This window comes from Coptis chinensis, chromosome 3 (genome assembly GCF_015680905.1).
Source record: "Coptis chinensis isolate HL-2020 chromosome 3, ASM1568090v1, whole genome shotgun sequence".
Taxonomy (NCBI): domain Eukaryota; kingdom Viridiplantae; phylum Streptophyta; class Magnoliopsida; order Ranunculales; family Ranunculaceae; genus Coptis; species Coptis chinensis.
Genome location: NC_141458.1, coordinates 24786324 through 24844829, shown reverse-complemented (window position 1 = coordinate 24844829; position 58506 = coordinate 24786324). Strand labels below are relative to the sequence as shown.

The 58506-nt window shown below is 36.9% G+C and overlaps 2 protein-coding genes, 1 long non-coding RNA gene and 2 pseudogenes across 3 annotated transcripts; 1 reads left to right on the top strand and 4 right to left on the bottom strand.

The window, feature by feature from the left end:
• Positions 1–10070: 10070 nt before the first annotated feature.
• LOC147508796 (O-fucosyltransferase 13-like) lies at positions 10071–12598 on the bottom strand (annotated as a pseudogene).
• Positions 12599–17811: 5213 nt separating this feature from the next.
• On the bottom strand, positions 17812–19681 carry LOC147508795 (uncharacterized). Its single transcript, XR_015216443.1, has 2 exons — positions 19573–19681; positions 17812–18480 (listed from the first exon to the last, which is right to left on the bottom strand). It is a non-coding gene; the product is annotated as an uncharacterized LOC147508795 (long non-coding RNA).
• Positions 19682–45309: 25628 nt separating this feature from the next.
• On the top strand, positions 45310–52411 carry LOC147508793 (uncharacterized; annotated as a pseudogene).
• On the bottom strand, positions 50601–51662 carry LOC147508794 (beta-1,3-galactosyltransferase pvg3-like). The gene has a single exon (XM_086599168.1). It carries the CDS (start codon positions 51634–51636, stop codon positions 50680–50682), a length of 957 nt encoding a protein of 318 aa, XP_086455294.1. The 5' UTR covers positions 51637–51662; the 3' UTR covers positions 50601–50679.
• Positions 52412–54904: 2493 nt separating the features above from the next.
• On the bottom strand, positions 54905–56552 carry LOC147508792 (uncharacterized). The gene has a single exon (XM_086601169.1). It carries the CDS (start codon positions 56180–56182, stop codon positions 55373–55375), a length of 810 nt encoding a protein of 269 aa, XP_086457295.1. The 5' UTR covers positions 56183–56552; the 3' UTR covers positions 54905–55372.
• Positions 56553–58506: the final 1954 nt, after the last annotated feature.

Here is a 58506-nt window from a genome sequence, read left to right as displayed (position 1 = left end):
AACTTAACTATATCATCATATTTTATTTATAACATTGCGGACAAATATCCTTAGCCACGACCACGATAGTCACTTCTACACACCACTTGTGGATCGATACATATATCCAGAACGACAATTTGGTGGACGGAACATCGCCAAAGATTCCCAAGTACTTCCTCCTCCGGTGTACCAAAGGGCCTACGTTTCTCGATTCCACTTCAATAGAAGGTAGGTCGTTTCTAGGTCCTCATATTTGTCGGTAGCGTTGTATGCATCCTGGCTTCCTTGGCAACGGCCTTGCATTTCTTGGCATACTCGATTCTGACCCGGCTCCTCCTTCGTTTTGGCGTTGTGACCGCCAATGTCATCCTCTCCAGCGCCTCATCATTACTCTTCTTCCGACGTTCCTCCGCCTCCCTCTTCTCCATCTCCTGGATAGCCCGGAGATTCGCCAACTCGTCCTTCACCTTCTCCATTTCGCCACTCTCCAACTCGGCGATCGTGCTATCTGCAACTTTTGATATCCCGTTAACAAATTTGATAATAACACATAACATCTAAGTTCGGATCGCTTCATCAAAAATAAATCAACACCTCACTTAACATCAAAGCTTACCAAGCATTGAGCGGATCCATCGCTCTTAGATTCTCGCCTTAAGCTCTTTGTGTCCATCTCCCCCCGTCCCCATCCAAGAAGCAAACGACCCAGACTTCGCGATCGGGGCCACCTTGAAGCTGCATCCATTTTCTTCACAGAGCACTTTCGTCCCCGGACCGCTCATCAACATAGACCGGCGGCGATCCGGTTCGTCACCAAAGACTATGGTGTTCTCGCTTCTTTCCGCCTCCCTTGGTAAAAGCGGCGAGCCTTCCCCTTTCCAAAGAAGTGTCCATTCCAAAACCCGTGCACGCATCCACTCCCTCCAAGACGGGCATCCTCAAGTTCATCCCCAGCTTGATGTTTCTCCCCGCTTTTTCCCCGGTTCGCTCGGTGAAGTTTTGCGGCCGCGGTATCTTTAGCGACGACCTTGGCCACCTTGGCGCCCTCTCCTCGAGAGGCACCCCCTCGCCCACTGAACTTCGGGGAACAAACTCCACCTCCTCCGGCTCAAGCGGAGACCACTCCCTCCTATCCCCGAGAAGCGGCCGGGGAGTACCAGCCCTCCTCTCGCGGCAGGTTAGCCAGTAGAAATCATAATCCTCGACAACTCCGCGTCCCCTCCAGGCTGCTTCGACGACCTCACAAATTCCACTTCACTTGCAGGACGCTTTCCTGAACTAGATGCCCCCGCATCACTACGTTCTTTCACCATCCTTTTCCTCTCCTCCCTGGTCACCAGTTCGCCACCATCCTTTACAAAATCCGATATACTATACTTTCTGTTAACGTGATAGGGAAAAGAAAAGAAAAAACATGCAGAATATTATCGTCGCAAGTCACAGAGATTACTACCATGTCTTGCAAAACCAGAAACTAGATTGCTATGGTGGCTAGTGGCATAGGAGAAGGTTTGGTATTAAGCACTTAGGGATAAAATCTGAGGAATATTCAAGGAATCGGCGAAATGGTAGAAGATATATAAAACATGTTGAAAGTTGAAATAGATGTAAAATAGATAATGCTGAAGCGCATACATACTCCATATCTAGTAACATCACCAATATGCATATATTGTTAGAGTGAATGTATGCATTTTTGTTAACTGTTTTACAAGCGCATGTTCTTAAGAGTTCAAAAACTATTTTTCTCAAGGATTTATCACATTAAATGGTGTCTACCAAAAAAGACATACATAACATTCTCACTTCAATGAAATGCTATATGGTTGAACAACAATAACACGGTTTAAAACAATACGAAAACATAAATCCAATCATATTGAAGTAGACTCACTTCTAGGAACCTGTATTTTTGCTTGAATCTGGCCAACAAGAGCTTCTTCAGCGAGGCAGTTCTTTCTCCAGCTTCATATACAAATGAGAAAGACAAAAAATCAAAAAAGATCATGCATCTCTATTTATAGGGACCCCTACACAAATATACAACAACAATTAACGTAGATACAAACATGCCGCCTAATACCATTTGACAAACTAGCATACTACTTGGGCATTAAAGGAGTGCTACAACAACCGAACCAGCATGCAACATTTTGGTCATTGGCACTACGAAATATCACCATTTACTAACTCATCCATTCAGTACAAGTGAATCAGTTTTGTACCTAAAAGACCTTCATATATAGTTCTAAGTCATTGAAAACCATTATAGGGTACAAATATGAGAAATAGTATAGGCTACAAACGAAATGATGATTTCATCTAACGCCCAAAGCGTATCCCAGAACATGCTATGTCTAGCTGCTTCTTGCTCTTTCATCACTTTAACAACGCTAGGAACCATGCATAAGCTTTCAAGCAAGCAATTAACATATATATGTCCTAATATATGCCACAATCACGAGTTTCCGAATTGTTATCTGGCCCTAGCTATTAATACATCGACTTTCAAGAAATCAATTAGTACTACATTTGTGAGTAATGGTGGTTTTATGGTTGTTGAATGATTTGGTTCAGGGGATGGCGAAGTTCCAAGACATAAAAAGGCATTTATTGCAATGAGAGCTCTAGGGGTTGATGACAAGACTATCAAAACAGTATTGAAGAATTTATTGAAAGTGTATAAAAACTGGGAACCTATTGAAGAGGAAAACTATAGAGTTCTTGCCGATGTGATATTTGAAGATGGGAAAAATCAGGTGGTTATTGTTTTTATATCATTTTTGTGGTGAATTGTTGGGCTTGTTTTACTGACTTTAGTGAAATGTAAGTAATCTTATTTGGTCATGATGTTATCGGTGGAGGAAGCAAGGAAGAGGAAGGAATCGAGTTCTAGTGATTATGAAGCGTCAACCGAAGAAATTAAATTCGACACAACAAGAAAGTCGAGCTTCACATTCGGTGGTTACCCTCTCCAATCGTCGGTGTAACTCCACGGCGTAGTCCCGAGTCGGAGGAAAGGGAAATAGCAGCTTCCGGACTTTTCCTAGGGGAAGATTACCGAGACACGGCCTTCTTCACCTGGATTGGTTACTAGGGACACACAAAATGGACATAATATATCTCAAACTCATAAAGCAATGCAAGTCCGGTTTCACAATGAGCCACTTCAGAGAACGAGGAAACAACAATGAACCAAAGCCTACTTCATCTAGATTGTGGTCTAGAGACAGAACAAATGAACCTAAATCACCTCGGACTCATACCAAATGCGATGTAAATGACCTCAAGCCTGTTTTCGCAATGAGAGCCACTTCAGAGAGCAAGGAAAAGACAATGTCTCGTCATCTCAAAAATAGTATGAGGCGGGGGATGTCGCGGGGGCATCTAGTTCTTGTCCTAGGGCCAATAGACCAAACTCCGCTCGGTTTTCACCACAAGCACGCCAAAACTCAAAGGAAAGGAACCTATCATTCATCAAAATGGTAAGAAGGTGAACAGAGAAATTTTCAAAGAAGTATCTATGGGGTTGTCCTTCAAAGAACCAAAGGTTGAAAATGGCTACGCAATGGTTCCTAGCAATGATGGTTACAATGCCCTCTCTGAGATAACTTTTGAGCCATATATCAATCACAACCCTGAGTTCGAGGTTCCAGTTGTTGTAGTTCGATCACTGAACCAGTATCCTGCTGTAAATGGTATCCCCATTTCTCTATTTACGTGTTAGTAGTACTTTTATTTTTATTATTTCTTTGTACTCGTGGTTTCAAGTATGAAGTCAAGTGAAAGTTTGTTTGGACCGAATCACTAACTAAACATTTCACTGGAGCGAACATTTCTAGCTGAGACCAATTACCAAAATAAGATAACCTTGAAAACTTGAAAACTATTACTAGTGAAAAGAGTTCTGTAGCCTCACTTGACCCTAGTTTGCAATATCATGCTAGACACGTTAAAGTTCACAGAGAAGAATTAGAAGTTAAGTTACTAATCTATCAATAAAACAAACTTTTAAATGAGTGCTAAAACAAATAACAGTATTTAGAGTTGGAAAGTTATACATGAAGCAAATAATCATGGATGGGAGGGGACAAGAAAGCTTACCTTATTGAGCTCTGCAATCGAATTTTCACAAACACTGCAAGAGACCGAGAGTGGAGAAGAATGAGGTTATAGCCATCAAAATTTTTCGCGTGGGAGATAGAGTAGCTCGCGTGGGAGAGGGTAGGAGTAGCCTTTTTTTTTCTCTTTGTCGGTTTGCAATCACCAGCCATTTTCTTCTTCTTCTTCGTCAGTTTGCAATCACCCAATTCTCTCCGAAAATATCGTATAAATCACACATATCGTGGAAATATCGCGAAATATCAACAAAAATCGTCGATATTTGCACTGGTTTTTATCCAAATTGGTATCGCGATATTTATTTACCCTTCTCTGAAATCTCGATATATATCGCGATATATCGCGATATTTTGTACTATGATGTATACTACCAATCGTAGTACAGTATACTATAATGTGATCCAAGGTAAGGCGCGCGCTTTTTCTGCATGCATTTGGCTTCTTTTTCTACTTCATCCTTCTTTTTTCTCTACTCCAATAACGATTCATACTTGGTCCTCTTCGGCATAGGTCATACTACCAAAGCAACGCTGACCGCTGAGGTTGGTAATGGAGTTTCATAGGATTTTCTTCTTCTTGGGTTTTGAAGATTTGATTTGATAAAAAGGGTATGGTAAAAGATCTACATTGCACAAGAAATTGCTTCTTCGTTTTCGGAAAACACAATTCTGTTTGTATATATCCAACTGATCGTGCAATGCAATTATATTGCCTATGCAGTTTTCTAGCTAGCAATCCTAACTTAATTTCTTTCATATCATACTACATGAATAGGCTCTTACATTCTTAACTTAATTGATGTTATTTTCCGGCAAACCACTGACGTCAATTTCCAGTAGGCAGTGTTATGCTGGCGATCTGGCCTAGAACACAATAATTATTTAGTTTTATTTACTGTTGAAAATTGTCTGCCCTAAATGCATTTTCCCTGTCTGAATCCCAATGGACCTTCCAGTTGCCGCTTCCATGGGTATGCCCTTCAATCACCTTTTCCTAGCCCTTAGGATCAGGGGCGGATCCGGATATTGTTACTCAAGGTGGGCTGCTCATAATAATTTGCACTAATATATATATATATATATATATATATATATATATACTAGTAAACGGGCACGTGCACATGTTGGGAAAGAAAAATTGGAAAAAAGAATAAACGCATGTAAATTAGAATAGTAAATTAAAAAGCTCAATAAAGAAAAAACACTTCAATACGCTAGTTGTATTCTTTGTTCGATTCGATTTTTGATGATGTACCATCATTTTTTTTTTTTTTGGTTTAAATAAGTAAGTAGCTTGGACAGAGAAAGATTTTGTAGCTTGCTTAAAAAATTAATTTTTATTTATTTATTTATCTAGAAACGATTACATTTGGAAACAATTAGAAAAAATCGTTAGACACTGTTAATATTTGGAGTGAATTGAATGTGTAAATAATAGCTTTCCGGAAGATGGTTATGTGGCAAGATTACAATTTAAAAGCTTTCAATATAATGTGGATCTTATTTCATGAGTATGGAAATTGAATGATTCAAATGACACAGTGTTGTTTTTTTCATTCCATCTGTATGGAGGCGACATTAGTTGTATCGCTAGCTAGTTGCATTGTTGAATTCTTACATTGGTTATTGGTCCCCATTATGAAAATGTTATTAACACCCAACTCCACATGCAGAACTTTGACAGGTTTTGGGCTTCAACTTGATTAACATAATGCAATTGAATGTTGGTTATTTGAGAGTCAAATTAAGTGTAATGATTGAGTATGTAGTTAGCAGCAGGTGCAGAGTGCACGATGAAAGAGTGCTTAGGCATTATAAGCGTGATCCATTGTGCATAATCACTATGCTATGCCTAGATGATTATAGAAGCATTTTGTCAAGCGGCAACAATTTGATTATAGAAACACCCATAATACAGACTGGTGTATTGGAAAAAATAGTAGTGTTCTTCGTAAAAAAAAAATTGTTGGACTAGTATTAAAAACTCTAATATTGCTTCCAATAGATAGAATTTCTGTATGTTAGAGGTGCCGTGCTGAATAAAAACCTCATCTACAAATGTCTTAAAACGAGGTTATCTTCTATACATTGGTTTCTTATCATTTAGTACTCTGGAGTCAAAATAAAGAGTCTCTATGTTCAACAAAATTTTCACCATAGATATAACTTGACTATCTTTTGATTCCATGACAAAGAAAATTTAAGGCAACATAAAACAATAGTATAAAAAGTAAGTTTATTTATAGTAGTGCAAAAAATAAACAAACTACATCACACTTACACATGCAAGAAGAAAATAATGAAACTGGAACCTAAGTGTATTGGCAAATCTTTTTTTTTATGCACTTTCTATTCCCTAGCCGCACAACAAAAAAGTAAACAATGGATATTTTCAACTGTTTATGTTTCATATGATGATTTTCGATATAACTATGCCAAAAGTGGGAGGCTCCAAGTTTTTGATGGGAGTTACAGACACTGGAACGAAAGTGAGAGAGGTTACGGTTCCCTTTACGGCTTGAAAGGTTTCATGGTGTTGAAAGAACTCTTCACGTACATGTAAATGATCAATGTATTCTTCATTATAACAATAAAACAATAAAGTTGAAGTATTCAAGATGACAGATGTTGAAGGAGATGGATTTTTTTTTTAACTGCTGTTAGATTTCAGAAGGTCTTTGAGTTATCAAATGAGATGAAGAGTTCGTGTTGTTCAGATGAGTATTTATAGGATTTGAGAACTACGGTTGGTTTTACTTTTGTGAGTTAAAACGTGTAACTTAGCAGCCAGTCTTTGCTTGCAGTGCTGCCAAAATTTTGAACAATTCTTTATCTCTATTGGTGTCTTCAAATGAAATGGGTAAGAAACGAGAGGATAGCTAGATAGGGTGATGTATAAATTTGACTTCTACCTATGTATGTTAACTGCCAATGAAGATGTCGTCTCAAAGGGAATGAATTCTAGTTAAACCAACTTAAGTCCAAAAACATACAATCTAATGAAAACATAGGCATCGCTACTACAAACTAACGATTACATTTTTTTTTTTTTTTTGTGTTAAAATTAGAAGGGAAAAATGTTAGTGGTAAAAAACCAGCAGAGCAGCTTTTAAACTGTTGTTGAAAATTATACAATGAAGCTGATATTTTAAACTGCTTGACCTTTCAAGTCGTTTCAATTGATAGCCGGCCTTTTACAATGAAGAATTCTTAATGAGAGTATGCATATCACATTACTACAAAAGTGACCTATTGATGAACCAAAGTAAAAGAGCTTTCAATTCACCTCAAGTGGTATGTAAGTTGGTTTCTTCGGTTTCCCAACATTAATGCACGGCAGATCGGCATAAAAACGCAACTCAATATTTCGATGTTTAACAAAATAATCATACACCTGCGGATCAAGTTACTTCAATTGAGGTTCATCCCCATTTTCGTCCCTCCTCTGCTTCAATGAGAATCTACAAAGACACATCAAAATATATAAAATGAAGCTTAATCAAGATAGATTATCAAGTACACAACAATATCAAACGGTCTGTACAATTTTCACATTGTTTGATCAAGAAGTTCATAAAATAAAGCTCATTAAGAGCTTGCGTTTGCTGATTGCAAGGAAGCTTACTTAATCCAGCGATTTTGTTCTCCATATTAGAGGGACTTGCCTTTATCCTTAGATTTTTTAGTGTTCTCTTAGCCTGTTAACAAAGACAAAAACCAAAGGCATTAAAGTGGCAAGATACTGTTAACCACTCACCAGATAATGAAAAACAGCCAAGGTTACCTTTGCCCAGTCAATCTGATACGGATCCCTCACATTTTGGTTGGCAATTAGGAAGTCTACTACAAGTCCAGGTTGTACAATCATAGTAGTTTATACATCTACAATTTTAAACTTAATCAATGAAAAATATGAAGTGATAGGAATGAGATACAATAAAGTCCTTTTGACCATTACTCTCAAAAGGATTTTCAACTTAGTTATCCCTGTTTTTTTAAATTGTTGTCAAAAGGCGGGAACCCAAGATTTAACATTGAAATCCAATCAAAAACAGTAATTAGATGCATAACTAATAAACATTCGAACTTAATTACCAACTAATTGGAACAGTCTAGTAAACATATTGAGATTTTTCTATAAAAACTATCACACACAAATTAATATAATAATACTTTAGAGTTCAAAGCAACACAATAAAAAGCAAACCAGGTAACCAACTAACTTAATTGAATGGGATAATAATGGAACAAACAGCGTTAGTGTGGTTATAATCTACTTGGGTTTGCGCCTGAATACTCGCTTTAAACTTTTTCCACAATTACCCAATTACTTTGCCTAAAACTGCTCTACAGACTATTAGCTTTCATAATTCATCTCATGTGTACCCCAAATTCTGATCCAACACATCCAAGTATCAAACACTCTCATATAGCTAAAGCTATATAATTTTAAAGTAAAAATCTTTGTTTATCAATATGTGACCCCAATGAAAGTACCCATTAACATTGAAACTTAGATTACCAAAATGTTCTCTCAATTCCAAACTGAATCCAACATAGAGAGGAAGGATCATCTTACAGTTTTTTTGGGTATAACACCATTATATAGTAGCTAAAATTGTATCTTGGCTGTGTCTCAATTCCAACCGGCGATTACCTGTATCAAGTCATTTAAGGTGGGTCATATCTAAAGCACTTGTCCTCTGGAAGTCACTGGAAATTATATCTAAAGAGTAAAATGAAAGGAACCAATTATTTTGTACATAGAAAGAGAAAGGAATTGAACCTAACCTCTTAGTTATGAGTTTGTCTATGGAGACTGCGGTCATCAGCCAATGTTCTCATATTTGGCAGCATGCACATATTTTCCTCCATGTTTGAAGCTAATATTGTTCACTAACACAGAGAGAGTGAACAATATAATAGCTTCTATTCACAAATAGAGATACATTAAGTAAGCACTTCATACCATAACCGAACAAAATAATTGACACCATTGCACAAAATAAAAATGCAATATTAATTAACTTAAGCATGCAAACTATACACAAAAAACCCATGTATTTGTCGTTTATAAGCTATAGTTTGTGTACAGGCAGATTAAACCTCACTTTTTTAATTAAACATTAGAGAGTAGTACATCTGGAATGTCAATTGATTGATCAAACAATTGACTTTTAAGAAAAAGTTTTTACTCAGCAACAACAGTAAAGATACGACAACTTATGTAGAAACAAACTTGCAACAACCAAATACACTAGTACACCACCAGCATATTCAATCGGATTTAAACTGCACAATGTACAAAAGAAGCCTCTGACCTCTGAAGTTGCAATTGAACTCAAAAGCGAACTATGAATAGAAGTCATATTGATCTTGTTCGGCTCTCTGAATTTAGAAACGACCGGTCTTGGAACTGACGCATGAGATTATCGTACGATTTCCAATCAGCCAACTATCTATTCTCCACTTGCTAAGTGCATGTTTTCCAATGAATCATTATCCTCTTTGAATTTGAAATGCATCCTTTTTATTATGATTTCGAGGTTTGGTCAACAACACTTCGAAGATGGACCCATATTCCTGTCTGGTTAACTTACAATATTTTTCTATAAGTCTTTTCTGTTTAACTAATTCAATTTTAACCCTAAAAAATATTTTCCTTATGGTTACATGAAATCCAACATCAGAAGCATAATGAATCCTTAAAAATAAAATGCATGTTAGAAAAAAAGTAAAACTAAATAATCTTTTAATAAGAAAGGCCATAACAAAGTAGTAGAGTTGCACCTTCAGTTTGGTTTATACACCGGTGATAAGAAAATATAGGCACAAAAAGCTTTATTGAATTAAAGAAGAAATAATAGCACTTGCACAAATAGGTTTGACTTTTGGGAGCTAACTTGTTGTTGATCACGTAATGCTTTGGAGAAAAATATATCTGCTGTAAATAAAAGCCAATCAAGTTCAAAGTTGCCCAAGGGTACCTGCAACAGAAAAGTACCTTAATGTTATTTGGAGTTCATAGTCAACCCAACTATTGACAGACACGTAATAATCCAGTGCAGCTTTTGTGTTCCCATGCATGCGCGTGAAATCCTGACCACTGAGGAGAGAAGATTTAGTATAAACATTAGTGTATACAGATGTTAACCCGTCAATTTCCATGAGACCATCACCAGCAACCAAATAAATAGTTGTGCTCGTCGGAATGGCAAGTGCTTTAAGGATGAAAGCTGTCTCATTTGGGGTCAGGGGGCACTTCCCACGGCTCCTCCAAATATGAGCCATCTCTCGATCCGGGTTTTCGACCCCTTGTGCAGAGCTAATGGCATTTCGAAGGAAAGAGAGAGGCTCGGTACTCACATTGATGTAAGCTACCATGTCGTTCAAAGCATAGGTGAAGGGACAGAAAGGGTTTGGGTATGGCATCCAAAAGCTCGAGCCTTTTTTCTCTAGAGATTCAGTAAGACGAAGAGTTTTGTAACAACCTTGACAAAGAGCAGCCTTGGCATACAATGGATACCTGCAAGATCATTGCAATATTTCTGCGAACACACTCAATACATATGTTTTTGTTTCTTTCAATCGGCCCAAAATAACTACAACAACTAACAAAGGATTCAACAACCAAGACACGAGTCCTTGTGAAAAGATGTGATTTAAGAAACGCCTAACCCTGAAGGACTACCTCAGACGAATCAGCAGATGAAAGAAGTTTCCATGGCCATCTAGCACAATATTTTCTTTTGTCACATGTTTAAGCTTTAGGAGAACTAAAAAACTGAAAGTGGGACTTTAAAACCATTAACCTCTTTTCATATCTTGGTAAGAAGAGGTACAGGTCATAACCGTCGTACAGTATTAGAGACTAACCTTACGTAAAAATTCAAGTTTTTATGGTATAATGACAATCCAAGTGTCAATTAAAACTTTCCAATATGCAAGCACTATAACCAAAAGTGCACTATAGTAATTACATATCTATCAATTCTATCCACAAAGACAGCCAAAAGAAGTGTAAATTTGAATTGAAGCAACTGGTAGTTGAATTGCCAAATGATACCTGTCCCTTCTCTGGCTTGTTGCTGGTGTAATTGAGATGTAACGATGCTCCAAAAGCAAAGGAAGAACGCTTTCAATGTAATCAAAATGGCCTTTTACGTTTCTGCAAAATCCACTTGATTTGGTTCTCTCAATGCTATCTCTTCTGGCACAGTCTTCAAAACCGTAATGTAGTTTTTCATTTCTTGAATGAAGTAGTCAACATCAAAGACATCTGCAAAACCACTATATTGACACTAACAGAAGTCAAGACTTAGGGTACCATAATGTAAATGCAAATACAGAAATAATACACTACTACAATGGCAAAGAATATAAGTGATAGAGTAGTAGACGCACGACTACTAAACAAATATCTAGTCACCCATCAAAAACTATTGTTGACAGTGTTATCAATGCATGAAGAACAACAATAAGCATGTCCAAATGCTAGTTTAAAACCTTAATAACCGTAATTCACATGAGGGGAAAATGTGCTCCAAAAAATGTAAGTCTACCCTTGTGTTTGCCTTACATCTGACAAAAAACGTAAGATGGACCCATATTCCTGTCTGGTTAACTTACAATATTTTTCTATAATTCTTTTATGTTTAACTAATTCAATTTTAACCCTAAAAAATATTTCCCTTTTGGTTACATGAAATCCAACATCAGAAGCATAATGAATCCTTAAAAATAAAATGCATGTTAGAAGAAGAAAAAAAAAAAAAAAAAAAAAAAAAAAAAAAAAAAAAAAAAACTAAATAATCTTTTAATAAAAAAGGCCATGACAGAGTAGTAGAGTTGTACCTTCAATTTGGTTTATACGCCAGTGATAAGAAAATGTAGGCACAAAAAGCTTTATTGAATTAAAGAAGAAATAATAGCACTTGCACAAATAGGTTTGACTTTTGGGAGCTAACCTGTTGCTGATCACGCAATGCTCTGGAGAAAAATATATCTGCTGTAAATAAAAGCCAATCAAGTTCAAAGTTGCCCAAGGGTACCTGCAACAGAAAAGTGCTTTGATGTTATTTGGAGTTCATATTCAACCCAACACTCTCCACATTGATATAAATGTCAAGGAATAGCGATAGATTACATGTGCATATCTTGATAGAGAAATCCTCTCTTTTAACCACTGTGAAGATGCAGCACATCTTTGCAGCCACAATTTGCCAGCCAAGCGCCTGTAGAACACGAAAAATTGAACAGCCAGCAAATGTTTGTTACCAGATGTCGAGCATATATACAGCTAGGATAAAAAGCAATTGGATGATATGGGTACATTTTCAAAAGTTTTTTTAAAAAGTAACATTACCTGGTATTGGCTATCACTGGCATTGCAAGGAATGCTGACACATGGAAAGTCATTCAAAACACTTATCTCGGACTTCAAAGAATGAAGCTTTGGGCATTCAATAACACCAACAGTAGGCCCATGATGTCTGTCATAAGAAATTATGCGTGTTACAAACAGATTGAGCATGTAAGATAAAACATAAAAGCATATCAACAGGCTATGTGAGTCATGATCATATATGTTATCTGCCAAAACAATATTGAAACAATTCAGTGTCTGCACAGTAAGCAAGATTTATTCAAGAATGTGACTTCAAAGATCAACAAAGATAATACCACTGATATCCATTCCTTCCGCACCATGGGAAAAACCACCTAAGTATGCTCACTAGGTGGCATTCCCATATCAGCATCATAAACAAATTGGAGGACAGGGTCAGAAGTATTATGTAGCAAATAAATTTATTGTTTAAAACCGAAATCTACTACAACCCATTGGCTCGAATCCCAAGAAAATGGGAGCAAAAGACTTACATGGGCAGCACCATTGTTGCAAATGGGCAATCATATCATAGACAACTACCAATCAAAATATTGTACACACAACATATATAACATGCACATAAATCTAACAAGCATGATATAAAAGATTTTGAACAATAGAAACCGCAATAAAACTCGACCTTTCTCTTAAAATATGAGTGGGAATATATTAATGACTTGGCTTGGTGTACCAGCCCTTTTAGAGCATGGTCAGAGTGCTCTAACCAAAGTTAATGCTTCCATACTCCATAGACACAGCTGCTCTGTGGGGGGGAAATGATAGAAAATAAAACAATCAAAGCCTAAAATCAAAATCAGCAAGATAAACCAATAAATAAAGTCGAGGGAAAAAAAATTAGAACAGGATGACAGACATGAAAGTGGATAGAAACGATATCGCTGTACTGGACACAATAAAAGAAGACGCGAGGAAATTCAACGCGCAACACATTATTGCTTCAAGTTTTGATGAATTTGAATTAGAGGTTAGTATTCGTATTTATTTATCTTTGGATGCCGAGAGTAATAGTTATTACTTTAGGTACTTGCTAGTTTCGTCACTGTAGTAGTGTAACTCACAGCCAAAGAAAACCAAAAGAAGGCCACAAAGTAACTTGAAAAAGGAAGGATTCAGTGAACAGTCTCTTAGATTCTAAGTTATATAGATTGTCTTTGATCCTATCCCCAAATCTTCTTGGTGTCCTCTTTTCATTTGACAGTGCAGATAGATATTATCTCCAAGCCAGCAAGTGCGTAGTAATTCATCAACTACAATTTATTCACTTGGACCAAACAATAGTTCTAAGGAAGTATCATTCCTAAAACTATAGATTGATGACCATGAATAAAGCAATAATAATAGTTGTGTGCATGGAAGTATCATTGAATGTAATCCCTGGTTGCACCGTTGTACTCTATCTATGACAATATATCAAATCAAAACCCAGTCACCCCCCACGCGCTCATTTTTATCTTTGATCATTATTAGGACACATATAACATAAATCTATGTAGAAATAAAGTTAAGAACATGAAAGCCCAGTAAACCCCGCACGCGCATAGCTTTAGAACATGAAAGATACAACACTTATACGTCGACAACAATCAGCAATATAGATATAATGTATTTTCTTTCCATCGATTATAGAGATTCTAAAAAGAAAATACAATTAAAAGTTGCTTACCCACAATTAGCTATTGGACAGAGGATAGGAAACTGGCGAAAGCAATTATGGAGGTTGATTGACGTGGGAGTTACAGTTTCGTTTTAAACGGGCATCCCTTCTTTTGCTTCAACTGCCTGGTGCAGTCCATTACTCCATCGTCTTCCCTAACATTAGGTAGAACATCAAGCATAGAATCCCTGTTCGACACCATCACGAGAGTGACTTTTGATGTTATATGTGTCAGTAACATAAACACCATTGTTCTAACCTTAGGTAGAACATACAGTAACATAAAAACATTAATTCTAACCTTCCAACCCCTCTTTTGATAGACCCCATTGTTCTGCCACCACACCATTGTTCAGTTTTGAAAGTGCCATATCCATTCCCTAAAAAAATTCGGAAACTAATAATAAGCTACAACAAATATCATATAGCACCAATATAACAGCCAAGAAGGCTGCTTCACATCCGTTCATTATTTGGTCAAATAATTTTTACATTGGATCAACAGAGCATCACCTTTTTTATTTTGTTTTATTTTGATTGCCAACAGAATGACTTGAATGAGAGGAAACCTGAAAACGAAGAAGAACTAAGCAAATATAACCTAAGACCGTGATATTTCCCTTGAGATCTTAGTAAATACTATTTTCGTTTCTAGATACAGAGATGAGAAAGGGAATATGAAAACAAAGATGTCGTCTTCAACAGAAACACCCTACCACAACCAAACACTATAATCAGTTAGATAAGTTTCTGAATGATTAAAAACCTTGACCCACGAACAAACAAACGAGCAACGAGGGATTGAAAAGGAAATTCTATCAAAAGACGAACATTGCTTGGTTACTGTATACCCAGAGTAAATTCTTCATATGTATTTTCTCAATGGAAGATGAAAAGGAAATTAAAATGGGTTAAATGTACAATAGAAAGGAGCGAACCTGTTTTTGAAGAATATGAAGAAGGATTGCCTGCAAATTGGAAACAAAGAATAACAAATTAGGAATTCAGTGAATTAGAATTTGATTAAGAAACTTTAAGAAAAAATAAATCATCAAACTAACCTCATCCATTGCAGTTGCAGAGTATTAAACGTTGGTCAAAAAAATGAGGGAGAGAGGATACGATTATGAAGATGGAGAAATCAGCGAGGGATTGAAGGACACCTTTTTTTTCTTCTGTGAAAGTCGGAGATAGACAAATCTGAAAGAGGGATGATTGGTCATTGCTGAAGGAGATTCGAACTTTTTTGGGAGAGAATAGAGAAGACGAATAGTGCCTTCTGTGAAAGCATAATTTTTTGTTGAAGGACAAATTTACCCTTATATATAAGTTTTGTGAAAATTTTATGGGTGAAACATTCGGGTACCCTTTTGATTTAAAAGTTTGGGGTTAAAACCAATTATACGGGAAGTAATAAACGGCCGCTAGTATATAAGATATGCTAGCTATTTGGCCCGGCCTATGGCCGGACTTGCTACATAGATAGCTAATGACTCGAAAGCCTAAAGTCGACTTGAATAAATAATATATGTATATTGATAGCTAATGATTCATTGCATACTTTGTTTGAAGGGTTTATGTTTTTCTATTTTTTTTTTAAAGGATTGCAAGTTCTCAAACTGTGATCTAGTAAGTATAATGCGGACATTTTTTCTGGCAGATGCATCAGCAGTAGCGAAAGACAAATCGATGTCAATTTCAAATCTAGATGAGAGTCCTACCTTAGCTTTCTCAACTGCTTGACGAAGTATTTGGCCAGCTAACTTGCCGATTGTAGCATCAATCAGCACTCCACAAATAAAAATCAATATAATTACACTTCACAGTCAGAGTAGCAATTAAGACGCGTTCGAAAAGGTCAAGCCAACATTGCACTTGGTGAGGTCTCGACTGGCAGTATCAAAGGAGACAACAATATACCAAAAAAAAAAAAAAAGTGTAAAACCGTTGCCTTCATTCCAAGGCCTAGACTAAGTTACGACAAATTATGGTAGAAACATGTTTTTTGACGTACCACAACTAATTTAAGCCGATTAATCATAATCTCTCAGATAGTTCAATCGATGAGAACTTAACTAAGTACTTGACAATACTATACTAAAAACAAACAATGTATATTTTATCATTAGAGCAAACAATTTAGAACCTAACAATGCAAAGATCTAAGTTTTATAACAATATTACTACTTGATTGAGTAGTAGTATTGTTATCAACTGTCGCGGGGATGAGATGGGAAGATGAAGTGTTGTTTGGGTTTTGGAAAGAAGTGCGGTGGGTTTTAGATAGTGTTTTGTTTGCTGTGAATTCTCAAAAAAAAATAATAATAATAATAAAAATAATAATAATAATAATAATAATAATAATAATAATAATAATAATAATCTCTGTTAGATGTTGTTTCCTGTTTTTTTTTTTTGCCGATTCATTGTTTCATTTTTTTTATCCTGATTCTCGTGGGTAGTTAAAATTTTATTTCTCCTATTTTCTCGTGACTAATTTTGGGTACTTAAAATTTGCTAATGTGGACAGCCTCAGAAGTAATGAAAAGGAACTGCTAAAGACTAACTATTTGGCCCAACCTATGGCCAGATTTGCAATTTTTTAAAATTGACTTTAGGCTAACTATATTTTTCAGTTTATTATTATTATTATTATTTTATGATTAAGTAGAAATGGATATTATAGTAAACATTAAAAAGCATGGATAATATTCCAAATATTTATATATATATATATATATATATATAAATATATAATATTCGTGGTTGTTATGCATGATTATTTGTGGCTGTTTTGGGTTTTAATTGATATTTCATGACATCAACAACAACAAAAAATGATATAAAGGGACAGACTCCTGTAAATTGAGAGTTTACACTTCAATGATATTAAAGTAAACAAATTAGCAAAGGCATAAAGCACTTATTGTTATTGAACCTTTCCTTGAGTTGGTGTCGGGGGGAGGGTATACAATGACAATTTGGCCGCTTATGAGCTTGCTATTGTGAAGAGTCAACTGAAGCTCCACGTCATCGGACCACCACTGCACCAACCCATGAGCGTCAAGAAACTTCTGTTTTCCCTTGGACATCACAAAAAGCTTTGCAGCAGCTTGACCATGAGAGGGATTGGTGTTTTCCTTATTAGAGTCATCGGCTGCTTTGGCATGGACATTAGGATTCCCTGCTGGTTCATTATAGTAGCAACATATGTTATTGACATATAGATGTGGAACCCATTTTCCACACAAGCTAGAATTGCAGGCTTCTCCTCATAGTTGCTCCGACTCCCAGCACTGGAGGGAAGAATAGATTTGAATCTTTTCCAAGCAAAGCCGGCTTTCTCTCCAATAGATCTTAGGTTCATAGCTATGTAACAGAAGGTGGGTTGGACAAGTGTGTCTCCACGAATACTCCTTGTTTGCAGGGGCGGATCTATGAGTTGGCTGACCCGGGCTGTAGCCCCCCCTAACTTTGCTCAAAACCCAAAAGTACAGTGGTAACTATTCACAAAAAAAAAAAAAAAAAAAAAAAAAAAAAAAAAAAGTGAGAATTAGTGTTAGTAGCCCCCCCTATTGTTGAATCCTGCATCCGCCCCTGCTTGTTTGGCTAGCGTCTTACCCACTTGGAGAGCAAAGCCAGCCCCTAATGAATGTCCTGCAATGCATACATTAGTACTTCCATACTTTTCTACTATCAATTTGAGAGCTTCAAGTGTTGTGCTAAATCTTACAGAACTTTTCAAGCTTTCCCAAGCTAGGAAACGAAGGTCATCCTCGATATCTCTTCTAATGGTTGGGTCCTTCAGTAACGTTCCTCTGAGAGCTAGAACAGCCCTTGGTGTACCACTGGGTCTCATTAGGATGAAATCAGACAGAGCAGCAGAGCGGTCCCATTCTAACCTTGAGTGCCGGATATCTGTAGAGTATTTGTGATTGTCTCCTGAGTGAAGCACTACCAACAACACTCCCAGGTGGAAGCTCTGCTAAAGAAGCTGCACTCAAGGAAATGAATGCATCTCGAACATCCTCCCGGGGAAGGTTGCAAGGCAAAATAGTACCATTTGGTAAATATGTAGGTACATCTTTCATGGAGTGAACAACAATATCAATATCACTATTTAAAAGTGCCTCATCTATTTCTTTTGTAAAAAGTCATTTACCACCTATATATGCAGGGGGCTGATCCAAGATTTTGTCACCAGTTGTTTTTATTATTACAATATCAATGGCCCCTTCTTCAGCCAATTCTGAATGCAAAGCAATGAGCTTTGCTCGTGTTTCGTAAGCCTGCGCAAGTGCAAGTGGGATGTCCTACATAAGGAACAAAATGAATTCATCCAAAATGCATATGCAGTGTAAATCGACCAAATGCCCAAAAACAATAAGTAGCTAAAATATTTACAACAATAAGTGTAAATGGGCTGACACCAAAAACAATAATTGCTAGGAAAAAATGAGCACATTCAGTAAAAAAGAAAGGAGTTACACCACTACCTGATAAGTAAAATTACTCAGAAAAAACATGAAGACGAAATTACTCAAAAAAAAACATGAATAAAATTCCAGAGTGCTAAAACACATCATAACAAAAATGTGTCGTGTATTTGAATTTGCTGGAAACAACTTAATGTACAACCTTTCTGATTCTTGAGCTTATCATTCCACACCAAAATAACTAAACAAAGAAGTCGTTCGAGTAGAACAAATCCATTACTACAATCACCGTCAACCGCAATTGATATATCAATATCAAAAGGAAAGGGTTTTGGATCATCTACAACAAATGAGATTTTAGAGTAAAGCTCAGATTTGAGAGTGGAGACTGGTGCACAGAGAGGAAAGAGTGTGGTTCAATTGATTAAAAGAAACTATAACACTCATGGATGCCAACTAAAACTTTGGCATATGCCTGATGTTGCTGCCAATATAAGTTGCATACTGCATAAGTAGAACTACTTATCGTTTCCCTAGCCATGCCCCATGAAACCCCATCAACAGCATGGGTTCTAGGAAAAACTTCGGTGATCGAGTGATTAACTCTTACTGTGTTACAACACCAAAATTTTAAACAACAGCATACAGACTACTTGTTTTCCACATTCTAGCAATGGTTTGTAAGTTCATATGGAACAATGGAAGGATTCCAGAAAAATTAGGCACACACAACTAAAATGTGATTAAAGGAAAAGGAAACACTTTCTATTTAGGCACACCCTCTATTAGTCTCTATTCCTTGATTACGGCTCAACAAAAAGTTCTACCAGAATGCGCAGATTAACAGACTCAATTTTGACCTCTTCTCAACTCTTTGCACAACGCACAGAGTACAATAATAGTACATAAATTGGATTTTAAAATCTGATGTGTCAGTCTTAGAGAAAATATCTGACCGTGAATGTATACCTATCCGCTGAAACGATTATACCAGGAAACCAAGATTCAAACTACTGTTCTCTTTTCAACACTTCCACCTCATTTCCTTTTTTGAACTTCATGGTTTCACTTATGCTTAATCATGTTTAGAGCAAATAAATCGCAATTAAAACGACAACTATACGACCTACTTTGATCCAAACGTAGAATAAACTTAGAGATGAGTCAGTTTAATTTGAGAGCCTAGAAAATCTAAAAATACATACAGACATAATGTAGAATCCTACTAAACTTTTAGCCCATTCTAACAAATACCCACCATCCAATTCATTGCAATAGTAAAAAAAATCAACGAAAAAAATAAGACCAATACATAAAGCATTTTTATTTGGACTATAGATACCATTTAACAGTATTGGATTAACATAAAAAGGCTAAAAAAAAATTGTTAATATAAAGTTCACCCGTTTCATCATACCAAATCCCTCGCACAATCGAATAAAAGATCTAATCGATGGCAAACATAACATAATAAGTGAACAGTAAAACAAAATACCATCTTCCCACTCAACGTATACTGACTTTTTATTGTAAAGCATCCTAGTTGCTAAAAGAAATAACTGTAGCAAACCTGCTTTTGCATGAGAGACTATGAATAAAAGAATCCACCATTAAGATGATGAGAGAAAAAAAATAATGATGAAAGTTAATGAAACTGACCTGAGTTTAATCAGAAGAGTAAAGTGGGGGTTCAAAACAGATTGAAGGGTTGCTTTGCTTTGGTAAAGACCACAATCTTGCCTATGAATGGCGTGCTGCTGTTTTCCTGGAATAGCCTTTGAAAGACCCTCAATATGAACTACAGCACCTCCAACCTCATCAATTAGATTTGCAATGGCACCCTCTCTTACATCCCTCTTTTGGTGGTCTGCACTCTCTAGGAAGAATGTCACCAAGAAGCATGGAACCCATCTAACCAATGAGCGTTAGGGCTGTGTTTTCAAAACTGTTCGGGCTGACACCCTGAAAATCCCTTGTCTTAGGAAGCCATATCATCTTTTTTGACATCGTTTAATTTTAGAAGAAGAGAAGAATAAGAGAGGGTTTGGAGAGATGAATTTTTTTTTTGGAGAGTTGGGAGTGTTTTGTAGAATTGAAAAAAAAAAGTATAGAAAGATGTTTTTATCTATTTTGGGTTACGAACAATTGAAATCACCAAAAAATGGCGTAGAATTCATTTTTTTATGTAAAATCTGATGTGTCAATCTTAGAGAAAAAAGGGGGGCTAACGTGGGTCACTAGGAGCATTTTCCACTACTAAGTATTAATGATCTTTGATATATACGCAATCCTACATATCTACATAATGAACTAAAAACTAATTTTCTGGAGATGTGATCTCTACAACATGGAGATCATCTCCACAAAAAATCAGCTCCTTTGAACATTTCAAACCCTACCAAAAATTGAGTTCAAATTAGAAATTTATCTGATGGTCCAGAATTTTAACACTCTTTTGACACTCTTTTGACAAGACTAGACATATCCGATTGAGGTGATTTTTTGTGGAGATACTATCCATAGTAGGTAAGTCATCTCTACCAAAAATCAACCCTTAGTTCAATATGCAAATCTGCTTTTAGAATACATATGTCAATTTAGTATGCCAATTTTATATGTCGATGTCGATATATATATATATATATATATATATATATATATATATATATATATATATATATATATATATATATATATCGAAGGGCCGACTAGGTAGACAACAAAATTTCGGCCGTTGGGTCAAAACAAATCAGATCAAGTTTAAAACACAAAATTTCAAAATTGAACAAAAAAATTACGATATTTCAGTTCTCACAAAATACGAAATTACAAAATTTCCTCCCAGTAAACAACAAACTCACGATCACGAGGGTTTTGAATTCTCCAAATTCATACAAACTCAACAAACAACAAATCATCAACAAAATCAAAACCACTGAAAAATCCAAAATCAAACCCAAAAATCCAAATTTCATGGGAGAAGCAGTTTGTGGATATCAATTTCAATTGTATATGGTATGTTGAATTTCAGTTGTTAGCTTTGCCTTTTCACTTGTTAGCTAGTATTTGAACTCAAACCCAAAATTTTTAAATGGAGTTAATGGGAGATAATGTAATAATCAGTATCGACAATGACGTAGTTGTTTTTTTTGCACGCAAATAAGGAATTTTATTAGAAAGAAGAGAAAATGAGGTACATCCCTTTACACCGAAGTTACTCAAACCTATAATAAGTCCTAAAAGGACTTTCTATATTGGTTACAAAGTCAGGCCTACTCAAACCCCATGAAATGGTTCCTAAAGGCATTAAAGAGCCCTTCTTGGCTGCTGAGTCAGCTCCAAAATTGCCCTCTCTCCAGATATGTGAGACTTTAAGCTCTTGTAAGTTCCTGGTTGCATGCTTCCAATGGGCTCTAAGTGACCATGGTATGTCATTCCCTGAGAATGCCGTGACCGCCGCCTGTGAGTCCGCCTCTATCCATATTCTATTCTAGTTCATATCTTTAGCTTTCTCCACTGCGTAGACAATAGCTGTGCACTCAGCTTGAAAAGAGGTAACTTCACCGAGCCCAACTGCTAGAACCCCCATGATTGCTAAGTCTTTGTTTCTGAAAATTACGCCAGCACCCCCTCTAGTTGGGATGCCCTGAACTGACCCGTCAGTGTTACATTTGATGACCGAGCCCATAGGTGGATACCAATGTACTTCTTTGATACCTTGGAGTGGGGTGCCTTTGCTCTTCACTTGGAGTCTGCTGAGAATTCGGAGGTCCTGGACACTATTATACATTCTGCCCTTGGAAAGCAGATGTGTCACTCTAATTCCCTGCACTATAGACTTCTTCATATGACAAAAGTTAATTGGAAGATCATCGAAGTGAATTTTGTTGCGAGTTTTCCAGATTTGCACCATAAGGTGAACAACAGCCGCATTCCAGAGGTCTTGGACAATGACGTAGTTGTTGGGTCTTCGTCAAATAAATCCCCGGACAGAGAAACACATAAACTAGTTGCTCCATTTGTATGTATGGTTTTTAGTATTGTTTACGACACACAGACTTACTACAAACAGTATGGTCAACAAGAGGGATTTGAGACTCGTGTTCGGTCGACAGATCGGAAAACCGGTATGGATTTGGCAAGTTTGTTTAATAGTTTGTTCACGTGAAGGGATCCATAACAAGATAGAAGTGGGAGAAGTGGGTGTTTCTAGAAATACTAGTACTATCAAGTGTAGTTGCCCTGCTAGAATGCGTGTTACAAAAAGAAAACATGAAGATATATACTGTGTAAGCTGCGTTGAAAATGACCATAGTCATGGTTTGGTTAGTCAAGCAAAAATAAATTGCATGAGATCGAATAAAAATATTCCTAAAGCAGCAAAGAAGTTTATTGAGATTTTTGGTGAAAATAGTTTACCTGTCGGTAAAGTTGCAACTGTTTTTAGTGGGGAAGAAGTTGGGTTTACAAAGAAGGATTGTTGGAACCATCATTATGGTTTGACTAGAAAAATGCCTAAAAAAGATGATGCAACTATCGTGCTTAAATATTTTATGCAGAAGAGTGCATGTGATCCCCTATTTTACTACGTTATTGATCTAGATCAAAATGGGACTGCAATAAACTTTTTCTGGGTTGATGGGAGGTCTCGAGTGCAGTATGAGTATTTCGGAGATGTTATCTCTTTTTATACCACATATCGTATGAATGCATACTATATGCCTTTTGCCCCTTTTACTGGAGTCAATCATCATATGCAGTCGATTCAGTTTGGTTGCGCGTTGTTACTTGATGAGACAGAAGATACATTCATATAGTTGTTTAAGGCCTGGCTTGCATCCATGGGTGGTCGTGCGCCAACTGCAATCATCACTGACCAGGATAGAGCGATGACTACAACCACCACAAAAGTGTTCCCTGATACTCGTCATTGTTACTGTCTTTGGCATATTATACAAAAATTTCAAGAGAAGCTGTCTTTTACTAAAATTGAGACACTGGTAACTGACCTGAAAAATATTATTTCTTACTCGTATAAGATTGCTGATTTTGAAAGAAGATGGTGTACAATAATAGAGAAGAATGAGTTGTTTGAAAATCCTTGGTTGACATAAATGTATAATATGCAGGAGAAATAGGTTCCTTGTTATCTCAGTGACACATTTTTTGCTGGCATGCATACGACTGGGAGGAGTGAATCGATGAATTCTCATTACGACCAATTCATAAATTCGAGCACTATGTTGATGGAGTTTGTACATGGTAATGAGAGATCTTTGACTTTGATTGCTAGGAATGAAAGAGATGCTGATTACCACACTGAGCATAGTTCACGAATTGTGGCTAAAGATGCTTTCCTCCTTATGCATGTTGCGAAAGTCTATACGATTAATGCATTTAATAAATAAGGCAAAGATGGAGTACAAATTTGATGGGGACGAGATTGTCAACAATAGAACCGAAAGCTACATGGTGAAATTCATAGACCCGCAGAAGAAGTCCATTTGGAAAGTAAGTTTCAATAGAGGAACCTTAGAGGGAGACTGTGAATGTAAGCATTTTTTAGTTTATGGGGTTACTTTGTGGTCACATGTTAAAGCTTTTTTAGCGTTACGAGATCGAAGACATTCCAAGGCATTTTTTTTTTAAGCGGTGGATGCAAAAGGCAAACACGTATAGAGCGGAGTTTCATACTGGATTAGTGGCCAGCCATGAAAACCATGAACTTTTGAGAGTGGCTCATCAAGGTTTCTTCTCAAGTGGCTTACGATGCGGGGAATAGTGTTGAGGCTTATTCATATTTTATAGAAAAGATGGATGAAATGGCTAAGCATGTTTCAACATTGAATAATACTTCCAACAAAGGAGACGAAGATAATGAAGATGATATAGCTGAAGAGCCTTTGGTTGATACCTCACAGCTTATGATTGTGATATTAATGTTTAATTTGATATCGGTTTAGTGTTTAATGTTATTTGATTTATTTTAATGTTTAATTTGATATAAAAAATTATTTGATTTTGACTTCCAAATCTTTATTTCATATATTGATTTTGAATCCCAACATTTCTCAAACAAAAGGGAGAAAGAAGAAAACGGAGAGATGGAAATCCCCAAAGGGATAGCCCTAAACAATCTAGGAAGAATATGTAGAAACTGTGGAAAGATTGCTAACCATGACTCAAGAAATTGTCCGAAGAAAAATAAGACATAATTTGTGAAAGGTAAGTATTTTTGGTTGCTAGGTTGCTTGGTTTGTTGGTTAATACGTACTCTATGATATGTTAGAGGGGTGCACATGCTTTGTGCATTTTGGTATTTTTCTAACCCTCTACTTGATATATGAAAGTGATTATGTTGTGGTTGTGATCCTTCGATGCTTCTGAAGAATTTATTCTTTGCCATTTTGTGTAAACTGATCCTTCGACCCTTCGATGCTTACAGTAGCTTTGGATTGAATCTTGCAGTGCTTTTACTTGTTGGGAAGACTTCAGCACTTACAATGAATGTAGCTGGTGTTGTGAAGGATTGGTTATTGATACAAGCTAAGTTCTATCAGAGTTAAGGGTGTGTTCTGTCAGAGTTTTCAGTTCTGTCAGAGTTTTTAGTTTCAAATCTGTTAGAGTTAAGGGTGTGTAATAGCAAATCCAATTTCGAATTTTGTATTGATGACCATACTATTGCATTTGGTATTTTGTATTTTGTATTTTGTATTGGCTGTCAGAGTTTTGGTGCAAGTTTTGGTTGTCCGAGTTTTGTATGATGTGTTTGTATCTCTGCAAGTTTTGTATCTCTACATACATAATTATTTTTAGTGCAGAGATCGGTCCAAGCCCAACTCAATAAGCTAAAATTGATAAGAACAAGTTTTGTCAGAGAATCAATAAGATGTAGCAAGTTCTGTCAGAGAATATAGAAGTTCTGTCAGAGTTTATTTTGGTTATTTCTGTCAGAGTTTATTTCTCTTGATGGTACACACCCGACTTACAGGCATGAGAAGCTAGCCTTTAAAGAGCAAGCCAGTTCCTTTTAGTGCCTAGCCAAGATGAACTCCCCTAAATGGGCATACGCATTGGTTGGATCACCTGGAAGTTTGCAGCTAAAGGAATTTGATCACAATCGTCTGAGACAAATTTTAACCAACACCCAATATCTATCTATCACAAATTCACAAGAAGCTCGATCAACCATATAATTAAGAAAAAAATATACTGGGGGCATACCAACAAACTAATTCACAAGAAACGCAAGTGTTTTTATACATGAAAAGATGATGGTAACAAAAGGTTGAGTAATTCTCTCAATTCTTAGTTTTGCTCAGTATCAAGGATCTCAAGAGCATAGATACAGAATTGCAGTACAGTTTAAATGGTGAATAGAGTTTCCAAAAGTACAAACTATTTAAGTAGCAATGGTTCTTTTCTCCATTTAGTACAGACCAAAGAGAAAGATTCCATTTATTTCTTTGCTAACAGCTTCTTAGGCAGCATCTCTGAAGGAGTAGTCTTGAGCAGGAAGTAGGGCTGGAAATGGTACGGGATTCAACCCGAATCCGACCATATCCGAATCCATTTTAACGGATATGGTTTCTATGTTTGTGACTAGAATCCAACCCGAATCCGAACCATTTTAACAAGATTCATAATTTGATGCCTAAAAATTAATTTATATGGTACATTTATATATGAAAATCATTAAAATAGTGTATTTTTTGTGTTTTTTAATGGATATGGATATCCGAAACCCGACCCAAAACCCGATGGATCCTAATATGGTAAAGAGGTTTGACTCGAAACCCAACCTGAACCTGCTCCATTTCTAGCCCTAGCAGGAAGAGCCTGGCAGCACACTCTGGCAAAATACCCCCACATTTCAATCCGCGTGCTTGCAACTCTACTTTTAGCCTTTCCATGCCAAGCACCTTTATCCAACTACTAAAGACAAAAAAAAACTAAACATTATCCCTAAGACCTAAACCACCAATCAAGATTTCAGCACCTTTATCCATCTTCTTCGGCAACAAAACATTATGAATATTAGGCAACACCCTACCAGCAGCAATAGTTACCCTAGCAAGCAATTTCCCTAATTCATCATCATTCCTAACTACCAACAACACAGAAAATAGCAATAAGGATAATAACAATACCAATAATAACAAAAATAATAATAACGATAACGATAACAATAACAATAACAAAAATAATAATAACGATAACAATAACAATAACAATAACAATAACAATAATAAACGATAGCAAGTCAATAACTTGTTGTTAATATAACTGAAACAATATTTTTAAGTATAAATATGGCTAACAAAGCAAGCCATTCATTAGTTGAATCATCTGTAAATAAACACTAAACCGCCATAGATACACACCATAAGGTAAAATTCCTAATATGATTTCAAGTAATATTGGCATGTGCAGTTTTAAGTTTAGAGCTTGTTACTGTATACATAGGCACACAAATATGAACACACAAAAACACAACAAGAAGAAAAATTAAATTAAGTGACATTGAACACACAACTTACCTATCAATAACAACTAGTTTCCAAAATACTCGAAAAGCCAGGGAACATAACAAAGTTGGAGCTTTGCTCTACATCTCTCATATTTCATTCGTTCTCCAATTTCAGTTTGTCTAAACCACTTCAATAACATAAGGGGCTACAAACTCAGTTCTTGCAAACAAGACTAACTTACAAACGATTACATTTTGCAAACTCCATTCTTACAAACAAACGAAAAAGGGTTTCAGGATATAACATAAATGCAAACCTTAGCAAATTCTACGATCAACTCACGAAATCTTTGGTGTTTTCCTACATGTAACCAAGAGGCGAATGTAACAAATGAAATATAAATTCTAGAAATCAAAAATATAATGAGAACCATTGCAAACTTTACCTTCTTAGATAAGGCATTAGAAAATGCTCTTTGCCCAATCTACACGTAACCACCTTAACTAGGAGAATAACACCTTAACTAGATACTTAATCAAACACATAACCACTAAGATAAGACAAACTAACAACAATTTAAATATTATATGAATGCCGATAAAATTAATCTCTGAATTAGTCGTTATTCTCCTTGCGTAAATAGAAACCGGACTCTCAGTCGAAGCTGGAGTAGCAGAACAATAATTTGATTCGATAATCGACGACGAACAGCTTCCATAATTGTCCTCGTTATCATTCCACTTGAAGAAAGTATATCTCATTTCCCTCGGAAGACAATCCGAATGTTTCTCACAGACGATGAAACGCTGTCCAGGATTCGCCGATGTTCTTGAAATTCTCTTAAATAATGCACTTCCATATATTGGGGACCCCATTTCTTGATGGAATTTCACTATTTATTAAAGAGATAAAAAAAAAATAATCAAATGAAAAAACAATTAAAAAAAAAAAAGCACTAAGGCAAAGCGTCTATTAATGTGTATATCATCTTCTTTACACTAAAATTCCTTTTCCTCGCTTCATCATCACCAAGTGTTACACTCTGCCAGATATGATTGAAAGGAGTGAAAGATCAAATTAAGCTACATATGTGATTGTCATAAAAATAACATCTCTTTTCTTGACAATGAAAGCACAATATCCATTTCAATAAATAAGTAATCTAATGAAAGGATCAGCAAAGTGTCCAAACAAATTTTCTATTTTCTATTTTGAAATCACAATCAAAAACAAAATGAAACCCATCACAAATTTCGAACTAATCGAACTAAAAACAAGAAATTCTTACCAGATAAATTAAATTAAGAATCAAGCACAAAGTGTGAGCGAGATGATTTTGGAGAGAGGAATAGGTGAGAGAAAGAGCGAGTCAGAGGAAACCCAAATCCTTCGTAATTTCGTATTTTGTGAGAATTGAAATATTGTATTTTTTGGGTTCAATTTTGAAATTTCATGTTTTAATCTTAATCTGATTTGTTTTGATCCAAAGGCTGAAATTTTGTTGTTTGGATGATGTCCGAAATTTTGTTGTCTACCTAGCCGGCCTGTATATATATATTGGGTAAATTCTATACTATTGGTAAGGATGCCCTGTCTAGCACTTAAGGATGTGTTAAGTTTGTTTACCCACTTAAGGATGGAAAGGAAATGAAAATTCTTGTATGGTCAACATTTTTCATAAGCTTGGTATGTTTGTTTGCTATGGAAAGAAAAATAATGGAAACAAAACTATGGAAAGGAAAAACTTTTTGAATCCGTGGCTCAACCCTCAGATTTAAGAGGAAAGAAAAAAGAAAAAAGTAGTAAATCCCGGTACTAGTTGAGGAATCCACAATGTTGTACATATGTTTGCTTGGCATTTCTCTTCATCTCCATAATCTCTTAGTATAATTAGTCTCTTAATTATATCACTACACAAGCTCTCTCGATGGTAGGTTGGTAACCTCTCCATAGGACTGCCTTGTAAATCAATTTAAGATGGTGAATTGTATGACTGGATTTAGTTTATCAATCATTACGTTACTCTATGTTTAGACTTCAGACAATAAATCCACTTCAATGTTGGATATGAGTGTTATTTTAAAACTTAAAATATACTAACATAGCAAAATGGAGAAAATTCACTATTATATGACTCTATGTAGTTTAATTTTTATCGGTAGTTAATCGGTCTAGGAGCGCATAGCGATTATGCCTAGTAATCAAAATTATTCAGGGATGATTATGCCTAGTAATGGAAATTATTCGGGGATTAATCAGGAACTTAACGAGTGATTATATATCCCATTATCCCGAATACAATATTTTCCCTCCCCACCACACATGCCACATATAACACTCACACTATAAATTGCTTTTGTAAGGTTTTATATATATACGTTTTCTTGCCTTTGTTTATACTCCTTAGTGTTGGCATAGATGTAGACCTACAATACTCATTGTCGGTCCTCACTTTGGCTCCTCTCATGCCCACTGCAGTGCAGTATTCTAGTCAGTTTCAAGACTAACATGACCAACGAGGTGTTACCATATATTCAAGAGAGCAGAAAACTTGAACCTTGGCGACTGCATGGGTCATATATGTTAAGTGTAATACCCCATGGGGGTATACTGAAAAAGCGCCTATCCCGTGGGGAGAGGTTATGTCAGGTATCTGGAAAGACACCTAGTCCTTGGGGTGACGATTGAGCCAAATATGCATTTTACCATCTAGGAAGTTGTTCAATATCTGGGGATTTAGTAATTGATCTACTAAATCCTAATGTCGAGGCTTTTTCCGGAATGTTTGGCTACGGATTCCGTGGAAACTCCGTAGTTAAGTGTGCTTCGGTGTGAGTAATCCAAGGATGGGTGACCTCCTGGGAAGTAGATGTCCGAAGTTAAAACCTCATATTGTTGGATGTCCTCAGTGACTAAGTGAGGGTAATATCGACGTCGTAGGATGCAACGAATCGTTACATTAAGTTCAACGATGATAATTGTCAATAGGCCTAAATATGTAGTGTAGATGTTGGTTAATTTGGTACTCCGACCTGATGATTTGTTGGATAGGGAATGGCTACACTCTTCTTGGGATAATAGTTGCCTACGTATCAAGTTTTTCAAGGTAAACTTGAATCAAACCTTACGTAGTTCATCTCTCTCTATTTATAGATGTGTGCTTGAACTGTTGTGGATTGCAGATCCACCTTGTATGCTATCTTGATGACTCGTCATTAATGTGTTGTTACAAAGTTAATGTTTCCTTGATTGTGGCGTTGATTGAGCTCCAAGATTGTACTAGTTGATATTTTTCATGAATGGTTGTAACTGCTGCTGGTGACGACCTGGGTGTTTGGTCGTTGGTACGATCTGATGTTGTGGGACAAGCTGAAGTAAGGCGTCCTGCCATGTGGACACGTGCTCTGTAGTGTAAAACAGAGGGTACTTACACAGCCCCCTTTATTTTTTATTCGTTCTTTGGACAGTTATGTGGAAGGAGAATGATAAGAGCCCAAAACTGTAGTTTTTAACCCTGTAACAGTCATACTTTTAGACTAATTATGTGAGTAATAATTAAGAGTTAATACTGATTACGTGTTTTTATGCATTTCAGGTTTCAAAGTCCATTATGTGCAGAAATGTGCCACTTTAGCGAGATAAAGGAGCAAAGGTCGGTTGCTGAGGAGTTCTGTGATTAAAGGCCAAGATTCAAGAAGACAAAGCCTTTCTAAAGCCCGGTCAAAGCTGAAAAGTCAAAGTCAACGCGCGTAAAACGAAAACACAAGTCAGCAGAACTTCCGAAGGCCGTATCTTTGGACTCAGACCTTGGAATTGGGTCTACCTTATGTCAGAACGACCGGCTCGGAAAGAGATTTCCAATGGTCTAAGCCTTGGCCCAATCAGAAGAGCAGAAGTGGACGAAAAGTCTGCCGAAGCCAACCACAGCTGAAGAGGCCTTTTTGGACTGAAAGTATTGGGTTTTGGGCCTGATTCTCTGGCCCAAAATATGGCTCCAAGCCCATGCACGATTTTTGGATCTGAACATATAAAAACAAAAGCTTAGCTCTTTGTTAATGGTAGCTAGTTAAACCTAAAACTATAGATAATTCTAGATCTAGTTTTCATTAATTAAATTAAGTTTAGTTTAAATTCAATTCTTGTTTTAGATTAAACTCTTAGAATCATTGTTCTTCATTAGTTTGATAAATAAAATAGTTAGTTTGTCAATTTCAATTTTTGTCATTTACAATTGTTTAGATCTAAATTCATTTATTACTTGTTATTCATTTCCTAGTTATTACTTAAGATTTCAATTATTGTTTAGATAAATTGCATAAAGATAGAATTTTTATATGATGTCTAGTTTTAAATCAATGGAAAATGATAGTAGTATGAATCAAGGCTAAACCTCCATAGAGGGGTTGAAGAAGCCTTGATGACGCTTGATCTTTGTTAAACTTAGAAATCGTCGTGATAATTATTCCACTCTAGAAACGATTAATTCACCACGAGAATATATTTAATCGCTCACATGCTAGTTATGAATTGGTAGAAATGCCATGTATAATTAGGGATTATAATTACTATTTTGATATGCAAAGCATTCAATTTGGATCACGACGAGTCTTTGTTAGTAGGATTAAGTCGAGTTAAGGTGGATTCAATTCCCTTTAATTCTTTATCTAGATTCAAACCCTTAGCATTCTCTCATTTCGTTATTCGTAACTTGTTAATTGTTTTCCCCTCGTAGTATAAAATTCCCTTCGTAAATCTCTCACTAGACTTAAGACCAATTAATTAGACTAGAAATCATTCCATGCTAAAGAACTAGGAGTGGAACGAATTTGTTACTCCATTCTATTTCGATAGAATTGAGAGTAGAAAACTTGATAAATTTAAGCACGTATTAAGTTTTAGTTTACTTACGTTTTGAGTTTCATCGTTCATTTCGTAGGTAAACTATCATTTTTATACTTATCAAAAACGTTAAAAAGTAAAGTTTGAAAGCACATATCTGACAGCTGTTTTGTTTTGAATTTAGGTTTCGGGGAATATGCGGGAACTATTGGGCTGGATTCATGGGCCCGTAGTTATGGCGATTTGTGGGCATGTAATGATTTAGTTTTTGGGAACACGAAACGTTTTGATTGTCTCGAGGTGTTTGGGCATTTGAGGGGTTTTTGACTTGTAACAGCATTTTGTTTGTTCACTTTTCAACCAAAGGAAAAAAAGGAAAAAAATCCAGAGCGAAAGAAAATGAAAGAAAGCAAAGAAAAAAAAAACTTCTCATCCCTTGCCATCAGGTTTGTGTTTTTAACTTTAGAAATTTGAACTTTCCTTCTTTCTTTGATTGTGCAATGTCTATGACAGTAGTATGACTAGTGATAGTTTTAGTGGTGAGGTTGAAGTTGGTAAATGGAGAGAGAGAACGGTAAGTGACGAAGAAGTTGAGGAGAGGGTTCGTAGTGGTGATGAGGCTTCGTCATCTTCCTCGTTGGAGACGGTGGATGAGAGGAAGCCTAAGTCGGTGGATTGTTATGCCGCTTTGAGGAAGGAGTTTGGGTGGGTGAAATCTAATCTGTCTGTGTACGATCTGGCTGGGGAAAAGAATTTGTATACTAATGACTACGTTCCTTGGGGTGGAGGAGTAGTTGTTTGTTATGGGCAGTTAAAGGCTAGGATGAGGCTGCCCTTTTCCCGTCTTACTGTGGAGGTTTTAAACTTTTTGGGGAAAGCCCCTTGTCAACTCATGGGGAACAGTTGGAGGATTCTCCATGTATTAGATTTGTTGAATGACAGTGGCTACAACATCTATTTAAATGATGTGACGGAGCACTTTGTTGTGAGGAGGTTGGGTGCTATGAACTTTAGTTGTCATATTTATAAGGGGAAGTCTCCTGTTATTGTGGGGGTGAGTAAGGAGGAATGGGGGCGTAGGCCGTTGTTGGCGGTGGGTAGATATTGTCCTCCTAGTTTGGAGATTGATAAACGTGTGGTACAATTTCCTGGTAGGTCGTTAGTTGTAGGTCGTAATGTGTATGGTAAATTCTAATTTGGACGTTCTTATTTATTTGGTTTGTTTTTGCAGAGATTACAATCCGTTTTCATACGAAGAACGATGTTATTGAAAGGTTTGCTTGTTTGAGTTTGGAGGATAAGCAGACTTTGTTGGGGGAGGTTGCGCATTACTTTAAGAGGTGTGGAGGGAAGAAAATCAACCGTAAGAGGCTGGAGCAAAAAGCTAGGGATCGCAAGGTAGTGGTTGAAATTTCTGATTCTAGCTCGAAATCTGCCATGGAGAGGGAGAGTCAAAAGAAAGCACCTATTTCTGGAATAAAAAGGAGTGGAGGTGCTGGTGACAGCCGTTCTTGTGGAGCTAAGACGTCTGGTCGCTGAACACCGGTGAGGACGGCTAGAGGTGTGATGCCTTCCAGACGTCCTGAGTTAGGTGACGCAAATCATTTGTCATCCCAACGTTCTGAGTTGGGTGACGCAAATCGCTTGGCGTCCCAACGTTCTAAGCTGGGGGATGTGGCACGCTCTGCATCCAACCACTTCTCCTCTGGTGATGTAGATCGTTCTGCGTCCACTTGCTTCTCTTCTGGAGATGCGGGTGCTAGAAGTGTTGGTGGGGAGGGTGATGCTCCCACTTTGTTCCAGGAGCCTAATCTGAATAGGCGTTCCGAAGTGGTCGAGTCGGAGGGGGCTAAAAGGGCCCGAACTGAGTCTGAAGACCGACCTGGTGCTGTTGAAGGTCGTTCGTCTTCAGGTCGAGTTCATCTGAAGAGGATGAACCTAATTGATTTGGTTGTTGATGCTGGGGTGGCTGAGGGCCGTGGAAAGAAGAAAGTTGGTGAGGCTGAGACTATTGCTGAACAGTGTAAGGGGTCAAGAAGTACGGACCCAAGCAAGAAGAGTGACAGTGTTGTCCTTGATAGGATGGTTATGTATGAGGATCCCTACAGTTTGTTGCCGAAGTTTGTTGTGAATGGTGACTGTAGCTTCAAGTCCCCTTTGGTTGGTGGGGCGTTGTTGGAGAGTATTGTGCTTGCTGGGGATAGGCGCAAGCTGGATAATAAGGGCCTGGAAGTGAACTTGGTGGAAATGGAATGGTCGTTATGCTATGTGAGTATTATTCCGTTCTGAGCTTGCTCCTTTTGGGTCTTGTTGATTTTGATCCACTCTAATGTCTATATTTGTTATCTTGTTTGCTAGGTTCTGGCAATGTATAGGAAGCTGAAGGATATGGCGTCTATCTCTTACCGTTATAAGAAGGAGCTGGATGTCAGCAAGCAAACTTGTAGCAGACTGGTGGCTGAACAGCAAGTGGAGAGAACTAAGATTGCAGGGATGAGGGATCAAGTGCAACAGTTGGGTGGTAAAGTGGCTCTGTTGCAACCCACTTTGGACTCTGCAAAGCTGGAGATTCAGCAATAGGTCGCTGAGTGCAAGAGGTTGCGTTCCGTTGCTGAATGAACTGAGACTGCATATAACGACTTAGTGGACACGGTGGAGAGTGGCGACATTTACGTGCTGATGGATGATTATATTGAGGCATTGCATAAGTATGATCGCCTTAAGATGTCTGTTGAAAGTGGGGCTGCAATAGTGTCTGATGCAGATGCTAGTGTAGATGCTAGTAGACCATCTGATCTGCCATCTGACCAAGTCGTTGTGCCACCGGTTGCTCCAGCTGTTCCTCCTGTTGTTTCTGGGTCAGATGTTTCTGAAGTTGTTGTTGATCAAAGCCACTCTTTTGGTTCTAGTCTTTGTAGAGGGTGGTGATCTGGACCCTTTGAATGTGGAGAATTTTCCTTGTGTGAATTGACTCTGAACGTCTTGTGTTTGCTCTTGGGTTGGGAGGTCGTTGAACAATATTTAAACAGCTCTTTGCTCTTGATACTGATACAATATATATTTTTTTGATGGGGATATTGAGGTCGTTTTTCCGGGATAATCTGTGGGCCTCGGTATCTAACCGATTTTGTATTGAAGTAGAAATATTTAAATTACTTACTTGTTGAAGCTGGTTTGAAGTATGCATGTGATTGCTTTTGTTGCTACTGATTTGTTGCTTGACTTTGCTAGGTCGTCTTTAAGTTACAGGTCGTAGAGCGTTTGAGTATGACCTAATGTATTTGCGTAGTTGGTACCTAGGCTTCGTCTTGTCCTCAGGTGTACGCCCTGATTCGTTCCTTTTGGGGGAACTTCTGATTGATATAATTATCCTTTGAGTGGCCATTATATTTGAGTCTATCTTAAACCCTTTTGTGAGGTCGTAAGTTAACTTGGGGTCCTTTTGGGGGGTCCCCTAGATTGAATTTTGTCTGATAAATGGCCTTTGAGTGGCAATTACAGTTGAACCATACTTAACCCTGGTGTTGGTGTTAAGTTGGTTTAGGGACCTTTTGGGGGACCTTGGTTTGAATTGATTGAAAATTAACCACTACATGGCTGTTGTTGGTGAGTCGTTCTGGATTCCGTCTTCGATATCCGACCTAACATTGTGATGTCTTAGGTCGAGCTGCGTAGTGTGAAATGCAAGGTGTTCATGTAATGCAAAAATGATAGCTACACTCACAATGTTGATGAGATTTCATTCATATTGACTTATGTACTTGGAGAAAAACTTATTGATAAAAACGCTTAAGGAGAGATGTATTCCAAGATCGGGGAAGCCTATCACCGAGCTGGGTTTTGATCCAATATGCGCCATTTACAACGACTCTGTCAACAATGTAGGGGCCCTCCCATGTTGGGTCGAACTTGGCTGGTGCTAAAGTCTTTTTGAGGACTAGGTCGCCAGCTTGGAAAGATCTTAGGACGACCTTCTTGTTGTAAGAACGCTGGATTGTTTGGTGGTACCGAGCTAGGGATATTGCGGCAGTTTCTTTACGTTCTTCTAGGAGATCAACTTCTTTTGCCAAGATATTGTCATTGACTCCTGATTCAACAATGTCAGAACGTGTAGTTATGATTGTGAGTTCTGATGGTATCACTGCTTCCGTTCCGAAGCAAAGTGTGAAAGGAGACTCATTTGTTATGGATCTAGCTGTTGTTCTGTATGCCTATAGAATGTTTTTGAGTTGCTCTGGCCATTGGTTTTTTTTGCTCTCCAGCTTTTTTTGGAGGTTTTCTTTGATGGCCTTGTTGGTGGCCTCTGCTTGGCCATTGCTTTGTGCATATCTAGGTGTAGAAAATGCTTAAGTGATGCGCCATTTTTGTAGAAAATCCTTGATTTGTGTGCCAACAAATTGTGTTCCGTTGTCCATGACTAGGGTGTGGGGTAGACCAAATCTAGTGATGATATTAGTCCAGATGAAGTTGATTATGTTGACTTCCTTGACTTAGACTAGTGGGATTGCTTCAACCCACTTGGTGAAGCAATAATCTGTGGCTGCTAGGACATATTTGAGCCTTGATTTCTTTTGCGGGAAGAACGATACCATGATGTCTAGCCCCCACATGTGGAACGGCCATGGGCTGGCTATGTTGATCAATTCCTTTGCTAGACTTAGGTGATTGTGGCCAAAAGTTTGACATTGGAGGCATTTAAGAACGTACCTTTTTGCCTCGATATGCATGCCTGGCCAATAATACCCTTAGGCGATTGCTTTGTGTGCTAGTGATCTTGCTCCTGCGTGGTTGCCACATTCACCTTTGTGGATTTCGTCGAAAATGACTTGTCCCTCCCTTGGAGTTATGCACCTTAGGAGGGGTCCTCCTGCTGATTTGCGGAACAGTCTTCCTTTGATCATTGTGTATCTTGGGGCTCGGAATTGTATTGCACCAGCATGCTTTGTTTCTGATGGGATCTCATCATGTAAGATGAACTTGAGGAATGGGCCCATCCAAGATTGATTGATCTCTTCTTCTGATGAGGGTTGGAAATCTGTGAGGTTGTTGATATTCTCTTTCTGGTAAGTAGGTCGTTCCAAAATGTCAATGTAGACTGTGGTCGGACATGCCTCTTGTGTTTTGAAGGCTAGGAAAGTCAAGCTTTCTGCATGTCTGTTGTCCTCTCGAGGAATATGGTCTAAGAAGAATGTTTTGAACGAGCTGATTATGTCATAAACGACTTGAGCATACTTTGCCAAGTTTGCTCCGTTCGTGACATATTCTTTGGTGATCTGCTTGACGATTAGCTGGGAATCGCTATAAGCTTTAAGCTTTGAGACTTGTAGTTGTTGTGCCATTCGAAGGCCTGTGATCAATGCTTCGTATTCTGCTTCGTTGTTGGACGTTACGAAATCGATTTTGATTGATTTCTGTAGCTGGGCTGCCTCTGGTGAAGTTAATACAGCCCCTAGTCCACTACCATTGTTATTGCATGCACCATCTACGTGGAGGTGCCATGTGTCTGGGGTGTCTTGTTGATGAAGTGAAGTGATTGGCTCGGGTTCCCAATTGATATCTTTGAAGGGGAAATCTGCCAAGAAATCAGCAACGACCTAGCCTTTGCGAGACATTCTGGGAACGAACTCGATGTGATGTTCTCCGAGTTCTTCAACCCATTTGGCCATGCGAGTTGTTTTGTTATTAGAACTCAATACCTGTTTAATGGGTACGTCAGTGATGACCTCGATGCTGTGAGATTGGAAGTAAGGTCGGAACTTCTGAGCTGAGTAGAGTACAGAAAGCATTGCTTTCTCCATCTGAGAGTAGTGTTTTTCTGCATCTGCCAACGTCTTGCTGGTGAAGTAGACCGGCTTTTCGACTCCATCATGCTCGCGAAATAGAACTGAGCTTATTGCGAAGTCGGTAGTTGCAAAGTATAGCCCTAGTGTTTCTTCTTCTTCTGGTTTGGACAGGACGGGTGGAGTTAATAAATAGGCTTTCAGGTCGGTGAAGGCTTTATGGCACTCGTCTGTCCAAGTGAATGTTGCTCCCTTTTTGAGTATTTGCAGAAATGGTCTGCATTTTTCAGATGCTCTTGAGATGAACCTGTTGAGGGCTGAAACCATGCCAGATAACTTGTGGATTTGTTGCTTCGTGGTTGGTTCTGGCATTTCAAGGAGAGCTCGTATCTGTTCTGGGTTTGCTTCAATGCGTCTTTGTGAGACGAGGTAACCTAAGAATCTCCCTCAGGCTACTCCAAATACGCATTTGGCTGGGTTGAGCTTCATCTTATTTTGGCAAAGTCGTTCAAAGGCCTCTTGTAGGTGGGAGATGTGATCACCTGCCTTTTCGCTTTTGACCACCATGTCGTCTATGTAGACCACCATAGTATCTCCTAGCAAGTATTTGAATATTTTGGTGACAAGTCTTTGGTAGGTCGCTCCTGCGTTCTTCAAGCCGAAAGGTAGGACGTTATAGCAGAACGTACCTTGCTCGGTTATGAAAGACATCTTTTCTTGATCTTCTTCTGCAAGTGGTCTTTGGTTGTACCCACTATATTCGTCCATGAATGACAAAAGCTCATGGCCACAAGTTTGGTCTACCAGTATGTCGATTCTTAGTAGGGGAAGTTGTCTTTTGGGCAGTGCTTGTTGACATTGGTGAAATCTATGCAGAGTCGTACCTGACCATTCTTCTATGGAACAGCTACTATGTTGGCAAGCTAGATTGGGTACTCGACTTCTCTGATGAATCCAACATTTTTGAGTTTTTCTATCTCTTCGTTGATGGTTTTTTGAAACTTGAGTGCTAGCTTCCTAGGTCGTTGTTTGATAAGCTTGATGGTTGGATCTACATTTAACTTGTGGCAAGCGACCTGAGTGTTGATTCTTGGCATATCGATATACGACCAAGCAAAAACATCTTTATTGAGATATAGAAATTTGACAAGTTGCTCCTTGAGCTTGGGTCCAAATCAACCCCTACATAGACAAATTTTGGGTCATCAGTTATGCCCAAATTGACTTTTTCTCCTGGTTCTATTTGAGCTTGTTTTCCATTGAGCTTGTTTGATGTCGTTGCTGGAGGGCTGGATGTTTGAGGATCCTACCTCTTTGGGATGTCTTTGGCTTCAATGACTTGAGGCTTAGGTGAGGTCGTTGTGCTAACCTGATTGCATCGGTGAGCTTCCAGTTGGTTGCTTCTGAGCTCCATGATGCTTCTGAGACCGGGATATCGTAGGACTTGGTGTAGGATTGATGGAATTGCTTGGATTTTGTGAATCTAACGGCGTCCTAGAATGGCATCAATCACACTGAAGCGTGTTGAAGTTTTGACCATGTCCTATTTTTCGCCAATGGAGACTGGTAGGATTACGTCTCTGATGGCATCTGTACGATCTCCGTTAAACCCATAGAGCGGTGCATTGGACTCTATCATCACTGAGTCCGGCAGCTGCATGTCCTTGTATGTTTGATAGAACAGTATGTCGCATGAGCTCCCTGGATCGATGAGGACTCTTTTGACTGTCCAACCACATGCACTACCAAGGCATCATTGTGAGATAGGCACACCTTGTCTAGATCCTCTTCTGTGAATGAAATTGTTGTTGTCTTCTTAGGGTCGGTGGGTTGATCATCTCGATTTTGTGTGAGAGGTGGTAGATTTCTTGAATTGCTCCCACTCTTCTGCTCTTTTCCCAACCTGAGGTTTCGTCGTTTGAGGTGTCTGTAATCATGTTGATTACTCTATCCTCATCTTGGTCGGAGGAGTGTTGTCCCCTGTTGTGCCTTGACCGACCTGGAAACTTAGATCGTCGAGTTGATCTGCTCCTGCTTCTATTTATGTTGTTGGCAGGTCGTTTATTGCTGCGGCTCCTGCTTCTGTGGTGTTTAGCATCCAGCTTGTGCCTCATATCACTTTCTGGCAAGAACTCTTTTAATTTGCCTTCCTCCACTAGGTCTTGGAGGTAGTGCTTGAGGCTCCAGCAATCATTGGTGTCGTGGTGGTGGAGTTTGTGAAAATGGCAGTATGGACGCTCTGGTATGGCTATCACCTTGTTGATGTTTGGTTTGAAATATGGTGTTGTATATATTTTCTTCAGGATTTGACTTGGCGTCCTGGAGAAGTTATAGAATTCCCTCTTTGTGTATGAGGGTTTGCTGGCGTTGGATCTCTTGTTGTTGTTGTTGTTGTTGTTGTTATTGTTGTTGTTGTTGTTGTTGTTGTTGTTGCTTTCCTTGGGGTCTGGCTCGTTGCTAACTGCAAGGACCTCTTTGCCTTTACACATAGCCATCCACTCTTCGTACTTTATGTATTTGTCGACTCTGTGATACAGGTCGGATGAGGTGTCTGGCTTGTCGCATATGAGGGACCCTGCTAGGTCGGAGTCGTCCAAGAGGGCGTTTGTGAACGCAAAAATTGCAAAACCATCACTGAGTTATGACTCCAGCGAGAGGAGGTCCTTCTTAAAACGTCCTAGGAAAGCTCGGATCGTTTCGCCATGAGCTTGCTTGAGTTGAAACAAGGAGTCCAGTCGACGCTTCTTTCGTTGTGGGCCTAACTCGCTTCTTAACGTCTCGGCCAAAATTTTGTCAAAGTTGTTGATCGAATCTAGAGGGAGTGTGTAAAACCAGTCTATTGCTCCGTCCTTTAAACTGGCTGGAAAAAGTTTGCACTTTAAGTAGTCGTAGTCAGGATGGCTGTAGAGTGCTAGGATTTGGCTGAAACGAGCTACATGCTCGCCTGGGCAAGAGGTACCGTTGTACAACGAGAACTTTGGTTGGATGAACTCTGAAGGAGGTTGTTTGTCTCGGATATCTTGGATGAATGGTAATGCTTTGTACGTCTCTAGCATCTTCTGAGCGATCTAGATCACGTTGGCTTTTTCGCTTGACTTCTTTAGTTTTTGCACGAAGTCTTCTAAACGCTGATTTGTGGTGTTGGTTAGGGCTGCAATAGTGTTGTGCTCCCCGGCTTCTGTGGTCCCATTGTTGGCGTTGGAGTTGGTCTGCTCTCGCATTGTCTGGTTTTCTTGTTGCAAAGTGATGAAGGCTTCTTGGAGTGTCTTCATCTGGTCTGCCAATACTTGTAGGTTGGGCTCCATTGTGGTTTTTCTTACCAGCTTCGTGGGCTTGAGAAAAGAGTGATTGTTCTTTTCTTAAGGAAACGAACCGGCAGACGGCGCCAATGTAGATGTTGGTTAATTTGGTACTCCGGCCTGATGATTTGTTAGATGGGGAATGGCTGCACTCTTCTTGGGATAAGAGTTGCCTACGTATCCAATTTCTCGGGGTAAACTTGAATCAATTCTTACGTAGTTCATCTCTCTCTATTTATAGATGTGTGCTTGAACCATTGTGGATTGTAGATCCACCTTGTAAGCTATCTTGATAACTCGCCATTAATGTACTGTTACAAAGTTAATGTTTTCTTGATTGTGGCGTTGATTGAGCTCCAAGATTGTGCTAGTTGATATCTTTCCATGAATGGTTGTAACTGCTGCTAGTGACGACCTGGGTGTTGGGTCGTTGGTACGATCTGATGTTGTGGGACGAGCTGAAGTAAGACGTCCTGCCATGTGGACACGTACTCTGTAGTGTAGAACGAAGGGTACTTACATGTAGGAAGAAGAAGTGAACAGATGTCATGGTACCCAAAGTTCAAATTAGTTGTCGGCCGGTAAATGGTAAAATTTTTGGGTGATGATACTAAATGCCTTTGGTCGATTGAACCTTACCAGCTCCTGGAAACCACTGTTCATTACCTTCGGGATGATTTCTAGCCCTTGATGCCTTACCCAGATGGATCCACAATCCTGAAGAATAAGAGGATTTCCAAGTCTCTGAAGATGAATTAGAACTGGAATCCATAGATGCACCTCCTTCAGTTCAATCACACTCTTGTTACAATCATCGGTATCGTTGGTTCATGATCTTTGGCATGCTTATAAATCTTGCACTGATGGAATTGTTGGGATATTTGGCCTTTACAAAGCCAATGAACATTTATTGTTTATACATGATGATGTTTAATTAAATACACGAATCTTATTATTATTCATATGGGTGAACTAATATCATATGATGAAACCATAAGTTCCATAGGTAATAGAATTAGAACAATCAAGCATATGAAGAGTCATGTGCAGGAGATTTGATTGTATCTATTTACCTAGAATGCTCGCAGTTAGGGGTGAAGTCGGACGCTTCATTTATAAGACTGTAATATACATAATTGCTATATGATAGGATGATGATATCTCAATCATTTGAGTATGACTCTAAGTTTGTATATTGGTGTAGCCACATGACTGACACTGAGGGGATCAAAGTGAGAACACACTATAAATTCACTGTTAAGGTTAGTGTGCAAATCTCACTCTACCAATTAATCCCTAGACTTGAGGAATTGTGAAAATTCATTGTGTCTCAAATTTATTACTTTGAGATGTTAAAAAGTAATGTCTATTCATAGACTAGACTTGACATTTTGGGTAATGAATGTAGGACGTCTTGAATCACGAATTCTAATAAAGGATCCACCACTCTACGGAGTTATGTATTAGGAAATTGTGACATAACTAATTGAGCTCAAACCCGGCCGGTATAAGAAATAGTTTCTTAATGCTCAATTGATGTTAAATGTCAAATTGGGTAAATTAGACATGGGTGTGACAGTGAAGAACAAATTCCCAATGGTCTAATTGTGAATACAAATAAGGTGGAGGGACTTAGATATAATTAATGGTAGGAAAGGACTTTTTTGAAAGTTTCAAGGGCCTTATTGTAAATATGGATTTGTTAATGGGCACTTTCCATATTAAAAAGATATATATTAAAAGGGTTTTAATATATCAAGTCAAATCTTGTATAATGAAAGGACTTGTCTTCTTAAGATAAGACTTGGAATTTAAAGTGGATCCCACTACACACGATTATTGATACCAAAGTTTTCTATATAAGAGAATACTTTTTTTGGAGAAAGGGACCATTAGTCTTTCAGGAAAAAGTACTGTTAAAAGTAGGAGAAAAGCAAAAGTGTTTTGTGGTGTGTTGTGTGGTGAATACTACTTAGAAGGGACGACTATGTGATTTGGATTGACTTTGGAAAGTTTCTATTTCTTGTCAATCTCCAATTTAGTGACTTTGAAGGTATTTTTCTTTTAATTATTTTTTGATCAATCTTAGACAAGATGTTAAAGATGTAGGATTAAAGTAATCCAACAATTGGTATCGGATGCCGGTCGACGTCATGTTGTTATTATCTATTTTTATTTGCTTTTAAAAGAATAATCGATCCGAAAATTTTATATGAGATATATGGTAATTTCAGATCTGCGTTGTTCTTAGTAATAAAAGGTGCAATTTTTTTTTTTAGTATTGGGACGTACTATTTAAAATTGTATAAAAGAAAAAATATATTAACATTGTTAACATGAGATGTTAGTTTATTAATATGGTTTTTTGTTGCATGAGTATATTAATAGTCTATACAATTTTGTTTTACTGCTTGCATATTAATTTGTTTAATTAGTGGCTATCATGTATCCTGTTTAATTAAACATAATCTTTTTACATAAGATAAATAGACGTTGGACTATTTTTTTAGCCATGTTAGTAGCTGCTAACAAAATAAAGTAGGATGTACTTTTAAGGCTTTGTACTTTAGTTAAGTTTTCTTTGCCTGACATGTGCTCTTCTTTGCATGATATGCATGTATGGACCACATGCTAAGTAAAGGACGTTTTTTTTAGAAGTATATAGCTGCTGGAACTTTGTCTACTGTGACACATGAGATGCTTACAAAGCTTTTGAAGCTTGTACAATAGACATGGTTATAAGTGGTACACATGTGCAGTTCTATTTTTTGGAAGTTTGCTATTACAGCTTACTTTATTGGACAAGTACAGTATTTATTCAATGCATGGGATGCACAAAAACATAGAACATGGAGTCATGCACTATATACTAATTAAAGATGCATATATAATGATGCAAACACATAGGACGTGCGTGCATGAGTCAGATATGCTTGTCCATATGCTAAATTATTATATGATATATTAGATACACACATTACATGCTAGATTAGATATTTTTTTTCTTATTTGCATGCATGATATTTATGAGATAACTATTTGCATATGATGCCAGCTATTTTTTTTCCGCAGTACACTAATATATTAATGATAGATCTTTAATTTTGGCAAGAGATGTATAGTCTCTTAATTAGAAAATTAGAAAGATGTCATTGTCTTAACGTTGTTTTTTTATTGATTAATACCCTCAGTCTATATAAAACAAGTGGTAAAGGCATTTAATTTATGAATTAAATCCCTTGCTACACCGTTATCAATTCAATACGAATTATTATATTTTTAGATGTGATTAATATGATCCCTACGGATAAATTAATTGCATGCTAAAATATTTTTGCCTATTGTCTATTCTTGAGAAGAAAAATTATGTATGTATGTTTAGTGGGAGTGTTTTCCTTACGGATTCATTATCTCGCAGATTATATTAATGAATTATGATGATGATACACTTCTTTTGAAACATAGTTGACAGCCCTACGGTTTTGTCAATTATGTTTTAGTAGCAAAAGAAATAATAATGGAAATCATATTACATGTATGTAAAATTGATGGGTCTAGTAGAACTTCCTTTGATTAAGTTGAATAATTTTGATGCCCTACGGATAAGAGATTATTCATAAGTATTAGGTTTCCATTGCTTTATATTTGTCTTATTGATACAATATGGAGGGTGTTATATTTTTATTATATAAAGCGGAAATTGGTTTATTAAATTCCCAAAACCAATATTAAATGCATTATAATAATTTTTGTGTAAATGTAAATGTTCCAGATATGTCTCAATCAAATTTCAGTCCCTTAGCATCTATCTTGAAAGAGAACAAGTTAATTGGTCCTAATTATATGAATTTGGGAAGCGTAACATTAACGTTATCTTGATCACTGAAAGTTACAAATTGTTCTAACTACCCCCTTGCCCCCCGAACCGTGAGACAATGCTAGTGCAAGGCTGAAAGATGAGTACAAAAAATGGCAAAAGGCCAATGAGATGTCCAAGTGTTATCTCCTAGCATCCATGTCAAACGTACTCCAGCACCAACACCAAAATTTTGGTACAGCTATTGAGATCATGACCAATTTGCAAGAGATGTTTGGCGAACAAAATCGCACTAAATGTCAGATTGCAATGGCAAACCTAATGAATACAAAAATGGATGATGGGACTCCAGTTAGGGAGCATATCCTTAAGATGATTGGCTATGTCAATGAGTTGGAGATCCTAAATTTGAAATAGGCGCCAATTCTCGGAGTTGATGCTATTCTTGGTCTTTGCCGCCTTCATTTAATCAGTTCAAGTTGAATTACAACATGAACAATATGGATCTGACACTGCCAGAGTTAATGAACTCTTTGCAGCAGGCTAAAGACTTAGTTAAGATTAAGCCAAGTATACTGGTCTCAGAAAATGTTGGTGTTTCCAAGCCTAAGCCGAAAGGCAAAGGCAAGTGGAAAAAGGGTAAAAAGTTTGCCCTTGGGGCAAAAGGGGGAGTGGAAAAGAATTCAGGGGCTAAAGCAAAAGGTAATTGTTACCATTTTGAAAAGCCTGGTCATTGGAAGCAGAACTGTAGAGAGTATCTGGCTATGAAACAAAAACAAAAAGAAGGTATGTAATCCTTTATTCTTGAAACCAAAGAGTTGGTGTTTCCTTCTAATACATGTTATGTGGAATAAGAGGCCACTAACTACTTTTGTAAAATGTTACAAGAGTTTCAAAGGAAAAGAAGGATGAATGAAGAAAAGGTGTACCAAGCACTAGGGACGACAGAGGCAAATGTTGCTACATTATCAATAGGAGTTTATTGTTTAGCATTAGAAAAGAAAATGTTGGTTTTAGAAGACTATTTTTATGTTCCAGGGATGAGGAGAAATTTGGTTTCTGTTTCTGCACTTTATTATAAGTCAGAATATAATTAACTATTTCTACTTTTGTAAAATGTTACAAGAGTTTCAAAGGAAAAGAAGGATGAATGAAGAAAAGGTGTACCAAGCACTAGGGACGACAGAGGCAAATGTTGCTACATTATCAATAGGAGTTTATTGTTTAGCATTAGAAAAGAAAATGTTGGTTTTAGAAGACTATTTTTATGTTCCAGGGATGAGGAGAAATTTGGTTTCTGTTTCTGCACTTTATTATAAGTCAGAATATAATTAACTATTTCATTTGATTCAAAAGTTGTAATCAGATTAAATAAAAAGATTATTGCCTCTGGTTTTTTGGAAAATGGTCTCTATTTACTTTCTTCTATGCTAGAAATAAATGATTTTGATATTAGTAATTCATCATATGTTATTACCTCAAAAGAGGGTATTTTCTTCAGTTAATCTAACAAACTTGTGGCACTTAAACTTGGTCATATCAATCTGAATAAGATTGATAGCTTGGGTGAAAGATGGGATTTTAAGTTCAATCCCCTTATAATCTTCCTCAACCTGTAATCTTACTTAGAAGGAGAGATGACTAAAAGATCTTTTAAAGTAAAGGGTCAAGAGCCACATAGTTAATGGAGTTAGTACATACAAATGTACATGGGCCTATAAATGTGAAAACAAAAGGTAACTTAATGCAAAATATGATTTTGTTTCAATTAAGTGCACCAAGAACTCCACAACAAAAAGAGATTGTAGAAAGAAGGAACATAACCTTATGGGGTATGGTTTGGACTATGGTGAGTTATTCAAACTCTCTCTATATCTTTTTTGAGATAAGCCTTAGAAATGTCAGCAGATATTCCTATTTATATTCAATTTAGATTAATTTATAATTTAGATAAAACTTCCATGTAAAGTTCAGAGTTTATCTAAACCTACTCCAATACTAAAGGTAAGTAGTGGGAGGGCAATTAGACCTCAGAAAAGTTAACCCTATTATTAAGGGACACTTTCTATGTTATATCATATGACAAGGATAAAGATCCTATACACTACGAAGAAGCAATTTCTGATATTGATTCGAGAAAATGGCTTGAAGCAATGAGATCGGAAATGGAGTCCATGTATTCCAACAAAGTCTGGGAACTTGTTGATCCATTGCCAAAAATTAAGCCTATTAAGAATAAGTAGTTATTCAAAACTTAAAGGGGAGCTAATAGAAAGGTAGAGACTTTTAAAGCGAGACTGGTGGAGAAAATGTTTACTCAAAAAGAGGTTATCAAATATGAGAAAACTTTTTCGCCAGTAGCCATGAAAAGTCCATTAGAATCCTTCTAGTGATTGCTACTCATTATGACTATATGATTTGGCAAATGGATATAAAGACCGCGTTTTATAACCTAGAGGCTTTACATTTCCTACAAGCTTTAAGGAGTTGGAATGTAAACTTTGATCAAACAATCAAATCGTTTGGTTTTGATCAATGTAAGGAAGGACCTTGTGTTTTACAAGAAGGTTGAAGGTACAATGGCTATGTTAATGGTCTCATATGTATATGATACACTAGTCATTATGAATGATATAGTCTATGAGGACCAAATACTATATATTGGTATATATGTATGTGCAGACCCTTATATTAATATTATGGGTTTTAGAATGGTTGCTATATGGCTTTGAAGGCCAGTGGGAGATTGTTGGGATATTTGGCCTTTACAAAGCCAATGAACATTTATTGTTTATACATGATGATGTTTAATTAAATACACGAATCTTATTATTATGCATATGGGTGAACTAATATCATATGATGAAACCATAAGTTCCATAGGTAATAGAATTAGAACAATCAAGCATATGAAGAGTCATAATGCGGGGAGATTTGATTGTATCTATTTACCTAGAATGCTCATGATTAGGGGTGAAGTCGGACGCTTCATTTATAAGACCTGTAATATACATAATTGTTATATGATAGGATGATGATATCTCAATCATTTGAGTATGACTCTAAGTTTGTATATTGGGTGTAGTCACATGACCCCATTAATCGAGGGGATCAAAGTGAGAACACACTATAAATTATTTATTGTTAAGGTTAGTATGCGTGCAAAATCTCACTCTACCAATTAATCCCTAGACTTGAGGAATTGTGAAAATTCATTGTGTCTCAAATTTATTACTTTGAGATGTTAAAAAGTAATGTCTATTCATAGACTAGACTTGACATTTTGGGTAATGAATGTAGGACGTCTTGAATCACGAATTCTAATAAATGATCCACCACTCTACGGAGTTATGTATTATGAAATTGTGACATAACTAATTGAGCTCAAACCCGGCCGGTATAAGAAATAGTTTCTTAATGCTCAATTGATGTTAAATGTCAAATTGGGTAAATTAGGCATGGGTGAGACAGTGAAAAACAAATTCCCAATGGTCTAATTGTGAATACAAGTAAGGTGGAGGGACTTAGATATAATTAATGGTAGAAAAGGACTTTCTTGAAAGTTTTAAGGGCTTTATTGTAAATATGAATTTGTTAATGGGCACTTTCCATATTAAAAAGATATATATTAAAAGGGTTTTAATATATCAAGTACAAGTACTTGTATGACAAGGACTTGTCTTTTAAGATAAGACTTGGAATCCTAAGTGGATCCCACTACACACACTTACGTATTCTCAAAGTTTCTCTATATAAGAGAATAACTTTTTGGAGAAAGGGACCATTAGTCTTTCCAGAAAAAGTAGTTTTGTGGTGTGTTGTGTGGTGAATACTACTAGAAGGGACTACGTGATTTGGATTCAGCTTTGGAAAGTTTCTATTTATTGTCAATCTCCAATTTCGGCGGCTTTGAAGGTATTTTTCTTTTAATTATTTTTTTTATCAATACTAGATTAGCATGTTAAAGATGTAGGATTAATGTTGGATTTGAAGATATTTTTCTTTTAATTATTTTTTTGATCAATACTAGATTAGCATGTTAAAGATGTAGGATTAAAGTAATCCAACAGGAACTCCATCTTGCCCTTCGAAAGTGGTCCTCATCTTTCCATCTTGAAATGGAATTTGAAATCAGCATCTTATTGCAGTCTCCCAGCGAGAGGTCACTGGATTTTAGCTTGTTCTTCTGGAGAAAAAAATTTGATCTTGAAATTTTAATCCAGGATTTCTTTGAAAAGAATGTGCAGCAAAAGTTGATTCAGTGGATTACATATTTGATGTTTATGTTACTAGGGATAAGCGGGTTAATTAAGCTTTTAGACTTTAATCCTTGGGCACCCTTAACTTTGCCGCTACTTTTCAGCTGGAAAGAGTTGCAAGATAGTTTTGGAAAAGAAGAACTAGTGTAGTTTCGGGCTGTAAAGAGTCAATATGCTGTTTGACCAAGTCTAAAAACCGCAGTTCCGTATGATTACTTAGATACAATCCCAGGTAGTGGTTGTGATCAGTTTTTGAGGACGGCAGATGAAGAATTGCTGAAGCAGGATACGCACGAAGGCAAAGAATTTCAACGGGAATTAACTTTGTCTTGCTTTGTCCTACTCGACAATTTTTTATAAGATTTTTATCAACTGAGTATCCCACTATCCCCAACTGAACCGTGTGATGCATGACTAGATAGTTGTGATTGAGAACGAGAAGTGACGATGATGATGTTTGGGTTGAACTGATCGAAATACCGTATACGGCTAGCTGCCTACGTATCTGCTATGTTATAGAAAAATCAAACCCTAATCGCGTAGTTCAAGATAGTGAATCCCTTTAACTTTTATATAGGAGAAGCCTTAGGAATACGTCCTAGGGTTAGGGTTTACTCCACCGTCTGTGAGTTCCCTTCTATTTTGGGACTCTGCCTTCTATTAAGACTCCACTCCACTAGAAAGTTTGAATCTGGACGACATCACTATTCGGTGCGAGTTCCATTCTTAGTCATGATAACCCTTCTCTGAATAGAAAGTTATCCCTAAGGGGCAACTCTCATGATATGTCTCTATGATTCCTTCCTTATTATTAGGAACTGCCCTCCTTAGTTTTTTTCAGTTCAGGAACTGTCTATATCAGTTTATAATGACTTGGAGAACACTCTTCTCAAAGTCACGTGATGAGCACCCGATTGTTTGTTTCCCGATCGACTTGATCTTATAGTCCTCGTCTCTTAATGAGAACACAATCTTAACGTATTTCCTCACCATGTGTCATTCAGACAGTAGCGGAAAATCCCCCCTACAAGGAGGTACAAAATAACTACAAATTCTTTCTCAATACTAAGACTAGCTAGCCTACGGGCAAGGTTCCCTTCGGGGTTGATGAGCCTTTAGGCAATGTAAGCCTTCGGGCTAGGATCCTTCAATGTAACCGGTGTGGGTCTGCCTTAACCCTCTAACTTCTTCAAAAAAGAGTAATTGGCTACTTTGTTACACTCCCCCTTACATGATCAAAATAACTAGTGAAGGATTATTTGTGCTACTGTAGCTTGGCCTGAACTTAATTAATGGAGCTTCAGATAGAGTCTCTATGCTCTTGGTTGATGGGTATTATTAGAAAAGCACTTGATGCCTTTTTTATAGTGTTGAGAAACCTGGGTGGCTGTGTCCATTGGGTGATTTCAACTTTTCATCTTGTTACTTAATTTTGATTGTCTCTGTCACGAATGATGCCTTCATCGGGAAGGAGAATTTACAGTCGATTCAGTATTAACCCTTGCGAAAATGTAAGGAAAGTAGATATGAAGGAACAAAAAAGTACATTTGTTATTGACTAAAGAAAAACTCAAATAAAAAAATGAACAAAATATGTGTAGCTTATATTACCTAAGGAATATGATATTGCTTAGATGGTTGAAGATTGTTAGTTACATTGAAGTACTTCAATGTATTGATCCATTTATCCTGGTCTTTTAAAAGGTGAACAGCAATAGTGTCCGGCCAAAGCTCATGTGTGCATCCTGTATGAGGAATTGGGTAATTATACATGCTCCACTTAGCGTTATGCCTATTCTTGGCACGCTGACCTTTACGCATCCATTCGCCCGTAACTTTGTCCTCTGGACCTTCAGTATGGTTCTTTGGAATTTCTGATGTTCGAATCCATTCTACTAGATCCCAAGAAATCAAGTAGCCCATTCCAGACATGTAGTTAACAAAAGGGTTCATACTAGGACATGGAATAACATAACCGTAGTACAGGTCTTCCCTTGGCAATGGCCTTAAGGACGCAATTAAGTTATCTAATCGAAAATACGAGTCGTCGTCAGTTTTCATAACGTAATGATATGGAGGATTAGGTCCTTCTGGATCATCAAACATCTCAGGCAAACTTGAGAAATACGTATATGTTTTACCTTTGTTCATATTCTCTTTGCAGTTGAGTATAATGATGTCGTTGTAGCGCATGATCTCAAGTGCCACTAGCACTCTTTGATCTTCCTTAGTAAGGTTGCAAAACACAAACTTCACATCAACTTGTGCACCCAATGTAGATTGTGTACCATAAATTAGGCGAAGAAAATGGCGGCGTTGGTATTGGTCAGGCAATGTGAGGATTCCGAACAGCACTCTCAGATCAGCGGGAGATGAGGTAGAATTTTCTACTGAAGAATTGTCGAGAGATTGGTACTGAAAATTAGAGACCGCGGACTGGCCTAGTTTCCTCAGAGCCTCAAACTGGACTTCATTTATGGAGAACCATATGAAAAGGAATACGACAAAGAAAAATGAAGAGAGGGTTAAGGAGAGTCTTGGTAAAGGGAATCTTGTGATTGTCTTCATCGCTTGTGAAGTTTTTAGATGAGAAATGAAGCTTATGATTTATACGGAGTATTTTGAGTCAAATTGGTGCAAGATATTCCCCCCAAAATTTTTTTTAGGTACAAAAGCATTAGTTGGCAATTTCGCGCTCTGCTATTCAGTCCACCTTTTGACTTTTGAGTCTTAAAAGAAAGGTGTTGAAAGATATTGTTTTTGGATGATTTAAAAACTTTATAATGTCACTAACTTTATAATGTCACTAATATTTGGTTGTTTATAACTTTGTATGGAGTCAATTGTCAGGAAAGTGTTGCAACTCCACCTAACTTTTGCTATACTTCGGCTTTTTTGAAGAATTTCATCCAAGTCAGTCAGTAACTCAGTATTACGTGAATTAGTTATTTTTGCATAAGAAAAAAATGAATTTCCGGGTATCCAACTGTGGCACAAAAATTGCCCAATAGATTTTTATTGGGTTTTTTTTACTTAACCGCCACAAGTAGATTCCCCTTTTGAGATAATCCCCTATTTTGAAAATCATTACTAATAGCTCCCCTATTTTAGAGTTAACTTTTTATATGGACAATTTTGCCCTTATGTCAAATTTGTAAAAACTACCCATTTTTAACATATGTATTTGAAAAATTAAAAAATTAAAAAATAAAAATAAAAAAACTCACAAAATTTGGAAAATTGAAAAAAAAAATGAAAAAATAACAAAAAGTCGAAAACAAATTAAAAAATATTCGATAAAAGGAAAATTCAAAAAAAAAATCCGAAATTTTTCAAAAATTGAAAAAACAAATCGGGAAAAAAATTTGAAAAAAATTAAAATAAAATTGAAAAAATGCATAAAAATTTGAAAAAATAATAAAACAACTCAAAATTTTGAAAAAATAATAAAATTCATTTGTTTTCCTATATTTTGAGTTGTTTTATTATTATTTTCAAATTTTTACGCATTTTTTCGATATTATTTTATTTTGCCAAAAAAAAATCGAATTTTTTTCCGATTTGTTTTTTCAATTTTTGGAAAATTTCCGATTTTTTTTTGAATTTTCCTTTTATCGAATATTTTTTAATTTGTTTTCAAGTTTTTGTTATTTTTGTCATTTTTTTTTTTCAATTTTCCAGATTATTTGAGTTTTCAGATTTTTTTTTTTTTTTTTTAATTTTTGAATTTTTCAAAGACGTATATTAAAAATGGGGGGTTTTTACAAATTTGACATAAGGACAAAATTATCAATATGGAAAATTAACTCTGAAATAGGGGCCAATCAGTAATGATTTCCAAAATAAGGGGTTATCTCGAAAGGGGGTCAACTTGTGGGGGGCTAAATAAAAAAAAAAAACCCCTTTTTATTTTTAACACTTTGGGCATCATGGTTTCCAATTTTAAGTTTTTTAACAATGTGGGGATTCCGTCTAAATTTTGTCGCAAATAGTTAACAAAAGCTTATGTGGAACACTCAATTACACATGTGGACCATTATAAATAAAGTTTAATTGTAAACCATATAAAAAAAGTAAAATGAAAATCGAAATGGTATTGGTTCTCTTCGAGATATATATAGAAAAAAAAAATCAAAAACTTCTAATGTGTTGAAGAAGGAGATGAAATAGGGGGTTTATTAGTGCGCCTATGTGATTTAATTATAAAATGTACGTTAAGGGCATCTCCGGAATGGTCATCCCATGTCGTTCAATCGTAATTAGGGCAGGGAGTCGAGTCGGGTTTGACTTGAATTCGACCTGACTCGAATCCGAATAATTCGGGTCAATTTTCATATCTGTTTATTTATTTGGGTTCGGGTTTGGATATATTTTTTGGGTTTTTTTTTTTAATTTTTAGTGTTATCTGATCGGGTCAGTCATGTTCTATTCAGGTTCGGGTTGGATTCGGATTGAAGATTTCAGTTTTATTCAGGTTCGGGTTTGGATATTGTCAAACTATTTGGGTTCAGATTCGAATATAGCCATATCTGACCCGAACCCGACCCGTTTCCTACCCTAGTCGTAATCACTGTTCTAAAAATCGGTCTCTAGGCGCTACGCAGTGCCCAACCGACTCGCCTAGGCCCAAATCGTTTAAAAAATCGGTGGACCAACTGGACGAGTCTAGACGGTCCAATCAAAATTTTTTTTTAAATGATTAAATGTCGAAAATTAAAAGCCCGTCTAGGCTTAAAATTTAAATGAGTTTAAAAGACTAAAATCTAATGTAAATTATATTCTACTATAACAAAGTATAAAGTATGTTTTTATATAAAGTCAATATTCTTTAAATATTACGCATTTTTGTAATAAGTATCTTTGTTTATATTTATTTTTTGAGTTATGATAAATAATTTTCTTCATTTCTTATAGTATAAGTGTGTATTACTATATATATTAGGGGGAAAACCCGCCTAGCACCTAGCCCATCTAGACGCGCTCCCACTGCCCGACTACTGCCTAGCGTTTTTTAGAACACTGGTCGTAATTGCTATTTGGTCTGGAGGCAGGGCGAAACTATTTATGAGCTTTGTCTTTGGGCTGTAATCTCTGTTTTGGATTTTTTGCAAAAGCCCTATTTTTAGGCTGCAATATGATACTGCCTCTCGTCCTCACGTCTATTTCCCATTAACAGATACAATTAACCTCAAAATGTACATTAATCTGTGCGCATTGGAGTTGGACTGACCACCGAATGTGTAGATGTACCATAGATAAAAAAGTATGCGTCAAGACTCACCACAACCAATAGAACAAGGGTTAGCTCTGCAGCTGGTCCACAAAGGGTAAGTAGGTCCATTACCCGCCGGCTTAAGCAGCTTCTCAATGAGGTCAACATGGGTCATGAGCATTCGCCTAACCAATCCGAGTGCATCAAAAGCATCTCATTCATTGTAATAATCAGCTTGAAGAAGATCGAGGTAAGTCGTCCGTGTCTCATTTGTTACCAATTACATGTACTCAAGTGAAGCATCAATCAAAACTCATTCTAAATCTAGAAGGGTAAGTAAAGCTTGGTTCAATGCAATCAAACATCCTCATTGAATTGAACGGGAATGATCATCTTTGCTTTGCCCTAATTTTTTTTGTCGATCTCTAACTACTTCTTTCAACTTCTTCAAAATATCACGATATTTACAAAATATCGATTTATCCCAATAATATAGCTCTTTGCCCTAAAAATATCGAATTCTTATTTTTTATATATTCATATCGTTTGTTGAAATATCGTCCACAAGCAACTAAACCTTGGATAATCAGATTATTTGTTGTGATCGATTTTTGGAGAGTTCAATGTAGAAAATAAAATATAATAAATGCTTCGTACGAACTTTTCTAAGCTTGGAATAAATACAAATTTAAGTCCACATCACAAATCCCGTGAATTTTAATCAAAGCAATGGTCTCTCTCCGTGAACTCCCCACCGAACTCATAAGATATTTTTTTCATCCTAAATCAACTAAAACGTTCCGACGTGACAAACATTTCACCATCAAAATTCTCCTAACAGCCCTCCATTTTAATACAATAATATCTATAAACATGGATAACTGAGTAAATTTAAAAATATTGAATTTAAAACTTAATACTAGCACATTTAGTCAATTACTCCTAACACGCTCCAGAACTTCGTAACCAGTCCACCACCACAGCACCATTAGTTCAAATGGGAGAAAATTTGAACAGCAATCTCAGAAAAATGACAACTGCTAATGTCGTGCTTTGAGAATTGAACAGTTAGACAATAGAGCCTGGACTCATTCAAACTTGTGGAGTGCAACTTAAGGATGCCGTTATAACACCATTTGCTTCGCCTTTACAACTCAAAACACGAAGTAGCCTCCAAGTTCCTTTCCCTCCAACTCTTTTAACAGAAACAGTTTCCTCGCCGTCAAAGGCAGGAAACAAGGGCGAAGGCATTCGGCGACTCTGCCTGTTCCTAATATCTTTCAACTCCATTTCTGTTGGAGCTTTTACTAGTCCGAACATCAATACACGCCGCCTCGGCCTTGCTGACGGTGTTCTCTGTTCAGAAAACTTGCATTTCCCAAAACACGTACCACTAGAAATTCGTTCATCTGATTGCACTAAAGAATCTGTTCTCGTAAGCTTTGAACTTGAATTGCGATGCAGTTTTCCGTAGTCCAATGACTTGGTGCTTCTCGTTAATCGCTCTTTTGTACTAGACTGTGATCTTTGTACATCATTTAAAGAACCTGATTTACGATGAAGAAAACTCTTTCGTGGGATATCCAACCTTTGATCTTCAATACATTGTGTAGTTTTGTTGGTAATATTGGAAAGGGGGGGTGACCTATATGGGAAAACCTTACCACAGAATACAATATCTTCAGCTGAACTCAGAGTACCTGTACTAACAGCATTAAAGAACTCAAATAATTCTTGATCTCTGGATGTTTGGAGATCATGATTTTGTTTAGAATCAGAATTGTCTACGCAATATTCTCCGCTTAATGGAAGATCACAAAATGAAAGCGCTTCGTCTGCCTCAGAATCTTCTTGAAACTCGTGATCACCTTTTTGTTTTGTTATATCTTCTATTGCTGTCATTTTAAAAGTCGCTCTGTAGAAATAGAAAATGGATTTGTTTCGAAGTAAGTTGAAGTTAGAGAGAACGCGGAGAGGGTATAAATATTAGGATCTGGCACAGAAGATATGTAACGTAGCGGAAAGAGATTGAAGACTGAATTGGAAATCTAGAAAGGAAGGAAGGCAGAAAAAAGTAGGAATGAGTAATTTGAGGGTGTGTTGGTGTAAAGAATGGGCTATATGTTTTTCTTTGTTTCTAGGCTTTTTTCAAGTTTTGTTTTTGGTGTCGTTTCTGACTTCTAGAAGAAAGTTACAATAAAGAGGATAAAAATGGAAAGTAATTGGAGCTAAAGAAGGACGAATGGATGGTTTACTTATTATAAGGTGCTTGCTTTCGGCTTGTTTTGGATGTTTGTTTTCGGTGGCAATAGTATAAGTTTTGGAATGTATTAGGGTTAGGGACTGGCATTTTTGTTTTCTTATCTAAAATTATATAGGCGAATAGTATGATTCCCACCCTTGGAAATTCCTCAATTTAAACATGAGCCAAATGCACTCCTCATCCGGATTTTATTCCCTAAACATGGAGAGTGATTTTGAAGAATGGCATAGTTGATTCTACGCCTGATGAATTGGAGTTAAATGGAAAATACAAATGACAACATTTGAGGCGGCGCAGGAAAAAAAAAAAAAAAAATGTCATTTGGCGCCATTTAAAATGGAGTCATTTTTTTGTGTGCCGGCCAAATCACAAGATTTCAAACTACGCCAGTTGAAGTGGCGTAATATTTTCAAATCATTGGATCTGCAAAACCAACTCTTTATCCTTATAACACTGTTTTTGTATAGGAAGAGAGAGTTGATAACCATTTTAGACCATACATTTTTCAAACTTCAAGGCAGTAAACTCTTTTTCTAAGTGCGCTTGGTACAAAAAGTAAATGTAAAATTATATGCAAAATTTTGTTTTTCACCCAAGCGGTTACAACTTCACAGGACAGTTATGTTCTACAAACGTCATGAAGTCCATCCGTGAAAATCATCAATTTGTTACGTGCAGAATTCGATTGAATCCAGTACTTGTCATAGATACCCTCAAATTTGAGCACATAGATCATAATAAAGGTTTCAGACATTTTAAAATTTGATATGATAGTGAAATGTGGAAACATAAAAACCCCACGAGTCATAAAATTGTGCTTCCCTTTTTGTCATGCTCAAAATTTATAGCATATATTCTGTGTCTGTTCTGTTTATTTTATTGAATGGACGAATCGAAATTCAGCACGCTTACTTAATCACGTGTAAAACATATTTTCTGGTCAGCTAGAAGCATCAATCGATCGTGTTAGCCTGTTAGGTATTGCCAGCGTTGGTTATAGATTGTTAGTACTTACTAGCATCCAGCAACCCTCATATTATTAGATTGTTATAGACTATAACCCTCAATTGGTTATAGATTGTTAGTACTTACTAGCATCCCAATTGTTATTCAGGTTTTTGATATTATTCATTGCTAGGATTGTAAGTTTGATTTAAGGACAGGGAGATCAACTCTTAGTTATATGTGCTAACTAGTAAAATTGGTAAAAATTTTAGGTAATGATACCACCATATAAATGAGTTACTCATCTCGATTAAAAACAAATTTGCCATAAAAAAAACTCTTTAGTTACGAACTTATGCTCGTCGCACAATTAAATACGTGATTCGCTTTGGTCGCTCTTCTTCTTTTGTTGTTGTGATGTAGATTAGATTTTGTATTATAAAATTACATTAAATAAAGGAGTCATTACTCATTAATTAAATACGTGATTCGTTTTCGTCACTCTTCTTCTTTTGTTGTTGTGATGTAGATTAGATTTTGTATTATAAAATTACATTAAATAAAGGAGTCATTACTCATTAATTAGTGTATATTAACAACATAAAATCAAAATCAAAATGAATTGATGTGTATTTACTTTCACATAGGCTTTCTCTTAAACGGACATTATACAGTGTCTTGAGAAATTTATATAGTGTCTTGCACAGCTTATATAGCGTCGTCCGATAAACACGTTAATAAGCGTAAATTAAAAAGTTGTTCAAGACATTATATAAACAGTCATGTCTGTCATGTCCGTTTAAGAGAAATTGGTAGAGAACTAATTAAATACATATATATCTTGAGAAATGGAGTAGAGTTGCGATCCAACACTTCGGTTATCAATGATCTGGTTTCTTTTATATATAATATAAAGCTTTGTATGCATCTATATTTATTGATCTAAAAATCCACAATTTTGTCTTAAAATGTTTATGAATTAATTTTCGGCAAGTTCAAACTACTTGTTTCATTGTTT

Excerpts from the sequence above, each read along its gene's own strand:
- LOC147508794 (XM_086599168.1), bottom strand. The coding sequence starts at position 51,636 with ATGAAGACAATCACAAGATTCCCTTTACCAAGACTCTCCTTAACCCTC.
- LOC147508792 (XM_086601169.1), bottom strand. The coding sequence starts at position 56,182 with ATGACAGCAATAGAAGATATAACAAAACAAAAAGGTGATCACGAGTTT.